Source organism: Ornithodoros turicata, chromosome 1 (genome assembly GCF_037126465.1).
Source record: "Ornithodoros turicata isolate Travis chromosome 1, ASM3712646v1, whole genome shotgun sequence".
Taxonomy (NCBI): Eukaryota; Metazoa; Arthropoda; class Arachnida; order Ixodida; family Argasidae; genus Ornithodoros; species Ornithodoros turicata.
The window spans coordinates 58,911,296-58,972,243 of NC_088201.1; the positions used below are offsets into that span (position 1 = coordinate 58,911,296).

A 60,948-nucleotide genomic window follows, 5' to 3' on the forward strand; every position below is an offset into this window, starting at 1 on the left:
GACTTTGTGCTGCCCGGCCAAAGACACTTGCTATTGCGCGTGGTTTTTCTCTGACAGTCTTTGACCGACCAGTTACCAAGTCTCAGTGGTGTTCTGAGCTTACCAGTAATCCGATCTTCCTTTATCGTCCTCAATCAGAAGCGTCACCTAACTTCCAGCCTAGCTCTGTTATTTGCTGACGTAAGGCTGATACGGGACTAGCCAGTGTCTAACTAGATATATTATCTATTTACAGAGCTTCGATTTTCGATGTTCTGCCATCTTTAGACTGAAGACATACTAGGATGAGCTTCAAAGCTGAGCAAAGCTGAGAGCAAAGACTATTTTACGACAGATGAAAACGGAAGCTGAATGAAAGCATCTGGCGACCGCCAGACTATCAACGAGATCTCGCGCATGTCATCCTCTTTTGAAATGTGGCGCCACCGCGATACCTCCTCCATTAGGTCGGGCGACACTGGTCTACTGGTGGACGGTGATGGATACCTTCGTATAGAGGCGCTCGAAGCAGACGTCCGATCTGGGAGAGGAACACATTTACTGGCGGCAGCTGGTCATCTTGAGAGGTACGGTGGCAATCGTCATCAAAAGGTGTGCCCTCAACTTCTGGAAAGGGCAGAGGGAAATCTGTTTCCTCCATTGGCTGCTGTGCTGTCGGGGTCTTTTGAAGCGATCCAACGTCCCACGTATCGGAAGGTGACTCATATGACTGCATATTTGAAGGGGAATTTCCTTATGTTTTCTCTTCCCCTTCCACTCGAACGGCTTAAAGCACAAAGTTATCTGCCAATCCGTTTGATTTCAAGTGGTATGGGGGTGTCAGAACATTGGCAAATCCCCTGGTCCTCGAAAAACTTCTGAAGCTGCTAACTTCTGAACGGAGGTCTGTTGTATGTTACGACAACTTCGGGGAGCCCATTTTGAATGTCTGAAGACAAAAATGTCTTAGCACATCCATTGTTTTCTGTGCAGTCGTTGTTGCCAAAGTCTTTACGTCTGGTCCGTTGTTGAAAGCGTCTATGACGCTTTCCGTGAAGCTCGGCAAAATCGGCGTGATGACGAGACCACGGCTCATCTGGTGGTTCCCATCGATGCAGTCGAACAGGAACTCCTTGTGCTACGACGAACGCACATTGATCACAGCCTGTTACACGGGATTCAATATCTCTCTCCAGGCATGGCCCTCACTTGTACGAGTGAGCCAACATTTTCATTTTCGTTTGTCCAGCATGACAATCATGGGTGTGTTAAGAAGGGCTGCACGATACTTGTCTGATGGTATAACAGACCCCAAAGGACACATTCCCTGCGTATAGTAAGCTCAGCTCGTCGTTGGAAGTAGGGAACCAACTCTGGCTGTACACGTTCAGACCAGTCATTTACAATGAACTCTCCCACTTTCTTAAAATCTGGATCCCGTAGAGCTGCCTCAGCAATCTGCTTAGCTGTGACCGTACCGGAAGAGTGGACATGCGATAATATTGCACTCCATTAATCTTCTCGTCCGCAACATTGAATATGCCCCCTTGAACTTGCTGATCTAACTTCAGGTCGGGACCTTTGGGCAATCTTGACAGTCTGTCTCAATTTGCGGTGTTCGTCGTTCATTTAATTTGTATGTCGAACGAATAGCTCATTATGATTATTGCCCAACGTTGGAGACGACTCGCTCTCGCGGCGGGAATGCCTTTTGGGGCCCGAAATATCATGGTTAGTGGCTTGTGGTCGGTGAAAACTGTAAATTTCTGGCCCACCAGGTCCTGATGAAATTTGTTAATCCCATTTTCTGCTTCCTGCTAGATTTGAGCATATTTCGTATGTGCTGAAGGCCTGAAGCTAAAGTCTTGGCTGCGTCCGCAATCGGTCGGTCTTCGCCGTTAATGCGATTATATGTGAGAGCCCCAACACCTTTTGATGAAACATTCACCGCCAAAAATATCTGCATCTATGGGTTGTAATGGGTGAGTACTTGGACAGAAGCCAACATCCTCCTGATCGTTTCACACTCATCAACGCAAGCTGCAGAACATTGTCACGGAGTAGATTTCTGAGCAAATTGTTGAGTGGAGCGTAAACATCCGACAAGGACGGTAGACACGGATTGCGGAATGGGTCGATCCATTCAATTCCAATTCCATTCCGAGGAGTGGTCGCGTGTCGAAATTCCATTCCTTTTAATTCCTCGAAATGAAGTCGGGAGGCTCATTCTCATTCCACCCAAGAAAAGGTCATTCCCATTCCCACTCCGGGGCTAAAGTGTTGCACTATAAGTTATGAACTGGTGCACTGGTAAGTGCAAAACAAAGAAAAGAAACCTGTAACGGGATACTAGATATCCCACCAACAGCCAACGGATAAAAGATCGTATACTGCTTTATTTTGATGAAATTTATGTTCCAGTAGGTTGATGTTCATCGAGCCTGATAGTTGATATCCTACCAGGCCTGATGGCGGCCACACCGTTGTGTATCCCAAAAGGAACACCATACAGATTCAGTCAGACGTTGAAGGACCTAGATTTAATGTTCGATAAATAAAACTCCATACAGGTGTCAAACTGAGCTATTTTAGGCTCTTTCCTCCAGCGTCGCAGATAACACATTTTTTTTAAGTATTTCCGAACCGCGGAAGACCTTGTCTTAAGCTCTTGTGCCTTCCCCTGGTGCTTTTCTGTCAGGTATGTCCTGAAGGCTTCTGCATCAAGAAAAATGTGTATCCTCAATCAGAGTAGAATACTTGAGCTCCACCCTGTGTTTACCGCTGAAATGGCACATAGGAATGTATTTCCACTTGATCGTGGAGGCCTGCCATATAAATAAAATTATTTATGGTTGAATGGCGCAACATACTGACAGAAAAAAACTGCATATCTATTCTTATTAAGCAAGCACTAAAAATGTTTCACAAATCGCAGGAGTACTTACAAATAATCATGATTTAGTAAACCACATCCTCACTGATGACATTTAAAGACTATAAGACCGTAGAAATTTCAGCTTGTTTGTGTGTCACATGCCACAAATCCGTTACGTTCAATGAAAATGATGAGTGGACTGAAAATATGATTGGACAGCCCAGCTCTAATGCAGGATCAAGTGTAAAGAAGTATGTATGTGCCATTCTAAAACAAGATGAAAACGATGACACATAACAGAACAGAGATGTAGGAACAGCTGCGAGAAAAACAGTACATGTAAATGTATTACGTAAAAATGACAAGTGATGGGGCCTGTTATGCATTCTGCTGAAAACATAAGGAAGTGAGCAACACTTACGGCACACAGCTTCCGCCTTTTCGATTGTCGAGCTCCGAAAGTCGGTGCAGTGCCCGCGCCTTCGAAGGGTTCGATGGCTCGCCAAACGAGGTTCCGCATATACTGCTACCGCCAGCTCTTTCACGAATTGTGAGTCCTCCTCGTGTTTCTGGAGGTACTCAATCTTCTTTTTTGGAATATAGGTCCCATGTCCAAGGTCAACCTGAGGGCAAATAGAAGAAAAAGCATACGATGTGTACACTAAAAATGAAGGCAGTGATCCCGTGATACAGTGCAGAGAGAGCTATCAAATGAAACAGAATTCACAAAGAGCACATATCTTCAAAAGGATGCTAGTGTGATGCTAAGGGCTTGATGTGACAAACAATTGCCCTTAGGGAGAAGAAGGAGCCCAAGCTCTTCGGCTGCACGTAGTGTATACATTTATAAATGCTCAAACGTCGCTATACCAGCGCTGGACAGCTGTTTTGCCTTACTGGGCTATCGTCTGCAGTGCGCAGGTAGGAAACGTTTGAGTGGGTGGCTGTCCAGTACTGGTATGGCGACGTTTCAGTGCTTATAAACACAAACAATTATCCTTCCATGCTATACAGTAGAACCTCTTTATAGTGAAGTTGGATGGACCGCTAAAAGATTCACTATATTAGTAGTTCATGGTTGGTGCTTCACCGCATTCGGAGTGCAGGTTTACTTCACAATATCAATATATTCACTACATACAGGTTCAATATATAGAAGTTCTACTGTACTGAAGCTCGGTAATCAATTCCTATTACTGAGCTTATTACGCTAACATCTGAAGGGAAAGAGAGTAAAAAAGAAAAGAATTTACCCCGATTTCGTCTTTGATGAAATGATCAGTAGATGGTCCTATAAGAAAGCAAATAAAAATGTATCAAAATACGAATTATCAAATCGCCTGCCATTATAACACTTTTCACACAAATCAGTTCTCATGGCAATTTGTCACATTTAGCTATGTTTGCAGATTGTCCTCTGTGAAATAAGTGGTTTCTGCACTTGTACATAGTTATGCATCAAGAGTCCGTCACAGATCCCCCCCCCCCCCTTTGTCACTTCATTGCCCCTCCAAATGTCATCCCACAATATGCACAGGTGCTGTGTTGCCTTGCAACATGTCTTTCGTATTCCAAGTTCGCTTCCGGTGCAGGCCACAGGATCGCTCGGTTGACCAATTGGTAGTCCTTTCGCAACCTGGGTAAGAAAGATGTGCTGGTAGGAATGACAGCGGAGGAAATTACTGATCTCATTGTGCGGTGCCTAACGTCGTCCACCACGGCTGCTATGGTCGCTGCGGGTCACGCAGGTACGGATCCGGTAGTGGAGCGTTGGCGTGCTTATAGGAGATGGGCGGAGCGAAAGGCTCGGCGATCTGGTCAACTCACTGATGTTCAGGATGCACGTCGTACGAACGTAATGGTACAAAAGGCCCTGAAGACCGTGGATGTACGTAGATGGCGTCAGTTCTGTGTGTCTCTGACCCCTTTTACCAGTACTGCGAAGGTATGGCGGGTTGCGCGAAGTCTCAAGGAAGCTCCTCCAGCGAAAAACCCACTGCGATTTCTGTCTCTCTCGATTACCAAGTCTGAGAACTAAGAAGGAAGTCGCATACGAATTTTCCAAGACCATAGCAGCGAGTTCCGAGGCAGCGAAATGTCCAGGCTTTCAGGAACATGTTTTGCAGCTACATGCAGCTACAGCGCGCTATTAACCAAGCTACTGCACCTTCTGACCCCGACATGGATGCAGACTTCACGTTTGCAGAGCTCAAGGCGGCCCTGGCGTTTTCTCTGAAAAAGTCGTCACCTGGTCCAGACTTGGTCACCTATGCAGCGCTCCGTAACCTGAATGACACCTGTCTTTTGGTCCTGTTAGAGATCTACAACCAATCATATGGAGGGTCCCTGCTCCCTGCTCAGTGGAAGGAGGCCATATGGTCCCCATACTAAAACCGGGAAAACACCCCTTGGATCTTGTGTCTTTTCGGCTTGTCAGCCTTACCTGCCTACTTTGCCTAGGCAAAGTCCTAGAGCGCATGGTGCTGCACAGGCTCGAGTGGTGGCTTGAGAGAGAAGATCTCCTTTCCCCCAGGAAATGTCAGGCTTCCATAGGCATCGTAATTCCATGGATTCGGTGATGGATTTGGTCTCTGCTGTTGAGGAAACGAAAGCTCGGAGACAAATCGTGATGGCTGTCTTCCTGGTCGTCAAGCGGGTGTATGACACCATAAGTCACTCCAGTGTTCTTCATGCGTTGCTCCGGTCTCAAGTGCCTGGGAAAGCGATTGCATGGCTTTCCGACTTCCTGAAACAAAGGAAAATTTTTGTCCGAACAGGCGAGGGTGACACAGAGAAGACTGCTATACCGCAGAGTGTCCCTCAAGGAAGTGTCCTAAGCCCGTTATTATTTAATATTGTCATGGTTGACCTCAAGGAATGTCTACCGAGGAGAGTAAATCTCTCCATATATGCGGACGATGTGTGTATTTGAACTGTCGGAAAGTCCGGCAATTCAACATCGGTTGCAAAGGGCACTGGACGCCATCAACAACTTCTTCTTGAACGCGGGGATGGATACCTCCACCGAAAAAAGCGCTGTCTTTCCTTTTAATCGAAGACAGATGCGAAGGTTCCAACTTCGGATTGGCGACTGCCCCCTCATACAAGTCAAGTTTCACAGGTTCCTCGGTGTTATCCTGGACCGCAACCTCTCGTGGAGAAGGCACATTGGCTTCATCATCACAAAGGCTCAGCGCTGTGGGAATGTGATTCGCCACTTTGCCGGCTTGCGCTGGTGCTGCACTGAGCGGGATCTTCTTGTGTTCCAAAAACCTCTGGTTCGCGGCTCCCTGCTATACAGCTTGCCCGTATTGCACGGTATATCAGCCACGTCTGAACACAAGCTTCTGTGTACACTGGCATGCAGCCTACGGACGTGCCTTGGTGTCCCGCGCAGCGCAGAGACGCGGATGGTGATCGCCAACGCCGGAGAAATACCTGTCGATGTCCTCCGCAGAAGAGAAACCATCCAACACTATTTACGGTTGCTCGCTCAGCACCGGCACCACCCTCTGGTTCGAAAGCTACGTAGGCGGAAGAACAGTAAACTCTCGCTATGTGTTACAGCAGCACCTGGAAACATCACTGGCTTTATTGTTGCCCCGACCACCCCTTCAGTGGCACCATGGACACTGCCGAGGCGATCCTTCTCGACACACATCCCTGGCCGCTTAGAGCCGAAGAGCCAGATCCCCGTTCCGGTTCTCAAGCAATCTACTTTGGAAATGATGAATACAAAGTACAGAGGCCGCACGGCAGTGTTCACAGGTGGTTCGTCTACGTCGGATGGCTCCTCCGCTGCCTTTGTCATACCGGACGACTCACTATCATATGGGTTTCACCTGTCACATCGCACTTCGTCGACCTCTGCGGAGCTGTATGCCATCTTGCTATCTCTAAAGTCTGTCTTGAACTACACTCTTAAAAATGAACTTCACCGCATAGCACGCTCCGAGCCAACCGTCATCTCGAGAGATATCGTTATCTGCCCTGATTTGCTGGAAACGGGAGGCGTACGCCTTTTTTGTGACACTTATGCTGTTCATAATTGTCACAAAAAGGCGTACGCCTCCCGTTTTCAACAAATCAGGGCAGATAGCGATACCATTCGAGATTATGGTTGGCTAAGAGCGTGCTATGCGGTGAAGTTCATTTCTAAGAGTGTACCCTCCTCGCTCCTGGATGATATACACTGACTCAAAATCAGCCCTGCAATGTGTAGGAAGCATGGGCATCCGCGGCTCCTGGGCCCCGGTGGTAGTTAGTATCCTGACGACGCTGAAGGTTCTTGGCGAACAGGGACACCGGTTGACCCTACAGTGGGGCCCCGGCCACACTGGCATTCAAGGCAACGGAGTGGCAGATTTGGTGGCTGCTGCGGCCCACCGTATCTCCAGAGCTCCTCCCATGCCCATGATCCTCTCCAACGGAGATAGCCGATTCTATACTTGTCTGCGTTGGTGTCACCCTTGGCCCGCCAGCAATGGCTTCATGACATCACTCAATGATCACTTCTCCATGCAGTGGACCCGTCATTATCATTTAGGATGCCAGGTGGCTTCCCTCGCAGCTTTACGTCAGTTCTGCGGCGTCGCCTTCACCCCTGTGTTCCGGGTTAAGCGGGGTTACAGTAACACGGCGCTGTGCCCAGCTTGCCACACCCCAGCTACGATCCTCCATATCATTGAGGACTGTGACCGGTACACGTGTCAACGCCGGGTGTTTCGACGCCAATTTCAGCTCCTTGACAATAGACCATTCAGCTTGTCCAAAGTACTTGGCCCATGGAGCTCCCCTGCGCATCAGTGCCGGGCTCTTCTCTCCCTTGTTGCTTTCCTGCAAGCCACTGTACTCCTCGAAGAACTCTAAACAGAACTCCTACCTGTCGTCGCTTCGCGTTCACCATAATTCATCCTCTCATATTAACCGCTGTGAAGTGAGTAGGGTCCTGTGGCTACCACGGGAAAACATCCCGTATCATCATCACTTCTTCTTCATTTATTGTTGCCTAGATCTGCTGTAGATGGGGCTCCTGTCGGCTATTGGGGCTGGAAGGAAAAAATTACATGATGTTCGTGAGATAATCTGTTGTAACATATGAACTGCGATTGTACAAGAACAAATGAGGAGCATGGCAAGGTATAAGACATCAAGACAGCCCAAGTGCACAAATGTTCTACAGCAGACCAATGGTATGCATTAGTTAACCAGGCACATTATAGGGACCAGGGTTTCCTTACATTATATGACATGCATTCAGGTGATCTGCACCATAGTCATACCGGCATACTAGTTATTACCAGGGATGGGCAGCAACTGCATCTTTAGTAGGTTAACTACAACTGCTTCTTGAAATTGTAGTCTTTAGTCTGACTAGTAATTTCAAGCGACGGTCGCATCCAGAAACCCTTCTATGAAATGAAACCGGTTGTTCAGCGTCGGCCGATAATCTACCCGGCTAATTTTTTCATGCGAAAAATGCTTAGATAGTAGATAAACGAATTTTACACATCACCGCTGCTTCCGTGGCCGCAGAAGCCCCGGCGACGTGACGTCACTCCCTAAGAGGAGGAGTGAGAGCGCGGCGCTCACAGGAGGAAAGGCGCCGTCCAGACGATCCGTCCCTCTATAACTGCGTTTACATGGGCACGAACGTCGACTGAAGTCCCCAGTCGAATGATCGGGAGCGTCGACCGTCCACATTTTACATGGCAACTAGATAAGGCGCCTTAGCGCTCCCGAAATTCAGTCGACCTTACTCGCCAGCAACACCGCCGCCACGTCGTTAAAATGTTATCTCGGAAGTAAATATATTTTATTTTCGCAGTATATCTATTTACGAAGTGTTTTATAACGCATTTTACAGGCTTTTCGCGGAGCCTCCTCTGCCATTTTTCGTTCCACAATCTTCCGTTGCCGCTTCGAATCCAGCTGCGATGCGATGTATAAAGTATGGTTCACACTAATGCGTTCTGCTGCGTGCGGGCGCCTGCGTGAGTATGCGAGCGTTGCAAGCAGTCCGTTCCGCTGTTCACATGCGAATGCGTGCGTCACCAAACCGTAAGCCAATGAGCGCCGAGCGGGATTTCCGCTCCGGTGACCGACATGTTGAAAACAGTCTCGCAGAGACAAACCTACTGCGCAGGCTCGGAAGGCGGCCTCGCGGTTCGTTCTCCGCTTGCGGGCTGCTGCGTGCGTCGGAAAAAGTTGAGCTCGGGCGAACTCTTTGCGTTGTGCTGCGGGAGGTCGCGCAAGTATCTGTTGCCACGGTAACTAGCGCCCGCACGCAGCAGAACGCACTAATGTGAACCATGCTTAATTCCCGAATAATGGACTACATTAATTTAGTGCTTTCGTCGGTCCATACGCATCGCGGTGGGTTTGTAGGGGTAGCGGGAACATCGCTTGCTTCAGTCGCCATGCTTGCTTTCCTCCGAGAATCCGGAATTTCGCGGGCAATATTTGAAGGGCTCGCTGATGACGTAACGGACAATGATCGCCAGGTCGACTGAACAGGTTTACATGGCAAAGGAAGTCGACCGTTGTCGACTGAACTACCCCCTCCTAGCAACCGCCCTTCTCTGCGTCCACCTCCCTTTTCAGTCGACGTAGGCCGGTATACATGAAGAAGGGAGGTCTACCTATCTGGCTAGGTTGACCTTTGTCGCCTTCACGTAAACGCGCCTTATGAGACGCCCGCACGGCTGCGGCATTCCTTTTCTCAAGGTCGCGCCTCATTTTGTTCTTAGGGAGTCACGTTTTCTGCTTTTTCGAGTGGGGCAATTCCGGAACACCCTCAACATCCGGCGTCTGCTCTTCTCATGTACCGTAATTTCACGCGTACAAGCCGCAGGACCCGTTTTTGCGAACGTTTTGAAAATTTTCGGGCAGATAAGCCGCACTCGCAGATAAGTCGCGTGCAATACGACGCGACTGATTTGTGCGACAATGGAGACCATAGAGAAGGTCATAAACCGTGTGGTCCATATTCCGGGGCGGCATGGTGTACAACAAAGGAGGTCAGTTCTAGTGTTCTACCAAGATCGGATTGTGCCCTTGGTGTGTGTTCTTTATGCATCGACGGGTCAGTGGCGTTCCAGAAGACATTAATCACTGTCAACACTTTCGTTAAAGCTGCTTGGGGGAAGGCACCAGGAAGGTCAGTCTACTCTAATGTGGACGCGCCCCTGTTACGCAGCATTGTTCGTGCATTGGCAGGGCGGCGCTGTTCTAGAGACACTGCCTTTCGTTAAAACCGGTGTATGGGGAAAGTACCCGGGAAGAATAGTCATCAGATAAGCCGCACCAGTGGATAAGCAGCAGAGCTCCTGTGAGAAAAAAAAAATAGCGCATAAGCCGCGGCTAATACGGGTGAAATTACGGTATTCCGTCGAATAACAGTCAAACTACGCCGATATTTTGCCTGGGATTATCGATACTGCGGTCGGTAGTCCAGGAGGAATAAAATGACACTATAGCTTCGAAATCGACTGGAACGGATGCGACCGTCTCTTTAACTACATGAAGTTTACTACAACCCATCACTGGATAGTACAGCTCTGATAATAACTATCAACGGCAACACGTGGCATCCATCCTTCGCTATGTTTATGTACTGCCAACTGTGGGGTAGAAATAATTCATCTATGCTGTCCATGGCACGGCTGTCTCTAATCTCAAGCTCGTGGTAGAGCAATCGGCTATCTGTAGTTTCACGTACAGTGGTGTATAATGTCTACGAGGGTTGGAGGCGCAGACCAGTGTGCTCAAACAGCGGCATCTGGTACACGATTCTACCATGCACCGAACGGTTATATTTCCGATAGCTGATGATGTATGGCACAGGGGCTGCGTGGCCTCCCCCGGGGACAATATTGGAACACCTCCATTGTGTTCGACTGCGCCGACATTAGGGGAGACAGGGGAGAGTTGTCACAGTTTTTAGTTCTGACTTTGCTGTGACGAAAGTACGTTCGTCAGGCTAATGAAACCAACGCTGGATTTCACTGCAATCTTTTGGCTACATAACGCACGTATTAAACTAAAGCTGACTTCCAAAAACAGTTTGTAAAAGCGATTTGCGCGGAGGTCGTCAAGTGTGACACTACACTCTTAAAAACGAACTTCACCGCATAGCACACTCCTAGCCAACCATAATCTCGAATTATATCGTTATCTGCGGTTATTTGTTGAAAACGGGAGGCGTACGCCTTTTTTGTGACACTTATGCTGTTCATAATTGTCACAAAAAGGCGTACGCCTCCCGTTTTCAACAAATCAGGGCAAATAACGATATCATTCGAGATGATGGTTGGCTAGGAGTGTGCTATGCGGTGAAGTTCGTTTTTAAGAGTGTACGCCCCAGTAGCGGGGCAGGTTGTCACACGGGCTCGGGCAGGTTGTCTCAGCTGTATTTTCTCGTAATCTCTATTGTGGAGGTGTATCGAACGACACACCACTGGGGAAGTGCACCTGGAAAACAAACTAACCGACCTGAGAAGAACCTATTATCTTAAGCCTCACATTTTATATTTCCACGTCTGTCCTACACTCTTAAAAATGAACTTCACCACATAGCACGCTCTTAGCCAACCATATTCTCGAATGATATCGTTATCTGACCTGATTTGTTGAAAACGGGAGGCGTACGCCTTTTTTGTGACACTTATGCTGTTCATAATTGTCACAAAAAAGGCGTACGCCTCCCATTTTTAACAAATCGGGGCAGATAACTATATCATTCGATGTGATGGTTGGCTACGAGCGTGCTATGCGGTGAAGTTCATTTCTAAGAGTGTAGCTGTACATGATTCATGCAAGCTAGCCATTACTGGCTGCTGGACCTGCATTGTAAATGAAAAAGCGGCGCTAAATCATTACACGATCTCTAAGATGTACTAAAAAAGGTACTGAAGCACTTCCTCGCGGACATAGTTTCGCTGTCGGTAGCAGTTGAAGCACGTGTCAACTTACCCCGCCCCCGTCCTCGTATAGGACAACTGACCTCTATGGAACCCGCAATGACTCTACCCCAGCAGTGGATTTAACTGTGGAGCGCATTCCGCTGAAAATCCGCGAAAAGATGTCCGAAAGTTGAATACACATTGCGAACTCGTGCATTCTTTAGAGCTCTAGTGTGTGTCGTGCAAAATTTGAAAATCGCAAGAACGGAAAATGTTACTTACTTGTGCCAGAAACAAGCACTGTGCTGTGTGCACCTTGCCATACTTTTTGTTTCGTTTTGCAATAAACCTATATCCCCCCCCCCCCATACTTTCCATGACAATGAAGGTTCCATCAGTCAGTGGTTGCTCGTGCCGTTAACAAACAGCGGGAAATTGGCTCAGCTGCTCTGCTTTAAGTAGCAAGGGTGACAACTGACCCGTGTGACAACTCTCCCCGGTCTCCCCTACTATGTCACGAATTTTCATGCAGATCCATGATTTTCTCGATATGGTTTCGTACCTGGACGATGAAAAAACACTTTTGGTCTTGGTTTGGGACCGATCAGAAGGGTTCTATGGTGCATATAAATACATGCTGTGCACATTTTGGCATATTTAGCAAGAAAGTGTATGAAAAGTGCATATTTTCCCATATTTTCAAGTGCGAGAGGACCTTACCTTCCAATAAATATATATCCCCCCCCCCCCCCCCCAGGTGCGAGAGCTTACTTGTTTTTTAATGGACAGTTTTGCTGGTTCCGGGACGATTTTGAGTCGTCTTTCGCGAAAATTCTGGTTGGAATAGAATATGTTCCATGTTTCGCTGGGGTGAGGTGCGGTGTTCAGCCCGTACCCTGGCAGCTCCATCCTCCACTGCGTGCATGGCTGATGGGCCGTACTCCACTTTCGCCACATTGCCCTTACAAAGATTGGCGGCGTTCGCATTTTAATCGGCATGATGCAGAGTGGAATGCAAAGCCATGACGAAAGAAGCTTCAACATGGGCAACACGCAAAACACGTACATACGTGTCTGCTCATGTTTTTCATGTTGCCCATGGCTCAGGCTTGTTTACTCTTGGGTTTCGTCCACCAGCTAGCCTGCATTTGCGCTATTTTATCAATCACGAAAGTAAAACCTTCAGTTCCATGATTTATGTCTGTGGCGCAAGTATTCTTCGTTGTGTGCTGCAGAAGAAAGGCGGCTTTATTTTACCGTGTTATCCCTAATAATATACTTACTTTTTAAAATAGGCATTAAAATAGGCATTGCTTTCGTGCCAAGAACAATGAAAAATACCGCATATGTTGAGGACTTCTGCTGAATATTAGGACGATTTTTGGTGCAAAGTTGCAGTTTCGGGAGCTTTTAGTGCATATTTATCCGCGCTCTAGTCATGAGCTAGAGATTATAGACAACCGCATGGCGGACCGTACATCTCTATTCATTCGTAGTTCGTCACTCCAATGTCACTCAGAATGTCACCCTGCGTTACGTTATGCAGAACCTCCACACTGCCTTGCAACTTCGTAATACAAAATTATGCAGACACATTAAACAAGGCGTACCTTGTACTGATTTGGTGTTACTTTCTGCTGTAACAACTGAGCGGTATGAAGAGCTGCTGTTGCTGGGGCTTGTGTCGTCTACCGGATCAAAGGATGCGCATGATGCTCATCAGGCAAGATGGTAGAATATCTAAAAAGGCAAAAACGTGTCACTCACTGATGTGCCCAGAATGCTTGAATGAATGCATCTTCTCATTAGTGCCTATGAGGACAATATAGAGCAATGTAATAAAGCATTGGGCTGTCACTATGGAAAGGCAAAACAAAAATGTAGTACAATGTAGCACACATGGTTTTATGTGCTTATTAACAGCAGAAAATATATGCATACCGTGCTCATTTCGCCTAAGGAACAAGCAAGTCACTTGGCTGAGATCTAAAACAAGTAAGTACACTCTTAAAAATGAACTTCGCCACATAGCACGCTCCTATAGCCAACCATCACCCCGAATGACAACGCTCTCGTCCTAGATTTGTTGAAAACGAGAGGAGGAGCCTATTTTGTGCCATTATGCACGGCACAAAATAGGCTCCTCCTCCGGTTTTCAACAAATCAGGGGCGAGAACGTTGTCATTCGGGATGGTGGTTGGCTAGGAGAGTGCTATGTGGTGAAGCTCATTTTTAAGAGTGTACGGGACTCAACATGTGACACAGCAGTCTTCAGCACTTGCCACTTCAGCACTGACGTGAAATCACCACGCAATCAGATATCTAATTTGTTACTTACCAGCATTTCAGGCCTTTGAAGAGAGTGCTTCTTGAGGCTGAGTCACCAAGTCTCCGTTCCAAGTCCAAGTCACCGTCTCAGTTCACCAAGATCCTCCTCGACGGTGCTTTCAATGTGTTTGTCTCTCTCATCAAGTAACATTTTTTGTACCAATTCGTCATCTACTCGTAGGCCTTCTAAGAAGCTTATAGTTCCTGCTCCTGGCGTGCTTCATTCTTCTTCTTTTTCTGCTTTATGAAACAATACGCAATGCATAAGACAAGGCAGCAAACAGCAACATGCAATGGATACCATTACAATATATATCGTTTCTGTTACGTTACACTCTCTCATATCAGTGATGTACAAAGATTCCGACAAGCTGCGTTGTGGAACGATGTGAAGGAACGGCGGGTATACAAGAGTTACGGCTTCGGGGAATTAGACACAGAGCCCAGTACAAAATAGCTTTAGTACGAGTACTGCAACCATCCATAACAGCGCGCGAGGAATTATTTCCATGTTACGCATAATGAACAAAGTATATATGACTTCGACGCCTACCCTTTTCTGTTTCGCTGCTTCTTAGTCGTCAGTTTGAGCAGCATGTGGTCGGAAGCATTTCCCCACACGCTTTCTTTCGTCGCCTCTTCTCACATCGCTTTCGGTATCTGCAATTTCACCATTCAGCGCATTCATTCCGCCATAGTTGTCATTGCCATATACTTAGTTTCAGTGTCATACTCTATACAGCTGCACACCCTACCACACACCCTACCAGCAAACTGCTCACAAGTACAACGCAGTAGCTAACTTTTTGCGCACCCACAACTTCAGAGGATTGGACACAGTGGTCAGAAGTGTGTATCTACTAACACAAAGTCACTCACCTGCAAGATATATGATAGCTGCTTCATAATACCCTCCACATGTTTCGTCGTCGCCTGGCCAGAAGACGTCGTAAATATAGGCACCGTCAGCGTTGCCGTTAAAATCCTTGATGTCGCTTGGAACAACAAAATCTTTGACGTTGATTGTTGGCACAACCGAACGCTGTTTGTCAAACGGAAACTTGACGTACGCAAACATCGCGAAAGACAGGGCATGGAGACGAAAAGCAGGACACACGCACGCAGACTGCTCTTCGTAACACCGCCATTGTGATTGGTTTGAATGCGGTATGCGTGCGTTTTTCGTTATAGCCTTGTGCTACGATGTTCAGTCACTTAGAAATTTACCAGGATTGGATTTCCTTCAGGCTTTGTAAGTAGATAGCACAATGCTCTCATCTGTCATCTCATCTGCATCTCAGCGTCATCATCTATTGTTGTTCTTGCTGCATCGAGTAATTGCTGAGCATGGCATGCCGGCGCAGGTAGATTTTTACAGGGTAACACTCTGTATATCGGGTTGGGCTTAAATAAGAGAGACCTGTAACTCGGCGGATGCGTCGTAGAGTCCTCGTCATCGGCCAACAATTGACTTTTCAGACTAAAGCCATCGTCGTTTCTGCCGCCAGCCATTGATAATGACAGGCTGCGAGACAAGGCCCTCGATCGAAACAAAACTGTGTCGCTCCTTTCCACTTCGCCTGGATAAAGGCTGGGCAAAGAGTGCCGCGAACGCAAATTTCACCCGGCATGCTTCGCCCAGCGACTGATTTTCGGCTTTCCAATTTTTGTGGAACAACAAAAGTGTTGATGGCATGGGGTGTTTCCCTGTGGTAGCCACAGGACCCTACGACACTTGAAGGAGGTTAATATGAGAAAATGAATTCACGGTGAGCGCAAAGCGAAGACAGGTCGGAGTTCTGTTTAGAGTTATCCGAGGGTGCCAGTAGCTTGCACGAAAGCAAAAAGGGAATGAAGAGCCCGACACTGCTGCGCTGGGGAGCTCCATGGGCCAAGGACTTTGTAGTGAAAAAACACGTGATTTTGATTGGAATAGTGTGTTACTGCCATAGGCTTCCGAACTCAGGAAGAAAAATGCTGCCTGTCATTGGCAATTTTGGGAGTTTAATTAGGCAAATTAGCTTAATTAATGCGTGACACGAATGCAGACGGCCTCAATCTGTGGCAAAAGTCTGTAGAAGTGTGCATTTTGTGAGACTTTCTGGTCCCTCGTTTGTGATAAGTGTTCCCACTAGTTTGGGATATGTTTGTCTCCCGCCCCCCAACTACTGGGTTTTCTCCTTTTTTTATGTATTTCAACTAACTGCGGCTAAGTGGTCTGGGGTAGCCAGTCTGACTTTGTTGTGACTTAAATCCCCCTTTTTTTTTTCTTTTTCTCTCACATCACATTACATCTGTATGAGTGTGACGTGATGTGATGTGAAGAGTATTCCAAGTAGTTTCATAATTTTCTGAAGTAAAACCTATTTTTAGGAATTTATTGACATCCTCTGGAGGAACACACTGTATAACGGCGGACAGTGTGCAACGCGGTTGGCAAGTATCCACACATTCAATAGAAATGCAATTTATTTACATCTTGTACACAATAAATGGTAACGCCAGCGCTGTCGATGTGTGTACTTGCATTCAAGTAAAGCAAATAGGAACGGTTTAATGCATTTCTCATTTTGAATCTGCCTCTTGGATTATGCAGCCGCCTCAACAGCTCCTGTCGGCGAAGCCACAGGAATGAATCTGGAAACGAAACGTTCGTGCATCATTACAAGTCCCATTGCAAGCTGAACCTTCAATGTAAATAAATTCGTATCGGGAAACCCACTTCAAAGTAACGTCTTCATAGCTTTCTTTCTAGTTTTGCGGTTGTTCTCACTTTCGTTGTTAAGTTGTTTAAGGGGCACTATGAATATTATTTCGGGCGGGTGTGGAGCCGGTAAAATAAGATATGAGAGTGCGTATCAGTACGTATAAGCATCGGTGTGTTCTTGTTCACATCCCAAGACACACTGGTACATCCAAACAGAAAAAAGATGCAGAAAAGGCATAAAGGTGGCTTCCGGTGTATGAAACGTCGTCCGCTATCAGTCGTTGTTAATCTGCAACCATCCGCACCACGGAAACGCTAGCTAGCACAACACACTCCTCACTATACACACGCAATAATTCTAGAGTCCAGCACCCTCAAGAGCTCTGAATCCACACACGAAGAGATTGCAGTGTTACATGTGGGATAGCGCCGCAGCAATGCCTACGTCCTGTACTGGAGTGTGCTCACAGGAGGATCCGGCGAACAGAAACTCTTCTCCTACGTCTTGGAGAACAGTTTCTGCTCGAAATATGGGCTCCGGGGCTAAGGCGTCATTCTTAGCAAATTCTACCACGTTATGTATGTATAGCATGAAGCTCAGTACACATTCTCTGCAGTTGCTATCGAGCGTAAGTAAAGGCTCACAAGATCTATAGCCGTTTATTTCTATCAACGGTAAACATGAATGTACGGTAAACAACACGGAAGCCCTCGCAATTCTTATTTATTTTTTATTTATTTTATGCTTGCAGAAACGATAGAGATTTCAGAATAGGGTACTCAAGCGCTTTCGGCACCAGTGACATAAGGACTTTTCACTGTGCACTGTGCAAACCCTGTTTTGGATCTTGGTATGCACAGTGACGGCCCCTTATTTCTTTCAGCCCCAATAGCGTTGGGGTACGCTATGCTAAAACTCTCCAGTCTCTTGTCGACGTAAGGAGTCTATGGCTGCGCTATCCGAGTCAAATGGTACCTCAATGCGGGTGATTTCTCGGGTAATTTAACGGTAGAGAATTCAGTTTTGAAATGCACGTGGGTACACTTCCAAACCATCAATACGTTTTGTCTACTTTTCGTTTTACCGCTGTTTTACCTATTGCTTCCATATTTTCTTGTTGGGAGAAACATGTGTTCATTTTAGCATGCGCTTTATATTGTTTTCTGTAAAGATGCAGTCGTGTGGCTTACCAACAAGTAATATTCGCTCATCAGTATCCACCGTATCCGTGGCCGCCACCGTGACCGCCACCGTGACCCTTAAGCACGATAACCTTGCCGTGGCCTCCGCCATGTCCATGTCCGCCACCGTGGTGACCGAGGTACCCTCCACCACCGTGGATTTTCTTGATGTGGTGCACTGTCTTCACCAGGTATGTGGGACCCTTTATTGAGTGTGCCTGGTGATGACCATGGCCTCCACCGTGGCCACCTTTGTGTAGTATGATGCTGTGCCCACCACCGTGGCCTCCGTATCCATGATCTCCGCCATAACCACCGTAACCGCCCGCCATCACGGCAACGAGGAGGGACAGCACACACAAAGTTGAAACCTGCGGAATAGGGTGTTTGTAAATACGTGAAAGCGGAAAACCACGTAGGGACTCAGTTCTTGGCCAAGATTTATTTCTGTATGAGCTCTCTTTAAGGAAAGTCAGAGCCCTGAAAGACATGTACAACAACGAAATAATAATAATAATAATAATAAAATAATTCGTTTAGCATTGGTCAATCCTACGTATTCCAAAGGACGTATTTGCGTGAATCAGGGGCACGCCGTTGAAGCTGTATTGTAAAATTCAAGCATTCACAGCAGAAGCTGGCACAGAGTTGATTTTGACTTAAGATGGGATACTTTTATAATAATTCTACGAAGCTACAATGAGCTGGGTGATATTGACGGCGGCAACGGTACGTCATGGCTGTCCTTTGGATTATCAGCAGCAGCACCCAATTGACACTATAGAAGGGTAGCTTCTGGTCACAGCCGTCTGTGTTACCGCCAGTGAACGGACAATAGAAGCCGATGATTCTACGCCCTGCAGTAGTAATCTCACAGTCTTCGTGACAGGTCAACTCCTGCAGGTTAACGCCGCCCACAAATCTTAAGACGTCTGTGATTCGGAGGCGTTAGGCTCCTGCCTAAGCCTCTGAGTCACAGCGTAGTGCGCCCGTATGGTTCAAACTGTTGCCTGCACACTGATTATGTTCCGAAAACACCCGCCAGAAACGACGAACTTAGAGCACACTTGCATGCTTTTAAAACAAACACGTAGAATATTCTTGCTTACAAAACATGTGAATTGGCTTCCTCGCCTGCTTGGCGTCCGCCACCTTCTCGCATGTCCCACTCTCAATGCGCGGACTATATTCTCCGCTTGCGCAGATATACGCCGCTGTGACTGCAGCTCCAGAGTTATCTCGGAGTATAGGGAGGTTTCATCTACGTCACATTGTGACGTGGCATGCTCGTAAGCTCCTCCCAATGATGGTCACCCTTCGTGCTAGCGGCATTGAAAGATGACAGACTGCGCTATTTTTCAATGCGACAACCATAGTTTTCATGAAAGAAAATGTGAGAACGACAATGACGAAGTGTTTTCATGATAAAAGAACGGTACGGACTCGTCCGCATTTCGAAACACTATTCAAGGCTTCGTTTTTGAGCAAATGCTAGGTAATCTCGGCAGCTCCACCATGGCGGCCAAACGTGTTCGTTTGACATCATGTGAAAACACCCTATAGGAACAGGTGAAACAATTTACTCGGGGATGATTCCTCTCTAACCTTGCCGTGTTTTGTATGTGTGCGGTAGGATAGGTGATGGGGGAAGCAAAGCTCGCAAGTGAGATGTAAAGAAGTCCCCTTCTTTGCATCTTTACTCGCCTCGAAGCATATGATACGTTCTTTGAAGCGCGACGCGAATGTCAACAGGAAAATGTTTGTCTCGAATGAATAAGAGCAGTCCGCTTAAGCAAAGTGGAAGGCACAACAATAAAGCTTGAAGGGAGTTAACCCCTAAAAATGTTAACATTCTGGGCGAGCAAACATCGATGAAGCACAAAACCCAAATCAATATTTGCTCGCGATACACTTGTAAAATGCATTCATTGAAGACTCTTTTAGAGCATTGCGGCTGGGGAATCGCTACAGGAGCATTGGCTAGGTTACAGTGGGATTCAGTATACGGCAGCGTAAACTCAGCGAATCTGTTGGCACACAGTCGCTGAGTCTACAACCAAACATTTCCTACCTTCGCCAGCTCGTTCTTCAAAGAGAGAAGATTCACGTGGTGCTATACGAGACCCGTTTCTAGGTATCCAAGCGACTTACCAGAGTCTTCATGATGCTTCCACGCTGAGGCAACTTGTGAATGGGTGCTGTTAGGTCATGCCCGCTTTTATACCCTCTGCCAAGCTTCACTGCTCGCGTGCGCAATCGTCCCTACATTTTTTTTTTCGTTCTATCTCTGTGTGTCTTTTCTTTTCACGGTCACTTGTTAATCACGAAAGGGATGAACGCAGCGCGCGAGCTTCTTCACCGTGTCGACAAAAAAGAACGGGCAGCCGTCATTTGCTGCCATGCGTTCACTTCAGCTACCGTTCAAGAGATGTTGCTCCACTTTCTTGAAGAGTGACCACTTTGGCAACAAAAAGAAAGTCAACGCGTAAGTCAAACTGCTTCGCTTGGAATGACGCGCTTTTCTGTTCTTTATATATACTGTATATACTTATCACTTGAGAGAAATGTTTTTTACAGGATGCAATCGTGCAGAAGCTGATCCGATTATTTCTGCTTATTACGGTGCAGTATGTAGATTAACCGAGACGATCGACCAAATGAGGTGAGGGGTAATTCATCGTCTAGCGTTGAAGCTTATTAAACTGGTCTTTTTAAACCGAATACATGAGACTTCCGTGGCATGTCCTTAATAAGAACGGACAGCAGCGGCACCAATAAAAGGGGAAAATAAGCTCCAGTTTGCTAGAATGTTCACACGCTAATCGACCGAGCGGAGCTTTAGGTTGGTGTATCCTCGTGACTGATACGACGTAGAGAAAGCAGTGCATTTCGAATGATTTTTGTCTGGACGGCTTCGTGTGAATTGTAATAACGCGAAGATAACGCGGTGAAACAGGTACTGCAAAGCGAGTGCTACGAGAAAATTAACATCGTACATAACTTCTGGTACAACGACACTCTCTTGTTAGCGAGAGATAGAGGGGTGTCCATCCAAGTAGTATTTTGGTCTTTTAACAAAAGAAGAATGTAGGGGGTTGGGTCAAGGTCCACTTGGCAGAAGTAACAACAAAAATATAAAACTCTGAAGCTTTCCTTTAATGGTTACAAGCTTTCATGCAGTGGACTGCATTTTGTCAGGTAGGTGTACCAGACGAAATGCAGTCCACTGCATGAAAGCTTGTAACCATTAAAGGAAAGCTTTAGAGTTTTATATTTTAGTTGTTATGCTTCGTTTAACAAAACTGTATAGCTTATCAGTAGATTGTGTAACTGCCCACTGTAGCGTGCAGGGCAACAACAAGAACAACAACAAATATACGACGACCATGTTTGTCTGCCAACACATTATCCTGCTTTATTCCCTTCTTCTTTTTTTTTTTCATAAATTCCTATGGTATGTCTTACAATAGAGTTCACTATACCCGAATACAGCGCCGGCGACTGATGACGTCATAATTGTTTACCGAGAACGGGCAGTGCTCATATTATGTATGTAGTTATAGCACGAATCGAACAGGTTGCGACCGCCACTGTGGTCAATAACACGGCCGCCGCAGCGGGTGAGCAAGCCCATTCTGGAAAAGCCCGCTCCAGGGGTTATTTCGCGTCAGGAAAATTAGCAGGACGCCCTATATAATCCTCATTAGCAGGCTTATATCCCGGCCGACTGTCATGCGCGTGGCTCCAACGTACCTGCCCTCCTGGAGATCGTTCACCCAAGACATACCTCCGCACAGGCTCCACTCCGCTTTTGATGGGGGGCGTTTCTGCCTTTGGTTCTGCGCCTATAAAAATTCCCGCAGCCTTTTTACTGAGGCTTAATATTGCCAAGTCGATTGCGTAAACCAGGTGGTCTGGAGCTCCTTTACTTTGATCGTAAAGATAGCCGGAAGGCTCATGATTCCCATGGTTTGATTGATTTATTTATTTTAAGTACATGTTATGTAGTTGGGAGTGTCGTAGAATCGAGCATGCTGTTATGGGTAGGTGCGCAGTCTCTATAGTTAGCTTACGTTGGCGTGAAATTAATAGATTTGCCTTTTCGTCGCTGCCCGATTGTGCTTTATGTGAAAAGAATTGATAAACAGTGTCTCGTTTTTGTGACCGTTCACAAATTCATCGCGGCCCGGGTGGCCGCGGTGCGTCACATGTCATGGCATGAGATTGTTCTCGATGATGGTGAGTATATACGCTGTATATGTGCGTACGTATTTGCGTGCATGTACGCATTTGGTGATGGTCATAATTTCAATTCTTTTAGTATTTGCACTAATTTGCGCCGTAATTTTTTATATAAATATTTCTCCCTTCTCATGTGCCTGCATCTCGTGCAAGTCACGGACTGCTTCATTGAAAGAGTGAACCTCTTCTAGTTCTCATATACCAGACGCAGTGCAGTTTGTCACAGGGACTAGACAGTTGAAACTGATGCGGTTGTACGCATAGCGCTGCGTGTATCGCGCTTTAAACGCCTAGGAAAGGAAAGGAGTGTTATAACACTTCCAGATCGCTGATTAATGTTTTTTTCTTTCTTTTTCTTTTTTTTTTTCAAACACACGCACCTACATACGTAGAACGAAGCAGGCTGACATCTGGTGAGGATGATGTTTCGAATGTAACTGAGCTGAGGCTTTGCACACAAACATGAAAACACAAAACAAAGCCTTCGACGCTAAATAACATTGAAATAAGGCTGCCGTCGAAACGGCCAGACGGCTGCTGGATCGCACCTACACTTCTTGATGGGTTCAGTGAAGTTGACGTTGTTGTTGATGATGATGACATAGAAAAAAAATTGGGACGTCAGTTGCGACAAAGTCCGGCAGGCTACCCCAGTACACCTACATAGAGTCAGTTTTAAAAAAAAATGCACACGCACAAAGCAGGAAACGAGAAAGAAAAAAGAAACAGGAAAGGAAGTAGCGACTAGCAAGTCACAGTTCAGCTGTTGCCGTACTCTTGGAACTCTTGTCATGTTATCACGGTAAAAGTCACCAAATGTCTGTTAGTGTTAGCTGGGTGTCTCAATGGAAACGTTGGAGCGCTTTCAAAGCTGTCGCTGATGATGAGATGGCTGATGACCCAGAATTGTCACGATGTCAAAGGGTCGGGCGTCCAGACGAGCCAAACCCGCTCCTATAGGTCCCTGAGACTGTCGGCGTACTTGGAGCACTCGAAGCGTGTATGTATTGTGTTCTCCACGACTTTTTTGTATGGGCGTTTGCCTTTAGGTTACTTGGTCATATTAAATATCCTGAAGAGAAAAGGCTACTTGGCCAGTTTGTAGAACAAAGTACCTTGTATGCTACATTCTGTCGTAACATATAGAAGAGGCACAATATGGAACAACAACAACAACACTTATATTCTGACGATGAAGTGGGGAGGTTTTCCACCCTAGGAACGCTACCCCACAGCTAGAGGGTCTAATATGACTGATAACGATTTTGATCGGAGCGGCGACGGCGATCCTGATCGTGATGATGGGAATGTCCGAGGGCGCTGTCGTGGCCACAATGAGTCCTTTAGGTCAGTCGCCTAAAAAAAACCAAATACATGACGTAAGGCCGCCCTCGAGTGGGCCGCGGTGTCCCAAGGGCCGAGGATGCACGACAAGTTGAAGGGGCGGCAGTCAAGGGTGGCAAGCTCTGATTGCAGTGTACCCCTCCCGTTGATATAAGTCCGACAGCGGAGGAGTATGTGCTCTACGTTGGCAAGTCCACCACACTCTTTGCGAATAGGGCTAGCCTCACAGCCTATTTGGTACCGCACAATATCGAGGGAAGGACGTTGGTACTAGAAAGCGTAACTCAGGGTCAACCCTGCACCAGCGAAGACCGAGCAGATCCTGTTAGCCAAGAAGTGGTTGCACATTTGTTGCCTGAATTTGCTGATCATCTCTTTCGGTCGCCTTTTGTGAAGTAAATGGATTCCACAGTATACATAGTGACACTTTTTTAGACTTAAAATGGGTGTTTTTCCACATAAACGCTTCGTTTTTACTCCAAAAGCGCGTTAAAAAAGTTGTGAAACTATGCTAGTAACGGTGTTAAAGCAACGGTAATGTACACCGTAATTACACTGGAAGAGAGGATATGTTTAATGGTTGAAAAAGAAAGGAAAGGTTAGCCATACACGAGGCTTGCTATTCCCAGAAAGAAAAAGGATGAAGAAAAAACAGAAACACAGAAAACTATACAGAAATATATGGAAGGGATAATTAAGGGTGTCAGAGCAAGTATTGAAACGGGTGTTCACGGCTTATGCACCCTTTTTACACCTTATTTGAACACGAACGTTGCATACTGCAAAACATATATATATTATACATACATGTTTGGCATATACAGGACGGAGCCAAAGGCTATACCCGCACATACAGTATAGCCTTTCAAAATATCGTAACAGAAAACGAACAAAATTTAGTATGGACCAACCAAAGTGAATGAAAGGTTGACAAATTTGAGAGAGAAAAAGAATATGTAGTTTACGAACAGTATATTCCAGGTATCTTAACAGGCACTGATAATAGATGACGCTATGTTACATGAATGTGCCCAACTTGACCACTTCAGCTTAGCTGAACGTTGTGCATGAAATGAGGAACATTAACTTTGCTGAGCAAATGTGCATTGAAGCAAGCATGAAAGTATCCTGGTGGCATATGTTGCAGTTGCAAAGCAAGAATATCAGTGCGTGCACTGTAAATTTTTGTACACCCGTAACCGCTCATAAAAGTATGTTTTTATGGAAATACCCCTTCTTGTTCCGCATGCAGAAGTAAGAGGTGCATAAACAGCGTCACTAAAGATGTGATATCAAAACACACCACATCTTACTCCAGCGTCGATCGTTAAAGGTGAGGATGGTGAAAAGGGTGTTCGCGTCTTGTACACCCATTTTACACCATATTTGAACTGGAAATATGGCGTTGAAAATAATGTTTTAATTGTTGATATATGCGAACAAAACAAAAAGTATAAGATTATGAGGTAGGCACTTTTATATATCGTCAATGTGACAGAATTGACCATTACAACGTAGCTGAAACCGATGTGCAGTAAACTGCACAAGAGACAAGCGTATGTGTGCTCTGAGACTTCGAAAAACGTTTTAAGACGAACACAGACATGTGTGCCACAAAAAAGATGAAGCGCCTATCTTCACACACTATGCCCCGCAAAGATATATGTATTGGCATCAGAGTGGAAGAACGGCCACGCAGACCGACTCCCTCTAACGTTTAGCATGAACAAGACTGAGACTGCAAGAGAACCAACTACAGTGTGTCAAGGATTAATACATGTGCTGGACGTCGCCAAGCAACAGTCCAATATTTGTGGAAACGTGTGGGATAACGGCACAAAAAACAGCATTTCCACATCTTGTGTTTTGAATGGAATACGTCCCTGGAAAAAGTGTTTTTTTTTTTTTTGTATAATGCACCTTTTGCGACAGTGTTTTTTTTTTTTTTTTTATAGAATACGCTGTTTTGAAGGGTGTTTTAGAAAGCACCATTCTTTAGGGGTGTGACCCTTATAGCAAGAAGGTGTCCGACGGAGGACAAGCTGTTTACACATAAAATGTCTAAAAAAGTAATGTGTAGATAAAAGTGATTGTGTTGGAGTGCTCGGTATGCCGCAGCATACGCACAGCCTCGTTTCCGGCCATGCCGCAGTGACCTGGCGAAGCTGCATTTCTTATCGGTCAAAAATAAATAACAAATCAAAAGTTGATTGATCAACCGCTTGAAGCATACTTAACAATAACGCAGCTTCATCGGCCAGAGCTGGAGCAGAGCCACCCTCTGGCGCTTGGACAAGATAAAGGAAGGGAGTGTTTGGGCTAGTTCACTCCTGTTCGAGGGGAGAATGTCGTGGCTAGGTTCGTTGCGTTCCTGAGTCAGCGCAGCTGGTTCACGACGGACTTCCGTCTAGGAGAAGTGGCGTAGCCCAAACCCTCCCTCCCTTCACCTTTCCAAAGCGCTGCTAGGATAGCTTTGCTCCACCTGCGGTCGACGAAACGGCGTTATTGTTAAGTAGGTTCCGAACTGTACCTCACTATTCTTAGCATTTCCCTCGCGCCACAGAAATGAAGTGTGGCGAATCCAAACAGGCAAAATGGGGAACATGAACGTGTTTAATGACATTCACACCTACATGCTCCCTGATTACTTCTGTGGTTCGACGAAGAAAAGCGTGGGTGGAAATGCGCAGAAACTGGAGACGTCAAAATGGTTTGTGAAGTAGAGCGTGCAACACTAGTTTTTACCACACGCAGTCTCTTTCGGGCACCACGGCACTGAGCAGCCAAGATACAATACGAACGCCAGGCGGAACACTTCGAGCACTCATTTTCCTCCGTAAATGGAAGTCTCACAAGTTCCTGCTTTAGTCGGCGATGGAATCTGGTCAATGTCGTGCAAGCTTTTTTTCTTCTTCTTCTTTTTTGCAAAGTCTATTCCTCGTACTGCAGAGAACCCCGTCGTGCAAACTATTTTTATGTGTAATGGCGTACCGTGACAGCTATGGTCATGGCCAAGGCCACAGTGGCCGTTCCGCTTGATTTTGCACGCCCGAAGTTCTTTAACTTGCGCTAAACCCTCATTACGCAACACTCCCTTGTGGAGGACTCCATCCTCGGACCCGTGTTAGAGTACGTGTCCGACTCACGGCATAAGTATGGCCAGCACCATCGCCGCTGCCGAATTTCCCCCTTGATGGAAGTAACAGTATTAAATCAAAAGATGACTTATCAGGAACGAAGCAAGCCTTTCCTTATGATGCTTTGGAATTCATGGAGTCAATGTGCCAAGGCAAAATGCAGCTGGAACGTTGAGCGTGACAGAGATCAGAAGCGCTTCTTTTCAAGAACCACGCCGCTCCAGCGCATAACTCTTTCGTTTGAACGCGGCCAATTCATGAATAATGGCACAGTGATGGTGCACAGCACGCTCCGGTCTTTATAAAGAAACAGGAAAACAGGAAAAATCTAGCGAATTAAGACGGCGTACCTCATCCGTAAACTGCTATCGCTATGCGATGTGGAAGGCAGAAGTAACGTTAGTATCAGAATGTGCTGAAACCCCATGTACGTTGAGATGGCTGGCAGGTGTCATGCCCAGTGCGATGTTTCCCTTAGCGGCGTTGCATACGAAAAACAGAACACCTTAAGCTACACGTTCATCCTTATATACATTAAAGAGCATTACACGGGACGGGAAGGTCGCGAGAAATATCTCAACTACGGTAGGATGTTGTCAGACGCCTCCAGATTTCTGACAGAAGTGCATGTGTGCTTTGTAGTGGACCTCGTAGAATGCAGAGAACGTAGTCAGCTTTCTTAGTTTTTTTCTGTTCTTAATCATAATAATCGGCTAAAGTAACGCACTGTCTTGTATTTTTTGGGCTGCTGTTGTTTGTAAAGGAAGTTTCTTGTTTGCTTGCTTAAGCGCTTCGCTATGAAATATTGCCACTGCTACATATTTTTTTAAGCTGGATAACACGATGCCCCATATATCTTTACTTATCGTAAGACGACTTCAAACAGTGCATATTACTACCTCCATACCTAAACGTATGTGTGTAACGCTATGTTGTCTGTATCACACAGGAAAAATGCGCCACACACGTCTCAACCTCAGCAATGTAAATATTCTATTGCGCAGCTCTCGGTAAAGGTATGATTTTTTTTTCTCTCATAATCATCATCACCACCAGCACCACCATCGTGGTCGTCGTTGTTATTATATGATGACGTTGACCACGAAGACAACGGCGGTGGTGGTGGTGAGGATGGTGACTGAGAAAAAAATACTTTTACTGAAGCCTGCACACAATTACCTACAAATTTACGTTGTTGAGCCTCAGATGTGTGTGGCACATTATTCCTGCCCACTGTCCTGTCCCTCTGTCCACGCCGCTGACAGTCACAGTTGCTTCGCGGCGCTAACACGGGATAAAAAAAAAACAATGATCATTAAACGAAGACCGTGCTCACACTGAAGCACTTTGTGAGCAGAGCGTGCCCCCGCGATCATTGCTTTCGACAATGTTGAAAACTCTTCCGCTGTTTAGACGCATCTTTTGACCGTTTGGGTTCATTGCATCCAAAGCGGGACTGCCACTGTAAATGCAGGGCCTGTCTTGCCCAAACCGGGACGTCTGGTCACATTGTACTCTAACGCTTGCGCTTAGCGAACAAATTTTCTACATTTAGTTTCGTTTTCCGCTCTCTGCACCGCGGCATTCGATAATGGGAACACTGAGACAGTCTCGACAAAGAATTGTACCGTTGGAGTTGTGCTTGTGTAGCTTTACCTCGACCGCCGCAGTGCCCTGCTCGGAATGCACAGTTTTTTTCCTTGTGAAAACGTTGCTTCGTGAAAGTTGGGAAGCACTATATAGACTAATGATACGCAGCAGTGCACAGAATGGGACAAGAGAGATAATGGCCTTGATGCAGTGTTGTTTTCCTCAGCAGTCGTACTAGCTCAAAAAAAAGATTCCTTTTGTTCGCTGTCGATTTGGTATGCGCATGGCAGGTCTCCAAATTTACCTCAAAGGATTTAGCATCACAGTGCTGTTTTCGTGTCGAAATTTCAAAAAGTTTCCTACCTTCCCTTGCCCCACATTGGCACAGCCGACACACAATAGGAATCGAGTTTTAGTACTGCGTACGGCAATCCCTTTTCGTACGCAAGGAAATAGAGGGCGCACACTCCGCATGCGCAGAACGTGACTTTACATACAGCGCACGAGCAGCGTGAACCAGAGCCCTGCACGGGCCCATGCCCCCGACCCGGGCCGAGCGGGCTGGGCCGGGCTTGTGATTGGCTGTGTGCTCCGGGCCGGGCCGGCAAACATGTTTCCGAGAGTCAGGCTCGACCGGGTCACGTAGCTAATTCCACGCCATGGAGGACTATTAGTTCATATAATCACGTGCTTGCGTCATTCCTGTGCATAGTATTTTCAAAAACAAGCAAGGGACATTGCATTATGCGTATGGTTCGACCCTCTATAACATTCTCAAAGCCACTTTACATTGCTCCTGACTCCTCACGTATTTCACAAACACGTTCGCAAAGCTTGGTGAGAGGGGTAAGGATTGGGAGGGGTTTGTCAATGGCATCCTCTACATCCACAAAAAACTTGGTAGTGTAACGGTAACGCACTTGCCCGCCTGCGTCCTGGATTTAATTTGGTCTCGTGCTGTTGTGGTGTCAAACCGACAGTTCTTGTATGTTTGTGGCCGTGTCTTCTCTTCTTATAAATCTACTTATAAATTTGTGTGATAAGCGCTAGAAACGCGTACGTCACGTCTGGAAATACTAGGCCAGGATCCACGCGCTGAGTCACCGGGCCGGGCCGGGCCGGGCAGGGCTCTATTCACTGACTCACTGGGACGGGACGGGCTCTATTCACTGGGCCATCGGGCCGGGCCGGGCCGCATAAAAACATGAATGTCCGGGGCCGGGTCGGGCCCGGAAAAGTCGGCCCGTGCAGGGCTCTAGTGTGAACAAGCGACTTCCTTGCGTACGCACCAACTAAAACTCTCTAATGAATATGTGAAGCCCAGTTTTACTGCTTCCTACACAAGCATACGCAACAACGTTGTGTACGCAAGAAAATATCGATTCTGACACTGTACATGCGCCGTGAGCAACGCTACTGGAGAGTTTTAGTAAGGCTTGCGCAACCACTTTGCGCATGCCAGGAAATAGCGGGTACACACTCCACAAGCGCAGAACATGAGTTTGAGTACAGCACGTGCGCTGTCTGCACACGCTCCTTCCTTGCGTACGCAAGCCCTGACTGCGTACTCTACAACTTAAACTCCTCTGCTTTAGCGCCAAACGAACGGAATTTTTCGTACATAGCGTACGCACGCTGGACTGGTTACGTGCCACTGCCGCGGTATGCGAGACAGCGCGAGAACTGCAGTTTGCAACATGCAGGTGGCCAATGCAACAGGCGTCTGGTGACTTCTACATTCCAATCACGAACCAAACAGATGATATGAAGGAAATCTATAGGAACCAGTGGAGAGACTCCGTGTCATTCGAAGCATCCAATAAACATCGTATAGATATTTGTTGTACACGAGAGATGGCGCCACACTGGCTTGCGCAAACGTGCGCTGCGCTGCACGGCACTGGTGGTGGCGGGCGATGGAACTCCTTGCTGTATTCGGCTGCACTGCACTACTCGTAAAATGGTGCGTTCGCTCCACAAGACCAGTGCGCCGCAAGTTGCTAACGGAGAGGATAACTGGCTTACTTTCGAATAGTTTCCGAGGCGTTAGAGACGACGTCTCCAGGCTTTGCTACGAGGAGATGAGAGATGTTTTACTGATGGGTGGGTAAGGTTTTACTACGAGCTTCAGACTCTACACTCTTAAAACAAAGCTTCACCACATTGCACGCTGAAGGCCAACCATTGTACAGAGTGACAGCACTATCACTCTTGATGTGTGGAAAACGCGGGGCGTACCCCTTTTTGTGACTATTCTCCCGTTTTCAATAAATCAGGGGAGAGAACGATGTCACTCGGGATGATGGTTGGCTAGGAACGTGCTATGCGGTGAAGTTTATTTTTAAGAGTTTACGTATGAGAAAGGTCCCACCATGCGAAATAGGCAAACAAGTTTTATTTTTATTATCTATCATTTACAGAATTTTCACAAAAAACGTATGAGGGCTACGCATAGATGCGGTTTTCGCTATGGCATATGCAGCCAGGGGACATCCTGTCGGTAAGCGTACGTAAATACTGGACGACTAATTACCTAACATTCACTAATTAACTCATTAATTAGATGTTTTCGGGGAAATGCGATATAGCAGAATTGCAGCCAGACATTATCTAATCCACACCCTCATTCAGATGTTCTGAAACAAGCACGTCTTTTGAGACGAAACTGAAACCAGGCACTTCTAACATCTAATTAATAAGCTAAGTAATGAATTTTAGGTAATTAGTCGCCCAGTAGTTACATATGGTTTCTGACAGGATGTTCGGCTCCTTGCCTTGCCGTTTTATTATAAAAATTCTGCAAACGATAAAATACCCCATGTGCATTCATCAGCAATGTCCAACAGTGCTGAACGTTTTGGTACAGAGACGATTCATTTGTTCACTAACAGCTTTTGTGGCAAAACTGAAAAAAAAAAAAATAAAAAAAAATACAAGTTTTCGAATCTCGAACGCTCGTGGCAGAAACTTGCGGGGAATTCCATTGGTCGTTGTAGTCCAGAAAAGCTTACACTTTTCAGTTACTTCAGTTACTTTTTCAGTTACTTCAGTTACTTTGTAGTCCAGAAAAGCTTAAGTGTGCATGTTACATTGGTCCCTTCAGTGCGACGTGCGCCGCGTTTCATTTGTCGTTCCATTCGTTCCTACACCGAATCCACACCGGCAGACTACGTTGCACTGCACGAAGACAACCTGCGGGATTCGCCATGATGATACAAGCTGTCGTTAGGAGTTCGGTGGGTGACGAATGGGCTCCTGTCGCATTGTCAAGGTACTTTTCTCAATAAAATGTCATTTTGTGGAAATTTGTTTTTCACAAGCCTTAACTGGAATGTCACCAACCATCGTACATGAAAAAAAAAAAAAAAAAGAAAACTATTTGCTGAAATCAGGGAAGTCAAAGCCAAACTGAAAGAATGTCAAAAATCAAGCAAGCTGGTGGCGAAAATCCTTGACCAAAAAAGAGACAAGGGTCGACACGAAAGGGAGAAGGAGGAAAGGTTCGACAAGAAGACTTTGTTTTGGGTGCGTTTCTTGTCGTACCAAGTCTAGGATTTTTCGTTATTGAAAGTGAGAGGATTCGATCAAAGTGGCAGGAGAGGAAAAAGATGCTGAATAGACGAATGAAGACAGATGGAGGACGTGCTGGAGACGGCGAAGAGTGAGGCCATGGCACAGGTTAGGGAATAGCCATCGAACGACGGACAAAGACAGATTGAAGGAGCTGGCTTTGTTATCCTGTAGGCCCTCTGTTGCATTTGACTCGGTGCTAGCTTGCTCTAACTGGCGTGTAGCTAGAAATCTCAGAAACTGCGTGTGTCAAAAACCACGCCTGGAATATTATAGAATATATTATGTGTGTCTTGTCATCAAGTAGGGAACATACATATAGAGGTAGGCCCCTGTACACGTACTCCTACTTTAGCCTAAATAGTGGAGAACAACTTAAAATATTCATTGTCTGTTGTCATCAAGCAGGACAACTATACCTATGGAGATAGACCCCTTTGCACTGACACTAACTCTGCCTTATAGTCCTACATGCCAGATAACACGAGATAAGTGTGTGTATTGTCATCGTACTGAAATGACTGTGCATTCAACAAAAATAGATTCACAACAGTTGTTTGTATTTGTCAGGTTGAGAGGTAAACAGGTACAGTAGTGTGAGATATGTCTATTTACAAGAAGTGTGTACACGAAATCAGCATCCTTCATTTCAGTCTTCAAGAAAGACGGCGTCCAACTGGGCACTACAAGAGGGCTTCCCATGTCTTCGTTCATCTTTGTTCACTTGAAACAGACTGTACTAGGATATAGAAAAAACAACACATTCGTTAGAGTGTGTAGAGCTCGGGCAAATGAAAATACACAGTTTCTCTACAAATATAGTGTAGCACATGCGATATTCGTGAGTTTTAGTGCATCGTGCGCTATCGCCTTTGCGTACGTAAGGCACAGCGTTGGTGGTTCTGCGCATGCGCAAAACATCAAGAGAGCTTAGCACAATGCGCAGAACCACGACGATTTTCCTTACGTACGCAAAGGCGATATACGACGCACTGAAACTCTAAAACTCGCTATTAAGCTATACTTCAATTTAAGCATTTACTGATACCACTGATACCCTGTACAGAAGCACAACAGACACCGTGCCTTGAACATATTGTCGGCAATACTTCCCATAGCGAACCTCCACAGCATATGAATTATAATTAATAGATTGCTTATTGCTCACTTACAATTACTTACTTACAGAGCGTGTGCAACATATCCACGGTCTAGGCTGTTAATGGGCGCTTAATATAACAAAACAAAATACAAAAACATTACAAACAAACAAGAAAAACAAAACATTATAACGTAATTCAGATAATCGGTTTGCTTGACGCACGTTTCCTTCTTGAGCACTGCAGCACTAGAGAATAGGCATGCGCGTTGTGAACGTTTTTATAACAAAATATACTGACCTATCGCCCGTGCCAGCCATGACTTCCGAAGCCGCCGAATCCCTTGAGGCCACCGCTGAAGCCGTGCCCTCCACCAAGGTATCCGCCTCCGCCGTGAAGCTTGTGCACGTGATGAACAGTTTTCACCAAGTACGTTGGTCCTCGAAGAGCATGCACGTGGTGGCCATGGCCGCCGCCAAATCCGAAGCCACCACCAAATCCCCCATGGCCAAGAACAAGACCACCGCCATGGCCCGAAAACCCACCAGCCGTAGCGGTGGTGAACAGGCCGAAGGCAAAGAGAAACACAGTCTGAAAAAAAAGAAAAAAAAAGAAAAACGTTACGGGAATGAATGAAATAAAGAAAAGAGAGAGTTGTAAAGTAAGGGAGAGGGTGATCTCTACACAGGTTGACTTGCTATTTGTATATAAAAGGGGAGAAAGTACATAAGCATATTATACGACGTTAGCGTTTCTATCTGGAGTTCAATATAATTATATCATATGCTGACTTATACATGCATGCATACGCGTATTTGTAACATACGAGGAGAATTGCAGCCAAGCCTTTCTGTTCCTGTCGAGAGAAATGAAAAAAGAAACGAAAGAAAGACTAACAAAAGAATGTGAACTGTATAGGGCCCATATTTCTATCGCCTTATGCATAGCTATCTGAGCCATCCGGGGTAGCATGTAGAGCATGGGTGATGATCTGAGATTCAGATCATATTGTGCTTAAGCTAGTGTTTGAAGAAAGCATGAAAGGAGATTCATAGAAAAATTTCAGCTAATTATAGTGTTACGACAAGTGTTCGGCAGTGCGGAGAAGCATTCTGTTCTAAAGTCATCGCGCTGATGGTTGAAAGCTGGAACAAGTGCCTTTCTGTAGGTAAAGACTATGTGGTAAAAATGAAACGCGTAGATATGCTCAATGCATCATTCATTTTTCTAAACGACCACTCTAACAATGAAAAGTCTGACAATATTTTTATATACTCAGTCAAATAACTCGTAATTTATGAAATTCACTACGAAGAACGTATACCAATGTCGATTTTTTTTTTTTACTCCGTCTGCCCCGACGTCCCTCTCGCGGTTCGAATATATACGTTAAGTGTCTTTAGAAAGTGAGAAATATCGTGGTTATTTGGAGAGTTCATAGCAAGCAATACATAGTCGCAGTGTGCTAAATAGCAGCAAGGCATCCGAGTACTCTGCGCGCTTTCCTGGACTACCGTACCAACGTACTTACCAACTTGTTCATCCTATAAGCTCAGCGATGCAACTGACATACACCTTCGCTGGTAGCCGCGCCTTTTATATTAGTCGACTAGACGGGTAACGAAACTCCCGTTTCCTTGACATTCACTCGTTTGACTAGTTTGGCATGAGAGAATTATCTTTTCTTTTTCTTTTTTTGCTCTCCAAGGCTTATCATGAGATGCACGAAATGAAAGGAAAATGGAAACGGCAGATTTGATGCTCGTACAGCTGGACGATAGCTGTTAGCCTGCCGTTGTTCCGTTTAACCCAGTTAATAGCGAATGAGGTACGATAAAAATATTTCTCGGCTCAAACAAAAAGTACTTCAAGGTGACTGTTCCAAAATAGCTTCGTATTACAATGTGAAAGGATCAAGCTAAGCCGTTTTTCCTTCCAGCCTTTATTAGCAACCAATGAACCGGTATGCAAGGGATACGTCATTTTGGAGTCTGTTTTTAACAACAAAATAGAGTAAATTTATTGGAAGGATTTAAATCCACACGAAAGCCATGTGGATTTGATTGACGGCCAAATCCTGCTAATCGATTAATAGGTAGGATTTGGATTGAATCACGGGTGTGAAGATGGATTTGGCTTTGGATTGAATCGTTCTTCTAATAGACATTTGGATCGAATCACTTAGTAATTCATTGCATAGGCATTTCAAGTAGGAATGAATCCATTTGCTGCAGATGGAATTGGACCTTACTCGACCCGTATTATAAACTACACTGTCATTTGAAAGGTCAAGGTTCGCCCTCAGTTTACTGGACCGCAATAACCACATATAGGACGTATAGCCCCGCGAATAGAGCTGTGACGTAATTAAAACTAAGTTGCTCTTATTATTGAGTTTTAGAGTAGTTAATTACCAAAAATATTTTCTAACTTGAGTAACTGTTGCTGTAATTTAGCTACGTTTTGCCCGTAACTTGTACTCGAGGGGGCGGGGGTACATAGTTGGTTCTAAATTTCCGTCCGCAACATTGTCTGTTTCGAAAAGTTAAGGATTTCCTACCGTATTCTCGATTTCTATTTTTTTTTTTCGTGGCCCCTAGTCTGCACCGGTTAAAGCGTTCATTTCTAAAATGGTATACTCAAACAAGGTTCTAACAGTTTATGCGGACACTTATCAACAAGTAACTCACATAAAGGTCAAACAGTGCCAGCACCACGGGCTGAATCTGGACACTCCCTGTTCGCGGTCAGGGATGCTCCCTTTACATCATAGTGGCTTCTGTTCGTTTGCCTATCCCGATACTTTTCTTTCAGAACTGATTTTCATTTGTCAGTAGTATAGACCGTGGTATACTTGAAATACTTGACACTCCCGCTCCCTTGCTCTCAAGGCTCGACACAGCGCGCCACCTGCGGGCTATATTGGCGTGGGGACTGTGGGTGAAGCTGGCTGAATGCAAGTTACCTGTGGGCGCGGTATTGGTCCATGGCACTTGCGTACAGTTTGAGTCGCTCTCAATGAACAACAGATACTTATCTGGACGGCACTGCACTGTGGTCCTGGACGAGTTTTGTAATACAAATGAAGGCAAATGGGCTAATTGCATTGCGTGTCCACAGCGTACCACCTGCACAGATTTCTCGCGGCGCTTGAAAGGAGTCAGGAATTCTTAACCGCTGTCATGTCGATGCCCACCGTCTTGCGTATTAACCCAAAGGAAAATTTGACGTAACAGTTAATAACGAGTTTATTTTACCCGCACCCGACATAATTTTAAGTCAGAATATTATTTCCTCACACATTTTAATGCAAAATCTGTAGGGGGAGGGAGGGGTGTCGAGGTAGCTTGCCCTTGTTGGCCGCACTCAAGTGGGCATCGTCACGACTATAACCAAAAAAAAAGCAAAGGGGGAGAGGGGAGTTGAGGATTTCAAAGTGATGCGTAGGCAGGATGACCGATACTGATGGGACGAAGGCACACTGTAGGTGAGAGGTGCACTAGAGTGGTCTTTCCGCGAGGCCCGTTTCTTGAAGAAAGCGCACGAGGCCGCAAGTTTTTGAAAGTCGTTCCGCATAACAACCTTCGGGGAAGAGGACGTCCGTCAGTATACCAGGCCTGGCGTGGGGAAGATGAGTACATCTGTACATCGCACTGGAGCCAATCCTTTGACCAATTAAGCTTTCCGTAATATGTGTAGGCATTCGAATTTAAACTTCGGACATTCCCACCATCACGATAAGGATCGCCATCGCCGCTCCGATCAACACCGTCATCTCTCATCGTCATCATCGCTCATCATCGTCATCACTCATATTAACTATGGGGTAGCGTTCCGCTCCTAGAGTGGAAAACCTCCCCATTTAATCGTCAGAGTATAACCGTTGTTGTTGTTCGAATTTAAACTAAACTCTGGATCTGGTAAACTCTGGGTCTACTGCGAACTGCCCGGTGTTCTTCGCAAACTACAAAATTCGTATAGTGCACAACATGAACAAGTTTGAGTAAGCAACGTAGCAGGGTTAGCAAGCATATTATATTCCATATTACACATTAGTGATATCAAACCTTTTCCCGGGGCTCTGTTAAGCACTGTGGTTCATTGGGATCTTACCATTGCCCCCCATACGTCTGGGGAGCTCAAAGAGTCGCGCTACCCTACTCCATATTGACAATGGTACATGACACCGCAAGAAGCAATGCTCTGCCGACTCAGACATGCCGCAAGATGGACAGATACCCGTGCGGCATGAGTGAAATTGGTGCAAACGTGAGCGTAGTGGGAAGACATCGCGGGCAAGATTCCACTGAAGACAGGCACGCCGAGCATCCAGCTAACCAGCCGTAATTTTGTACGTCTCATTGACCCCCTGCGGGAATTTACTATTGCCTGCCGTTGCAATAGAGCGGGAGAATCACTCCTCCACCGTCTTCGAATGAATGTTGCACCGACACCCTCATTCCTGTATAAAATGCGCCAGACGAACTCCCCCAATTGCGCAACTTTTTGTGTGGAAGCCGACATTGAGCACTGCCTCCTATCCTGCAACCGGTACCTCTCACAAAGACTCATCCTCCAACGCCACTTGCGACAACTTGGCTACCCTAACGTCACTTTGGCCACGCTGCTCGGCCCGGTCCTGCACAACTGGCCTTACGATTACCTTACGACTACCCTCTTGAGCTTTCGCCGTGCCACCGGCCTCTCGACCAGCCTCTAAGGCCCTTTTGTGTCTGTTTGTCTCTGTGTGTACGTTTCTGTTCTTTCTTTCTTTTTTTCTTTTTATGGAAGGAATAGCAAGTCGGCCTATGCCTGACTAACCTTTCCTCCCTTTTTTTTCAATAAACATACCCCCCCCCCCCCGTAATACGCCGTCATGCGTACTTTTTTTCGTGTCGCCGTGGCTACTGGACGAGGCAGTGACGGAACCGAGTGCGCCTGTATAAAAGCTACGTAGAAGTCGCTGACAGTCCAGAGAGAGACGCCAGCATCTGGGTGATACTTCTCGCACCTACCTTACGGCTTCGGCGCACGCCGTGAACACTGGAGGAGTTAGTTCTGTTCTAGGTCGCGAGGCCGATCAACCACCGGATGGCGTAACCCTAGAATACTCTGTTAACGCGCACGCTGGGGGCTGAGGACTGCGCAGTGCTTCAAAAATGGCCCGAGAGTGCAGTGCAAGGCAGTTCTCTGATACGCCTGGCAATCCCAACCCTCCCTGTTGGTGGGCGAGCTGCATTGGGGACATTCTTACCCAATCGACTGACCCACACCACAGGAAACGAAAGGCATGCCGTGTGATGGCGGTTCGAATTACCGGGGGGCAGCATGTACACATCTGCAAGAAGCCACAGGCGGCCATCATGTGGTAACCAAACGGGCACGAAAAGTAATGGTCAGGTCAGCACGTTTAAGTTGACGTAGAACCGTACTGCAGCGACCACACACTTTGGGCCAGTTAATGTCCCCAACAACACCGAATATCCTCTGGATGTACGAATAATGTCCTAACGGATTCGCACGTCCGATGGATATCTGACTGATATCCATCGGACGTACGAACCCTTTGAGCATTATTCGTACATCCAGAGGATATACTTTGTTGTTGGGGGTCAGACACCCCATCCTTGTCAAAAACAACACCAAGAATTTTGACTTTACTTCTTACGGATCCCTGATATGGAGCATCACACGAAGGTTTTGCATTTAAAAAGAGCGCAAAACTCTTCGACCTGTTCAGTTTTGCACCAGAAACTGCACCCTAATCCTGAAATGCCTTCCACAGGGGCTCCATGCAACTATCCCGCGGCAGGAAGACAGAGAGGTCGTCAGCGCATGTAAATACTGATGGCAGCAATCTACCAGACAGCCTAAGCCCGGTTAACACGATTGCGTTCCAACGCGTGCGCGAGCGGTTTGCCGTAGAAACCAACCTGTGCGTCGCCCCACATATCGTAGGCCATCATATATAGGCCGAGCTCCGGGTAGAAGAAAGGCCAATCTCCAAGGAACGAATGTACAGCGAAACAACTGTGAACTTCGCTCAGCGTCGGACGCCCTGCGCGAGGCGTCAAAAATATGAGCGTCCACCGACGATCTGACCATGCGAGTTATTTTTGCCCACACTCTAAATCATTTTACACCTTAAAGGGTGTAAATCAAAATGTTCATGGCGCACACCTTTTAAGGTGTATTTTAACACCCTCATGGCAATTGATGTGTAAAGGGTGCAACGCCGAATAAAACTGCTGGGTTCGTGGCAATATGCTGGCAACTGTGTATTCACAATTACCAGCATATTGCATATAATCACATTGAGGTCCATATATGTATGTACATCAAGGTAATTAAATATATGTGTAAACATGCAGAGCCGACATACAGAAAATCATGTGTGGCGTGGCAGCTGTGCATGGCAATGAAGCATTGCAGCTGTATATGGCTCCTCGTAAAATTGTAGACCTTCTCATGAGAAGGCACCTCCCCCATATGCACGTTCATTACTTAGAACGTTGCATTTATTCGTTTCTTCAATGCTTTGCAGTGTTGTACCCACAAATATCTAACCCTTCTAAAATGCATTACATGGCTTATTATCCTCGACTCACCAGGATGTTTGGTCCTCTGCTAGCTGTATGGTGTACGCGTTTCGAAGGGAGACACCAGCATTTTAAAGATGTTGCTAGAAAAACTCGACATTTTAAGAACATAACACTGTAGAGGAGGTGGTGTTCCCCTACATGAGTCCTGCCCGGCGATGATGGAATGTCCCAGTGGGCAGATGGACGTGGCCTCACGCTAGGACGGTGCCGGTAGAACTGACTGCCAGGCGCAGTAGCGCGCGGCAGCAGAGGCGCGTCGTCGTCGTCTTCCACGGGCCGCCACATCGCTGCCCCCCCCCCCCCCCCCTCAGACGCGGAGCGGTGCATGCGGTTGAGGTCCGCGTCGATACCATGAAGAGGAGAATGAGGACGACTCGTGGATGGTGGACGATTGGAGACACGGCTTGCGATTGTGGCTGTTGATGCAGCAGCGGGATGGCGGGAACAAGGGCGCTGCGGTCCGGGCGGGTTCCAGAGATGAGTTGTGAGTGCTGAGTGGTTGGGTGCTTGAGTGCGTTGTGTGGCGTTGAGTTGCTGCGTTGCTTGTTGCTGAGGGAGTGTGTTGAGTGATCGTTGTTGAGAGCTGTTTGTTGCTGATTGTGTTGAGTCCCTGCTGAGTGCGTTGAGCCCTTGTTGAGTGCGCCGAGTGCTTGTGGAGTGACTGTTGTCGAGCATTGTTGCTGAGTGAATGAGTTGCTGAGTGGGCGACAGTACCGCGACCGGTACGACAGCGTGAATGCCGGTTGCCGCCAGAGAAGTGCCGGGAGGACCATCATGAAGCAGGTGGAGGCCGGAAAGCCAGCTTACTGTGGTCTCCCTGCGGGTCCCCGGTGGAACAGTGGTCCCGGTGCGCCTTGCCTGCTAGAGGGTGGTTCGCTGCTGGTTTGCCGCCGAAAAATTTAGGATGTTGAGTGGCCGAATTACGCCGAACATGATGTTCGTTGTTCGGGTCACCAAATGTAGAGGAGGTGGTGTTCCCCTACATGAGTCCTGACCGGCGATGATGGAATGTCCCAGCGGGCATATGGATGTGGCCTCACGCTAGGACGGTGCCGGTAGAACTGACTGCCAGGCGCAGTAGCGCGCGGCAGCAGAGGCGCGTCGTCGTCGTCTTCCACGGGCCGCCACAAACTTAAGCACTGTAGCGGGCCGTGGACAACGACGATGATGCCCACGCGCTAGGCGCACCTGCCTCAGTTCCACCGGCGCGGCCATGGAGACAGGCCACCGTCATCGCCTCTCCGTGGCATACCATCATCGCCGGTCGGGGCTCATGTAGAGGAAGACCACCGTCCTCTACAACCCTTTCATTAGCAAGAAGACATCAATTTTATCAAATGTACGTGTGGTCGCAGCCAGAAAGGCCACATCTACTGATGGTCCCAAGGAGACACTGCTTCAACATGCACCAGAAGCAATTCAGAGTTACATTCATGACCGTGATATTTACGCAGAATCTGTAGTCTATGTGAAAAGTGGAATTGATAATGATAACACGTTTGCTGTTGGCTGTGTTGTTGCCAAAGTATCTTCCGAGGAGGACTTACCCGCGTTCGTTGAGATTATACAGGCATATATGTTATTAACTCTGATACCATTTTTCTCATACAAACATTAACTACAGCTGAGTATGATGAGCACTATCATGTATTTGTTCTGTCTTGCAATGGCGAGCAATGTGTTTTAAGAAATTTAAGCACTATATCTCAACAGATCTTCTGAATCTGCATACATTACTAAATGTGGTAGACATGTTGTAAATCCACGCCATGCACTTTTGTAATGTAACTTCCCGTTTCCTGTTGTTGTATATATTTACTTTTGCTCATGTGAACGAAAATAAACACACTCCCTTCCTACACCCAGGCGACACACTTATTACCATACTTCACCTGAGGGTGTAGTACACCATTGTTACACCCTCAGAAACTTCCAAAACAAAGTTGTAGGGTGTGAAAGGGGTGTGATCATTGTTAATAGGTACACCTATTTTACACCTTTAAAGGTGTGAAACGATTTAGAGTGCAGCGTCTGCGATTCCGTTAGCGTCAACTGCGGATGAACACGTGGCTGGTCAATCAAAGCGCATTTGAACGCGTTGTGAACCATGCCCTTTAACTGTTTGCTCGACAATTTTTTTTGTTGATGATCAAAACCGGCGTTCTCTGGGTAGGAGAGCGATTGAAGAGTGCCGACACCTACATATTACTTCTGAAACAATGTTCTGTTGTTTGACTAAGGCCCGGATTCTCGCTCCGCCCTGAGGATTAAGTGCACGCGCAGGGACCCTTCCGTCCATTCACGAAGCATGGACAGAAGGGCCCCTTCGCGTGCGCTTAACACCCAGGGCGAATAGAGAATCAGGGCATTAGTATCGTGACGATAGGTGTCACGGGTGGCATCTAAAAAGAAAGACGACGATCGCGCGCCAAAAGTTGCGGCGCTTTGGAGAAAGAGCGTCTTTGTGCAGGACATTTCCGCCGACAGAGATCAGGCAATGCATCCAAACTTTTTTTGGTAATAATATGGCCCTTGTAAAACGTACAGAAAAAAAATATTCTTTCTTGTTTTATTGGGCTCTCTGCTAACACGCATTTCCGAACTCTACAAAATTGTGGAGGTGCTAGTTCAGGGGTAATGCAGTGAGTGAGAATTACATAGCTTCGGTGGAAGGGGGGGGGGGGGCTTCATGTTGTTATTAGCTGTTTCTAAGGGTTGGTGGCATTGATTACCAGTCTATCAGCGTACTTAGGACCGGTTGAGCTCACTGACATCCGATTTGTATAAATTTTCACAATTTCCACAAATGTGTGGAAATTTCTAAACGAAGTGTTGCAGCGACCTGGCGCTTGCATTTTTACACTTTTATGACTTGTTAAAGCTTCATCAATGCACAAAAAAAATTATTTGACCATGCGTTCTATTTGCACCAGTTAAAGGGTTAAGGGTAAGATGTAAGCGAGCACAACTTTTCGAGGACAGGGTTGATGGTAATCGCATACAAGGCGGGGGACAAAGTGCACCCGTGACGTACACCACAAGTGATGTCAAAGGGACACGATAGCCCACCAGCAGCAGAGACAATGCTTGATGCTGCCTGTACAACGCCTCCACGAAGCGTATCCACGGTTCATCGAGCCCATAAGCGCTCAGACTAGAAAAAAAAAAAAAAAGGTGCCTGTGTTGCATAAAGGTACCTGTGTCGCCTTAGACGGGTCAAAGGACGCCACAACTGCTGGGATGTGTCCCATGTTTATCCACTTAATTGGGTCACGTATCGCCACCCTGTGCAGGTCTGATGACCTGCCGGGAACTGAACACACTTGACAGGGATGCGAAACTTTCTCAAGGTGAGGCGAAACACGCAAACGAAGAGCCTTGGCCAGGATTTTATCCATACTGAAGAAACTCCGAGACGAGGGACACGGAAAAAATGGGACAACCACAACGAAGTCCCTTTTTCCGTGTCCCTCGTCTCGGGGTTCCTTCAGTATATGGATCTATATCACCAGCTAGCTTGCTTCCGAACTATTCTGTCACTATTTTATAATCACATGTCAGTAGAGTGATGGGTCGATATGCATCCGCGGATCCTGTTTTCTGGACGACACAAGAGGACAACAACTCTGCTCTGCATACTAAAGCAGATCATTCCTCGGGATAAACGCAAGTTAAATACCTGAATCATCTGGCCTCCATTCCAGAACCTTTCGTAGAATTCAGCTACGAGGCCATCAGTGCCAGGGCATCTACCATTCGGCATTGAGGAGACAGCTGCTAAAATCTCATTTTGCGTGAGCGGCCCATATCCTACATGCTCTATTTTTTTCCTACAGTAGTTGGCACTCTCGGTTGATAACGGACTCGTCGGGTGATGCTCCTCGTAAAGGGTCGCGAAATGATCGCGCATCACTGCTTGAATGTCATCAGGTTCGGTTAGAAATGAGCCGTCAGCTGACCGGAGCTCGGTTATACAGGAGCTCGGATTTCCTTCTACATAGCGCCGTACTAGCATGAGCAATAAGCTTCCCGACACTAGCGCTCGACGCTTCTTTGCGCTACGAATTTTCGCCAAGAGTGCATTCTAAGGCACGCTAGACGCCTTTTCACATCCCTATTTCAAAGGCAGTATCATGGATACGAGAGCCAGGGTGGCGAAGAATAGCTAATACCAGCCAAAGTGCATCTCTACACTGGCGGTGTTCAAGCGTGCGCTGAGGTTTCCCAATACCGAAAGCGGTGTGCAGCTTCCTGCTTCAAGGCCTCCCAGTGATCAGGCCGAAAACCGGGCACGGAACACTGATCCAACAACCGATTCTGCAGGTCGCTTTTAACTTCGGGGTCCTCGAGCAAAGACACGTTCAGTCGCCAAAAACAGCAAGCAGCGCGAAAATTTAGGAGCTAGGCCAGATCACGACCATCTCTTACATCAGTGTTTCCCAAAGTGTGGTCCGCGGACCCCTGGGGGTCCGCGAGAGTGTCCGTGGGGGTCCGCGACCTTCTCTCACATTTCAGTGAGGATTTTCGTCCCCTCAAACACGCTCTCGTACATGCTGCCCGACTTCCAGACACCCAGAAGTTCCAAAATTGCTACAAGCATGCTTCAAAGGCTAGCTTCTAATTTCTGATAGAAAAGTCCTGCAATGCACGTTTGTCCACGTCATACACATACAAACAAGAAGAAGAAACCAGTCCGGAATCGTTTCTGAAGCTGTATCGAAAGCACGCAGCAGCTGACAAGGTTGCTGGTTATGCACTGGCTAGCATGGGAAATACAGTGCGCCATATCGTTTCGCTTCGAGTTCGAACTTACTGAGAGTGTTCCTGTGTTTAGCGCATTTATAATTGGCAGCTTGCGGACCTCTTGCAGCGATGGTGGCACTATAGATGATACCTCTGTTTGGTATTATCAATCTTGAGAGTTGTCAGAGACAGTCTGAGACAGTCACTTGACCATGTTTATGTTTGCACAAATGTAATTTCGTTCCTTGTTATACCCTGTCGCGCATATTAAACGCAATGCAGTGTACACAGCGTGTATCCCGGTATATTTGTGTGTGTGTGGGGGGGGGGGGGGGTCCGTGAATTGGTTCTCATCGCTACCGGGGGTCCGTCACCGCCAAAAGTTTGGGAAACGCTGTCTTACATGACCATAACACTCGCCCGTTCCCCTATGGGACTTCCGTCCGCGTCTCGAGGAACGGAAGGGCCGTATTTACGCGCCGAGCGTCCGCCAGGGGCGCCTCTTGTAGCTCAGCTGTGTGTAATATGAGTGGTCCTTGTGGTTAATTATTCGTGCGTACATGTTTGTATATTGTCGCGGGTTCTCTGTGCATGTAGAGCTAAGAGTTATGAAACTAAATACTCAGAAATGGGCTGTGCTCTGAAGCGCTATGTGCCGTACATCGTACATATAAACTTGGTCATCTTGTGTGTTGGGCCAGTTATCATGCGTTTACGATTGTCAGACGCAAGCGCGTTCAGAGTTTACGTTTCGCGTGAGATGCGTTCCGTGTTAACATACAGGGCAGTTACAGAGAATGGGTGAATGGGTGGGTATGGTACCGCAATTGTTGCGGTGAATCACCTCATCCCATCGTCATTCATGTAGTTGTTGTTGTGAATGCGACCATAAGAAGAAACTGTTCCTGGCAAATAGGTGACTGACACCAGTTATGACGTCCAAAAGAATTTGTTGTATAAGCAAGCACTTCAGTTTTGAATCAGCAGTTGCTTGTTTTGTTTGGCTACTTATTGGTCCCTTTTTATTTTACTTTTACATCTTTTTTTTTTCTCTTTTTCTTTTGCGGTCTAGCTGTCATTATAATGCTCTGCTAACCTATATTATGCTGTTCGGATAGAAGCCACTTTGAGAACTTTTCTTGATGGTGGCTTTTCTGCGACGCTACCTTGGGGGTGTAATCAGCTCAAAAATGGATGAGGCAGCTGGATGGACAAAACGACACGATGGATGGCATGGCACGGTGGATGAGGTGGCACGAAATTGGATGAGGCGGCACGGTGGATGAGATGGCACGTTGGATGAGGCGGCCACAAGCGCCTTGTGGTGCCCTTTTTGTGTTCCTCTTTGGGAGATGCAAGGCCGCGTAAACTTCGTGATCACTAAACCTAGCTACCGTAGCCACGATGCCACGTCTGAGAATTTTGCGCTTTGCGCCGACGCTAAAGTCTTCGGAGCTGAAATGACGAAAACACGCTGTCGAGTAGTCTGTCGGAGGCATGGATGGGCAGTATTTAAATACATTGTAATTAAAGTACTATTTAAAATATAAATACCACACGTATTTATATGTTGTATATAAATATCAGTTTTGGGGTGTTTATTCTTGTAAATACGTTATAAACACTTCTAAATATATACTCCTAAAATTAAAATATACAAATAATAATAATAAATAATCAATAAAAATATATACTCCCAAAAATATACTGACTCATGTCTTAAATATGCCGTGCATTTGAGCTTTTGGGAAGAAGGGCGAGTTCAGGCCGCAGGATTTGAGCTAGCCTGCAGGCGAAAAACAATTTCAGATGGCGAGTTTTTCGCTGTTGTTGGACACAATGTAGTAGACAGTGTAGTTACGGTATTTAAATACTGTATTTGTATTTTGTGTTTAAGTACTCATATCGAAAAGTATATATCAAGAGTATTTACACACCCCTTTCAACAAAGTATTTTGTATTTATATTTAAATACTCAAAGAATGTATTTATGCCCATCCCTGGTCGGAGGCCACGGTTCATTATTCGTTCTTTCAGAGAGAGATGCGTAAAAGGTAATCAGCTATTAGATAAAACTATTTAGAGTACACACTGCCATCCGTAAAGCACACCGTATATGAAATGAACCAATCGCAATGAAGTTACTTGTGTCAGGACCCCGCGATATATTTTCAGCCACTTCTCCCGTAAGGCAGTATTGGAGCGGAACTCGTGGAAGGAAGAACTTGGGTCCGACACTGCTTTCTTCGGCTTGCAAAGCGGGATGGTGCAGTAAACCATCACGTCTCACGTCTGACAAACACTGCCCACTGTGTGAAAACTAGCCAAAACCAAATGCGAATGACGGCAGCGACGGTATCCGCATAGCATGTGCGTCGTCTGCCGAGGGTCCCGTATTCAGCGCCAAAAAACGTGCGGCGGCCGCTTGGCCAAACTAAATCAGCGGCGCTGGTGCTAGGTGTGAGTGTTATGGTCGTGTATTATAGAGATGGTCGTGGGTCAGATAGAAACCAAAGAACGCCGTGATGGTCAGTAAGATCCCCTGCAGGCCGAACGTCACACCCCGAGACAAATTCCAACAAGGCTGGCGACGCATAAAACCTATCCATAATGGTACGTACCATTCGTCCCATTTAACGCATTTTCAGCCAATGTGGGGTGCACATGGCAATATGGGGCCCATGTTGCCGACATTTTCCCCATATTGACAAGTTTGAGCCAATATGGGGAAAGTCATTGCCGCCAATGCTCAGCCAATATGGGCCCAGTATTGTGTGCTGCCTGGGACCATATTGTCCAGTTGCATCCAGTATTATTTGGCCGACCGCAATATGTACAGATCACATTTCTAACTTTCATTCAATATTATTTGTTCCACGGCTATATAGACCTAATTGCCCAGTTGCACCCATTATTCGGTCGACGGATATACGTAAACAATATTAGCAGTCTTCAGCCAATAGTCGTTGGTCGGTGGCTATATGTAGCCCATATTGCCCATTTTCATCCAATATCGTTTAGTCGCCAGCAATATGCAGACAATATTTCCAAGTTTCACGGAATATTGTTTGGCCGATTGCTATATGTAAACAATATTGCCAGTATTCGGCCAATGTTCCTTGGCCTGCGGCTATACGTAGACCATATTGCCCATTTTCATCCAATATTGTCCGCTCGCTGGCAATATGTTTCTTTCCAACTTTCATGGAACATTGTTTGACTGACGGCTATATGTAAACAATATTGCCAGTTTTCAGCCAATATTATCTGGCCGACGGCTATATGTGGACCACATTGCCCACTTTGAGCCAATGTTGTTTGGTCACCGGCTATATTCGGACAGTATTGCCCGCTTCCATCCGATATGGTTTGCTCCTCGGCTATATGTAGACCACATTGCTCACATTCAGTCAATATCGCCTGTTTCATGGCTATATGGCGACCATACTTCCACTAGCCAGCGAATATTGACCGGTTGATGGCAACCTTGGACCAACATTCCCATGCAGCAACGATTATTGGAAGAATAATGGTAAACGTGGTAAAACGTGGTACAAACGTTACAGGGTGTCCACGCTAAGTGTGAACAGATATTTTAAAAATATATCAATCACTTTTTCCGAGATGAAATCAATTGCAATATAGCATATGCTGAAGGGCACTCCCTAGGGGGGCATTAACAGACTCCTAAGGCAATGTCTTAATTAACTTTCAATAATTAACTTTTTTAATTATAAAAGCTACGAAGTTGCTCCAATGAGAACAGCTGATCTCTTCGGTCACCAGATACCAAAGCCGTTTTCAGAACAAAAATCCGTTCGATAGATCGTCCGCAAAAAATTCGTGAAGGAATGCCATTTTTTCTTTATTTTATTCATTGCGCATCTCTAGAGACGCGTCTTTCCTTCGCCCCCAATACGAGAGGATGAAAGAGCACACTATCGCCTCTTGCGTCCTGGAAAAAGATTAAAAGAAAACAGAAAATGCAGCCCAAGATAAGCCAGTCGCGATAGAGTCACCCGATAGATTTCTGTTTTTGTTTTGTTTCCGCAAGTTAAAGCTAATCTTCGACGCATGAGGCGGCACTGTGCTCTTTCACTCTCTCACACTGGGGGTAAAGGAAAGCCGCTTCTTTGAAGATGCGCAACAAACCAAATAAAGAAAAAAATGGCGTTCCTTCACGAATTTTTTACGGACGATCCACCGAACATATTTTTGTTCTCAAAACGGTTTTGGTATCTGGTGACCGAAGAGATCAGATGTTCTCATTAGAGCAACTTCGTAGCTTTTATAATTAAACTGTTAATTATTGAAAGTTAATGAAGACATTGCCTTAGGAGTCTGTTAAAGTAGCACAGAAGTCATTTTTAACACCCAGTTTTCTTCCTATAAAACTGTTAAGTAGGCCAGTAAGATGCACCATGCGAAGTAATTTACACCACAGAGTCATAATTATCGCAGAAATTGAATTTAAAATACGCCGCAAAAAGCAATCGTGCGCAACGGTGGTGAAGAGCAGTACCAGCCTGTGATCTGCCTGGAACCTCGCGCTGACGCTATAAGGAGAACGCTCGCTGATTGGCCTAGAGAAATGTCGTCTGCTATTCCGCTGTCGTCTGCTACTCGGCTGATCGGGGTTCTGATAAAGCCTTTCTCCTTTCTCGGTAATGCTTCGGCCGCTCCTTCTATCCCCAATTCTCCGGGAAAACTGGCAAAACAGGTTTACGGCGGCAAAGGGACAATGCGCTGACCCCCACTGACCGGCAAACCAGAACGAGTCTCCTTATGCCGTCATCGGTGACGTGCCATCATATCTCCTCCTCCTCGTTATAGCTGGAGTGGCGAGTTAAGGGTGAACGCGCGGAGCTATGTTTGTGGGAAACAAATTGCACACATCAAAACCTTTCACGCTATTCGGTATAATGACACACACACTTTCATCAGATGTCTTGACCTGAATTTTTTTTGGATGGCCCTCTGTACTCCTTTAATGCCCCCCTAAGGGGTGCCCTTCAGCATATGCTATATTGCAATTGATTTCATCTCGGAAAAAGTGATTGATATGTTTTAAAAAATCTGTTCACACTTAGCGTGGGCACCCTGTATAGGACCGGTACTTACAGTGTCCCGACAATAATGCACCAGAATCAGTGTTGCAGATTTAACGAGTCAAATCGGATTTAAATCAAATCCATGTTTTTCAGAACACCGCAAATCAGATCCAAACCAAGTCGGGATTTAAACTGAGGCGACAAATCAAATCATTTCAAATCCGGATTTGTTTTTGGTGTGCTAAATCAGACCTGGTTTTAAATCCGGATTTATCAAATCATTCAACGAATCCTGGAGCTAAAGTTCCCGAAATAACTGTAGCATGCAGCTGACCATGTCACAAGGTACAATTACTGCATGCATTCGCTGGATAAGACCGTGACATGGTACAAACCCCTATAAATGTCACTTGTAGCGGAGAGTATGAACAGCCTACATAGCGATGCGAAGGTTGAAACTGACATTTTATTTCCACGTGGATATCGGAGTAACATATTTGTCAAATACGCCTACTCGGCACAGTGCCGTGTATGCCAAAGCGAGTCTGGCCATTAGGAGGAGCCTAAAAAAGAGGCTCGACCTGTCAATCAAACTTGGGCGAATTTCATTGGTTATTGTTTTGCATGGGAGCTGCCATGACACCAAATTTTCTCCAATATGGAAGATGGTGCTTGGAACGGCGAAGCGGAGATTTCATGACCAAAAATTTTCACAGACTATTTTAATTTCATACTGTGAGTATATATCCTCATGTACGCATCTGCAAAATCAGCTTCATCTTTCGCTCCGCCATCATTATTTACGCGAAAATGGGTGTTTTCGTCGGTAACGTTAGGCCTAGCTAAGACCGTGATACCAAGAAAACAGCAAGAAGGAGGACCCTTATACGTAGGATTTTGCATTAAATAATTGCATTTTATTTATACATACATATTTACTCATTTTTGATTCGATCTACTTAAATTACGTGATTTAAAACTTCATACCGGCAGTCGTCTGCTACGAAGAAGCGGTTGTACCGCTCTCCTGGCCAATCACTTCTGCCAGCAACCATTTCTGCAATTCTGAGCCTTCCCAACATGGCTCTCTCCATGCAGATGTCGTTGATAAAAGTGGGCGCAAGTGGGCCGTCATTTTGGTCTGTCACCAGCGATATCCGTTTCAATCCGAATCAATCGAGTTTTTCCAAAATGGTAGCACCCAGTAAATAAGGGTGAGGTATACGCACTGGATGGATGTAATAATAGACAACTGTATTTCGACCTGTGATTGGCTAGGTACCTCAAAAAGTGGGTGGAGCTTCGGGTATAGGCAGATCCCATTAATGGCCAGACTCCCTTTGGCATACACGGCACTGACTCGGCACATATGATAAAGTCACCTGTCGGGAATTATGTTACGTTAAATTTGATGGCTGCGTGCTGCACACCCGCAGTCGTATTATAACAAACTCAATGGTACATCCGTCCAACACGCGTAAGCAGTCTTATTCTCTCAGGTTCTTGTTTAGAAAAACCAGCTGCTCCAATGTAGCTGGATGGAGCCTGTTTCTTTTCGCGCGGTCTTGATCAGGCTGGCTGCAGAGAACACTCGTTCAACTGCTCCAGAACTTGCAGGTACTGCAAATACATGTTTCGCTACTTCCGGAAGCGGCGGGTAGCGGGCCGCTGCGGACATCCAATAGCCGAGAGGGGAAACATCATCATCTACGGTACACTCGCTTAAATAGAGGACTATTTCGTCGTTCGTTCTTGCGGTACGAGTTCTGCGGTGGCATCAAGTTGACCATAAACAAGCCACTATGAAAAAAGGCGACAACATTCACATTCCTGTTCCTGTCCCCACGTGCCACGTAGAAGCTGACGTGCCACACATACTCCTTGCCTGCCAGCGGTACGAAGATCACCGGTCGAGTCTTCGGCGCGGCCTTGCTCATCTATGGCAGAAGTGCAAGGGTGCAGGCGAGCTGGTACATGGCTCATCTAGGCTACCGAGAGCTCTCCCTCGCGGTGCTACTTGGCCCTACTCAGCACGTTGAAGTCACGTCTGCGCTGACACGATTCCTTCGGGAATCTATACTCCTGGGCATTCTCTGATACGTCCTATGCGCAAAGATTAGTGAAGGAGCTGTGTATTCTGTATTTTTTTTCATAATTTTCTGTGTCAGCTGCTTGTATCTCTATTTGTTTACTTGATAACTTTTGGGAATAGCAAACCTACACCGTGGCTAACCTTTCCCTTCTCTTTATTGTTACTTTGCATTAAACATAGTCCCCCTGTTCCTGTACACAATGACCTCATATGACTGGTTCTCATGTGCACATTTCGGGACTTATTTGTGCACATGAGAACCAGTCGGGACCCATTTTTGCCGCCCGGTTAAAGAAACATTCCACTGGAACGACCCGTTCCCTAAAGTTTGCGAACCCAAACTATGTGAAGCCTGTTGGGCCCGGGTCGCAGCAGGGGCCCGCTTCTCGGAAGTGCCACACGCAAGAGGCTTGCTCTAGGAATCAGAGGCCTTATGCTTCGGTGATTGCTGGAAGGTCCAGACCAATCAATCACCAATATGTCAATCGTCCGCCTGATGCTCAGGTGCAAGTGCAACGTTCCTCCTCCGCAAGCCCTCCTCTGCGTGCACCTGACAGGGCGGTTCGGCCGGGGTCCAAGGATGGCAGCTCTGAGCCAGTGTTGGCTGTAATCGTTCCTTTAATATTTGCTGCCCTTCGTGCCATTATCCGTTCTCAGCCAAAGTCACAGCGCCTACCGTAGGTGGAAACCCTGCTTTCACTTGAACCGTTGCTTGGTCTTGTCTCACCAGTGTCCTGCCCCACTGCTTGTGATGGGAAGTGAATATGAGAGAACCACAATCTTTCAATGGAACTGCAACGACTTGATGCGGAAGAGACTTTCGGAACTTTGTGTACAGACATCAGTTCCCAATTCTTGCGCTTAGTGAGCCTCGTGTGAGCCAGACGCTTCGGCTGTCTAATTACGCACTGTATACTTCGCAGAGGACTGCGGGGTTCAGTCGGGCTCTGTTGGCTGTGCGGAAGGACATCCCGAAGGACATGCCGTTTGGCGTTTTTCTAGCGATGATGACTTCGAGTTTGTTACTTGCTGTGTCCAACTAGGGAATCAACGTCTGACTGTTGTGAGTGTGTATATTGCACCAAGCGTTCGTATCCCGGAGCGTCAAATGCAAGCCTTTTTCATGTCCCTGCCTTCACCTTTCATCGTTTGCGGAGACTTCAATTCCCATAATGTGTTGTGGGAAAGTACCCATTCAGATGCAAGAGGTCGGTGCATTGAGAGTTATCTCGAGGAAGCCGGGGCAATAAGTCTAAACGACAGGTCCCCGACTTTTTTCCGTGGGCCATCATGTCCTAGTATAGAACACGTCACTAGTATAGTGACATCGGCAACACGCTCGCTAGGTGCAATTTTTGCAAGGGATTTTCGTAACAAGCAAAGCGTGCTAGCGCTTTACAGGAGTTTAGTAAGGTCCAAATTAGAATTCGCGTCCCCTGCGTGGAACTTTCTAAACAGTAAATTATCAGCTAAGATTGAATCAGTACAGAAACGATTTATCAGAACGTTTTTTTTATAGATTTTTCGACAGAAGACATTTTTATGATTACTACTGGATTCTGAAGAAGCTTGACTTGTGTTCTTTAAGTGGTCGCAGAGATATTCATGATGTGTTGTTTTTACACAAAATTTTGAACAGTTCTATTGATTGTCCAGACTTACGTTCATCTGTATCTTTTTGCGTACCCTCTCGCCAACGGAGGAATGCTGATTTGTTTTACGTTGCTCGTGTGTTATTGTCTTCACCCGTGATCAGGAGTGAATTAATGTTTAATACTATAGTATCTAATGAGATTGATATGTTCATGAACATGAATTTTTATCATATTGTTCGAAGTGCTTTTCTGTAACAGTGTTCTGCTTTTTTTCCTGTATGTGTCCCTTTTTTTCCCTGATCCCTTTTTTGCCTGTATGTGTACCATCACAAGGCGCTTTAATGGGCTGTTAATGGGCACAATAAAACCAAACCAAATCAAATCAAATCAAATCAAATCAAAATCATATCAAAGCTGTCTTGATGTCACCTTCTATTCCGGAAGTCAAGCGCGTTACGTGCACTGGATGACGAACGCTGATGCCATGGGCAGCGACCACTTGCTAGTTTCTCATTCCCTCACAGTTAGACGACACCGTAGGGTGCGAGTAGTGGACTGGAATATGTTCAGTGCGCAAGCAGAGATTACTGTTGGATGTACCACCGACGTGGAAAGCTTTCAGGCAGAGATGTCAGCAACTCTCACCACTCATCGAAACTTATCTCTGCTCCGAAACTTCACTCGTCGGTCGATGCGGAGTATGAGCGTCTTCGTGCTCTCCGTCGACGTGCAGAGAGGCGGTTCCGCAGATCTGGAAACCTACAAGACTACCGTGAGGCCTGCAGGATGAAAACTGTCATTCGTGGACACTTAGCCATGTTATCACGCAGAACTTGGAAGTCTTTTTGCGAATCTCTTGATCCGCACGCAACCACGGGGCGTGTCTGGCATCTGGTAAAGTCCTTAGGATCTTTCCCATTTCGGGCGTAGTCTTTACATCAGGGCATCTCGGAAATCGCTGCCGGCGAAGAATTCTGACAGATACTGCTCAAGACTTCAGCAGCTGCTTCCTCTCGCCAGTACCAGCTCGCAACCGAGACAGCTCTCCATGCCGTAGACCTTACGAGAAGTGCAGTTTATCCCATCCTGGACACTGATTTCAACGCTCAGGAGTTACAAACAGCGATCCCGTCGTTTCGCCGGGGGACAGCGCCAGGGCCGGACGGAATAACATACCATGCGCTGGCACGTCTTGGCCCAGTAGCCTTTTGTGTCCTTTTGTAGGTAATTAACAACCTCTGGAGCCTTAGCTTTGCGCCTGAGTGTTGGAAGATGTCTCAAGCTGTGCCTGTTCAGAAGGTTGGGAAGCCTCCGCATGCGGTTGACTCTTTTCGTCCCATAAGTCTCACCAGCTGCCTCTGCAATATCATGGAGCGCCTTGTTCTTAATCGAATTGAGTGGTTCTTGGAATCTCGCAACTGCCTTCCCCGGGCTATGGCTGGTTTTAGGAGAGCACGATGAACTGTGTGTTGACCTCGTCTCATCAGTTGAGGAAGAACGTGAGCAAGGAAGGATTACTGCGACCGTGTTTCTTGATATCAAGAGGGCATATGACACTGCTAGTCACGCTCATGTCTTGCATGGGTTGTTCTCGCTGGGAAGAATGGGCAGAGCGCTACGATGGATTGCCAGCTACCTCAGTGGACGAGCGGTCTTCATGCGTACCAGCGAAGGAGACACACAGAAGTACAGAGTGGCTTCTGGCGTTCCTCGAGGGGGTGTGCTTAGCCACACATTTTTCAACGCCTTGTTGGCTGCCCTCCCATCTCTTTTAGCGCGAGGAGTGCACATTAGCATCTATGCGGATGATATATGTCTATGGTCATCCGGTAAGCAGTGGCCAGCGCAGTGCCCGCGTCTGCAGAACGCTCTCGACATAGTTGCTGACTTTCTGACTTAGAGGGGAATGGGCATCTCGCAGGAAAAGACGGTGTGGTTACGTTTCACAAGAAAACGTCTTCAGGACTTTCATCTTCAAGTCAACGGGCAACGCCTGCGAAGAGTCACTCGTCATCGCTTTTTAGGGATCGTCGTTGACAGATCGCTGTCCTGGTCTGCAGGAGTACGGCACATCAAGGAAAAGACTTACTCTAATGTAATGCGATAATAATAAGGCAGTTCTGGGCTGGGTGACGCTTACGTTTACAACCATTCGCCTCGATCAACATATCCTCATCACCACCATCCTCAACTGTCTCCAGGTCGATGACCAACCTACCAGAACCAGAAGACGCGACGCTTTAGATATTTTGCTTCCCAAACTAGACGAGATTTCTTGTGGTACCAGCACAATCGTTAGCGTCATCCCCACTGACTACAATAGTTGACACGGAGACGCTTCCTTCACCGCTGCTACACAAAACAGCTGCAGGAACCGTCTCTTCTTAACGTCAGCTATCTCCTCAACCACGTCACTAACGAACACTGCGGGCGTTGCAGGAGCCCTCGGCGGCACACTACCACCAACCACGCGAGATGCCCATATCGTCACCTCCGTAACGTTTACACAACGCGTCAGTGAGCAATGAGCGCAAACAGGCGCTACAGACTCTTTCCGCATGTGACCTTCGGTGTTAACGGCGTAGACCGTTCAAAGCTCTCCAGGGGAGGGAATTGGTAGCATATGCGGCGTGGTTTAAATATGAAGCACAACGGTGTTGGCACTTCTCGAGAGTATACGATGGGACGCTGCACTTCAGTGCGATAGCAATGTGGCAATGTTTTAGAAGTTGTCTCTATTGTTTACTCAAGGATACAAATAGGCAAGATATGGATAACAAGCGGGCTAAATGGTTAGGGAACGTTTAGGAAGATGAGTACACAATCTTATATGGCTCATCTCATAGAGTCCAATACAACAGCGTACACACGCACGCTATCAGAATATGAGATTGTACTGAAACGACTGTGCATTCACCCAAAATAGATTCACAACAGACTCAACAGTACATTTATGTAGGTTATTATGTATTCATCTGGTTAACAGGTGAGCCGAAATAGAGGTGTGAGGTATGTTTATTTACAAGAAGTGTGTACACGAAATCAGCATCCTCCATTTTCACCATCCTTCATCCTTGAGTCTTTAAGAAAGACGGCGTCTAACTGGGCACTGCAAGAGGACTTCCCATGTCTTTGTTCATCTAGGTTATAAAAAGCAAGACATTCGTTAGAGTGTGTACACCTCGGTCAAATGAATGTACATTTCTCTCCAAAAATAGCGTACGGCACGCGATATTGGCGAGTTTTAGTATGTCGTACGCTATGGCCTTTGCGTACGCAGGAGATACCGTTGATTGTCCTGCGCACGCGCAGGACACAAGCTGAGCTTTGAGCATTGCGAAGAACCACCACGCTATCCCTTACGTACGCTATCGCCTTCACGTACATAAGGGCGCATAAGGCATAGCGTTGGTGGTTCTGCGCACGCGTAAAACATAGAGAGTGCTTTGCACAATGCGCAGACCCACAACGCTATCCTTTACGGCGTACGACACACTAAACCTCACTATTAAAATATACATCAATTTTGATACCCTGTACAGTAGCACAATGGGCACCGTGTCTTGAACATATTGTCGGCGTTACTTCCCAGACTGAAACTCCACGGCATATGAATTATAATGAATAGATTGCTTGGTGCTTGCTTACAATTACTTCCCTACAGAGCCTGTGCAACATATTCATGGTCTAAGCTATTAGCAAGAGCAACGTAATTCAGATAAACATTCGGTTTGCTTGACACACGTTGCCTTCTTCAGCGCTGCCACACTACGCAACAAGTGGACGCGTTGTGAACGCTTTTCTAACAACATAATATACTGACCTATCGCCCGTGCCAACCGTGACTTCCGAAGCCGCCGAATCCCTTGAGGCCACCGCTGAAACCATGCCCGTAACCACCAAGGTGTCCGCCGCCGCCGTGAAGCTTCTGCACGTGATGAACGGTTTTCACCAAATATGTCGGTCCTCGAAGGGCATGCACCTGATGGCCATGGCCACCGCCAAATCCCCCATGGCCAAGAACGAGGCCACCGCCATGGCCGCCAAACCCACCAGCCACAGCTCCGCCTAAGAGGCCGACGGCAAAGAGAAACACAACCTGCAAAAAACGTGAGGGGAATGAATGAAATAAAGAAAAAACAGCGGTGTAAAATAAGGGAGAGGGTGATTTCTCCGGAGGTTGATCTCCATTTGTGTGTAAAAGAATGAAAAGGTACGCAAGCGTATTATACGACATTTCTAAGCGTTTCCAGTCAGTCGTTCAATATAATGTGCTTAATTGTATACATGCATGCATACGTTTATTTATAGCATACGAGGAGCGTTCAAGCCAACCCTTTATGTTCCCGTCCAGAGAAATGAAAAAGAAAAATAATTTAAAGTGGAGGGTACATGTTTCTATCGCCCTGTGGATATCTATCTGGATCACCCGGCATAAAATGTAGCATAGGTGGTGACCTGAGATTGACAGCGTATTGTCCTTAATTTAGTAGTGAGTTTTAATATATCGTACTCTGTCGCCTTTGCGCACGTAAGGAATAGCGTTAGTAGCTCTGCGCACGCGCAATACACAAACTTACCCACCACGCTATCTCCTGCGTACGCAAAGGCGACAGCGTACGTTATACTTACGTTATACTAAAACACACTAGTGTTTGAAGAAAGGATGAAAGCAGATTCATTGAAAAATTTCAGCAAACTAGTGTTACGACAAGGCTCTTGTGTTCAACAATGCATTCTACCCCGAAGTTTTCGCGCTTCTGGTTGATAGCTGGAACAAGTGCCTTTCCGTCGGTAAAAGCTATGTGGAAAAAAAATTAAGGCGTAGATATGCTCACTGCATCATTCCTAGCTTTTTCTAAATGACCAAGTCACTATTTAAAAATTAAAAAACGCTGACAGTATTGTGTAAATACTTAGTTGAATACTTAGTTAAAGAACTTGTAATTTATCGAATTCACTACGCAGGAATTATATCGATATGTCGTGTTTTATTTTGTTTTTCGAAGCGTGTGAGCGCCTCGGCAATCGTGTTTTACACTCCGTCTACCCCGACATCCCTCTCGCGGTTCGAATATATCCATTATGTGCCTAAAGTCAGCCGTCTCGTGGTTATTTGGAGGGCTCAGAAGCAATACATAGTCGCAGTGTGCTAAATAGCAGCAAGGCATCCGAGTACTCTGCGCGCTTTCCTGGACTACCGTACCAACGTACTCACCAGCTTGTTCATCCTATATGCTCAACGATGCAACTGACATACACCTTCGCTGGTAGCCGCACCTTTTATATTAGTCGGCAAGACGGGTAGCGAAAATCTCATTTCCTTGACATTCACCCGTTTGACTAGTTCGGCATGCGAGAATTTTTATCTTTTTGCGTTTCCAGGCTTATCAGGAGATGCACGAAATGAAAGGAAAATGGAGACGGTACATTTGATGCTCGTATAGCTGGCCGGTATCTGTTAGCCCGCGATTGTTCCATTCAACCCAGTTAATAGCGAATGAAGATTGATAAAAAAAATATCTCGCCTTGAACAAAAAGTACTTCATGGTGAATGTTCCAAAATAGCTTCGTGTTACACTGTGAAAGGATCAAGCTAAGCAGTTTTTCCTTCCAGCCTTTATTAGCAACCAATGAACCGGTATGCAAGGGATACGTCATTTTGGAGTCTGTTTTTAACAACAAAAAAGGGTAAATTTATTGGAAGGATTTAAATCCAAATGAAAGCCATGTGGGTTTGATTGACGGCCAACTGCAAATCGTACTCATCAATTAATGGGTATAGGATTTGGATTGAATCATTCTTCGAATCAGAGAGTCGAACCGAAACGTTTACCGGTTCGGTTCGGGTTCAGGCTCGACGATAAGTGTTCAGTTCAGGTTCAGCTCCGGAAGGCAACTATAATGGTTCGAACCGGGTTTTCCCAAACGGTTCGGTTCACGAACCGGTTCTGTGGCTACTGGTGGCAATGAAGCACAACAGGCAGGTTAAAGCACATTTCCGTTCGTAACGTACAGTGCTTGAAGCAGACAGGAAGGCGCGAACGTCGTTCAAGATCTTGAAAAATTCTGCGCGATATGAAAGCCAAGATTAGTAGTGGTTACGACAGGAGCATAACCATGAATTACAGGTTTGGGTTGACTTCCCCAGCACGTCGCTCATGTCGCGTTCGTTAACTAACCCACCTGATTGTTCGCAGAATCTCGGCAGGAATATAACAGTCCACCAAGCCTGCCACCTTAGCCTAAGTCATTTAGGTCATTGAATTATTGATTACCAGTCAGTAGACGCGAATACACGTTAAGCAGCGAACGACGTTTCATGCTAGTTGGATTGGCTCATTTTCGCTCGCAGGCAGTGGGGGTTTTAGCGTTTTTAATTAAGTTGGATTGGAACGGTGCGACTCTGAGCCCGTGGTCTTAATGTAAAAAGCGCGTTATAGTGTTATCACTGACCGCCACCGTGCTACCATTTGGCCCTAGAGTGAAGTGTCTGTGGAACAAAGACAGAGCACGGACAAGAGCAAACAGAGAGTTCGACTCATTTTCAACCCATGGGCGATTCTTAAATACTATGTCAGTATGATTGTTTTTACCTCTTTTATTTCAAATGCACAAAGAAAACCATCTCGATATGTTCTTTTCATTCTGACCAGCATAAGTGTGGCTGACCCTTTATTTTTTAAGGGGCTTATGTAAGCTCACGCGCTCTATGTGTCAGCGATCAGTTCAGTAGTAGTGTATCAGCTCAACTAGCCGGCAAGTCACATCTTCGTCTGGACGCCATTAATGAGCAATTAGAGCTAATTGGGACCCCCCACATTAATCAGGACCCACCAGGGAGTCATTACACTAATTGGGGACCATCTAAGACACGTCCAGACGAAGATGTGACTTGCCGGCTAGTTGAGCTGATAAAAAAATAAAAAAATAGGTAGAAAATAAAATGAAAAGATAGAAATAGAGTGGAGAGAAGGAGTTTAGTTGAAGATCAACGACGTCATCTTGAAGAAAGCGGCCCGGAACGGCCGCTGACCGTCGCTGGGCGACGGAGCACAGAGGCAGGTTGCAAAGCATCGCAGCACCAGTTCCGCACATCCTGTGACGTCAGCTGTGACGTCATCATGGCATGTCTGGGCAAGATAGGACAGCTCTGGACATGCAAGGAGAAAAACACTCGTAATACAGAGGCTGGGAAAGCAAGAGTATGCAAACCATCAATAGCTAACAAGAAAAAACAATTAGTTACACAACAAATGAGCCCACCAGAACAGGAGCGCAGAACCATGCGACTGCTCCATCCGAGAGGCAGGCAGAGAACTGACTCGTAATGGTTTTTTTCTCCTGTATAAAGCCCCGCAGCTGCACCCCCTAGCGGTTACTTTCTCAACTAATCTCACAACAAAATTATTAAGAATCACGCCAGCGCTACTCCCGGTCCCAAGGCAGAAGATGATAGAAAATGGCGGGAATGCCCGGACAACAGCAACCAGCACCCGACGTGCACGGCACGAAAATCGCAAACAAAGCGGGAACAAAGTTGGCGAAATCATTAGTTACACAACAAATCACCTCACCACAGTAGGAGCGCAGACCGATGCGACTGCTCTCGTCCACAGCCAGGGATCAAGTGACGACGGAGCGAACGACCGCACGTCTTCTCCCAACGAGAGCCAGAGGTGGACTGACGTAAGCGCCACTCTACGGGTGCTACGCATGCGCGCGCTCGTAGCGCCCTCTGCGCGCTCCTACCGCCACCTGCGAGAGGCTAAGAGAGAAGAGCATTCCTGCGCCCCCTGCTGGCCGTTCTCATTGGTCCAGACATCATCCTATTGTCTCAGGGCTACACTGTTTTTTCCACTAATGCTCCTTTGGTCAATCTACAATGAAGCCACAGTATGACGTCAT

The 60,948-nt window shown here is 46.4% G+C and overlaps 2 protein-coding genes and 2 long non-coding RNA genes across 4 annotated transcripts; all 4 read right to left on the reverse strand.

Moving 5' to 3' along the window:
* Positions 1-16,591: 16,591 nt before the first annotated feature.
* LOC135399172 (uncharacterized) lies at positions 16,592-20,183 on the reverse strand. Its single transcript, XM_064630934.1, has 3 exons — positions 20,126-20,183; positions 17,984-18,345; positions 16,592-16,722 (listed from the first exon to the last, which is right to left on the reverse strand). Exons 1-2 carry the CDS (start codon positions 20,135-20,137, stop codon positions 18,004-18,006), a joined length of 354 nt encoding a protein of 117 aa, XP_064487004.1. The 5' UTR covers positions 20,138-20,183; the 3' UTR covers positions 16,592-16,722; positions 17,984-18,003.
* A 13,074-nt stretch (positions 20,184-33,257) lies between these two features.
* Positions 33,258-34,500, reverse strand: LOC135396062 (uncharacterized). Its single transcript, XM_064627131.1, has 2 exons — positions 34,489-34,500; positions 33,258-33,548 (listed from the first exon to the last, which is right to left on the reverse strand). Exons 1-2 carry the CDS (start codon positions 34,498-34,500, stop codon positions 33,258-33,260), a joined length of 303 nt encoding a protein of 100 aa, XP_064483201.1.
* Positions 34,501-56,037: 21,537 nt separating this feature from the next.
* Positions 56,038-58,386, reverse strand: LOC135399179 (uncharacterized). The gene is made up of 3 exons (XR_010424208.1): positions 58,259-58,386; positions 56,864-57,139; positions 56,038-56,180 (listed from the first exon to the last, which is right to left on the reverse strand). It is a non-coding gene; the product is annotated as an uncharacterized LOC135399179 (long non-coding RNA).
* A 1,617-nt stretch (positions 58,387-60,003) lies between these two features.
* LOC135399183 (uncharacterized) lies at positions 60,004-60,653 on the reverse strand. Its single transcript, XR_010424211.1, has 2 exons — positions 60,618-60,653; positions 60,004-60,193 (listed from the first exon to the last, which is right to left on the reverse strand). It is a non-coding gene; the product is annotated as an uncharacterized LOC135399183 (long non-coding RNA).
* Between the last annotated feature and the right edge of the window lie 295 nt (positions 60,654-60,948).